This window comes from Lolium rigidum, chromosome 1 (assembly GCF_022539505.1).
Source record: "Lolium rigidum isolate FL_2022 chromosome 1, APGP_CSIRO_Lrig_0.1, whole genome shotgun sequence".
NCBI classification, from domain to species: domain Eukaryota; kingdom Viridiplantae; phylum Streptophyta; class Magnoliopsida; order Poales; family Poaceae; genus Lolium; species Lolium rigidum.
In genome coordinates, this window is record NC_061508.1 from 185,380,422 (window position 1) to 185,452,510 (window position 72,089).

The 72,089-nt window shown below is 48.1% G+C and overlaps 1 protein-coding gene across 3 annotated transcripts; it reads right to left on the minus strand.

Moving 5' to 3' along the window:
- Positions 1 to 7,362: 7,362 nt before the first annotated feature.
- LOC124686073 (probable sucrose-phosphate synthase 4) lies at positions 7,363 to 49,308 on the minus strand. Of its 3 annotated transcripts, XR_006997709.1 has the most exons (15): positions 48,917 to 49,308; positions 48,697 to 48,786; positions 46,938 to 47,179; positions 36,967 to 37,030; positions 36,083 to 36,781; positions 35,883 to 35,996; positions 35,488 to 35,619; positions 35,170 to 35,346; positions 34,800 to 34,853; positions 34,654 to 34,716; positions 33,631 to 34,566; positions 33,388 to 33,515; positions 10,247 to 10,556; positions 7,883 to 7,972; positions 7,363 to 7,770 (listed from the first exon to the last, which is right to left on the minus strand). XR_006997709.1 is itself a non-coding variant. In XM_047220077.1 (14 exons), the coding sequence occupies exons 1-13, from the start codon at positions 49,169 to 49,171 to the stop codon at positions 10,283 to 10,285; spliced, it is 3,228 nt and encodes a 1,075-aa protein (XP_047076033.1). In that variant the 5' UTR covers positions 49,172 to 49,308; the 3' UTR covers positions 7,363 to 7,747; positions 10,247 to 10,282. The 3 variants fall into 3 exon arrangements, 2 of the variants coding, with proteins under 2 accessions (XP_047076033.1, XP_047076040.1); XM_047220077.1 differs by lacking the exon at positions 7,883 to 7,972 and having other exon boundaries at positions 7,363 to 7,747; XM_047220084.1 differs by lacking the exon at positions 7,883 to 7,972.
- Positions 49,309 to 72,089: the final 22,781 nt, after the last annotated feature.

The following is a 72,089-nucleotide window of genomic DNA, read 5'->3' on the forward strand; positions in this document are numbered from 1 at the left end:
ACTTATGCAATACAAGTTGCATGTCGAGCGTGGAGCAAATCTCATGAACGCGGTCATGTAAAGTTAGCCCGAGCCGCTTCATCCCACTATGCCACAAAGATGCAAAGTACTCAAACTAAAGACAACATAAGCATCAACGCCCACAAAACCATTGTGTTCTACTCGTGCAACCATCTATGCATAGACACGGCTCTGATACCACTGTAGGGATACGTTGCATAGAAAACAAAAAAATTCCTACCGCGAGAACGCAAACCAAGCCAAGATGCAATCTAGAAGATGGGAGCAACGAGGAGATGATCGAGACTCACCCTTGAAGATTTCCAAAGCCTACAAGATGAGGCTCTTGTTGCTGCGGTAGACGATTACTTGCCGCTTGCAAAAGCGCGTAGAAGATCTTGGTCACGGTGCCACGATCGGGCAGCACCTCCGTACTCGGTCACACATTCGGTGTAGATGAAGACGACGTCCTTCTCCCCATTCCAGCGGGCAGCGGAAGTATTAGCTCCTCCTTGAATCCGGCAGCACGACGGCGTTGTGGCGGTGGCGATGGAGAACTCCGGCGGAGCTTCGCTAAGCGTTTGCGGGAGAGGTGAAGGAGGTGGGGCGGCTAGGGTTTGGGAGAGGGGGAGGTGGCCGGCCACTATGAGGGGTGCGGCCACAATGGCTTTGGTGTGGCCGGCCCCCTCCCCTTGCTCCTCATTATATAGGTGGAACACCCAAGAGTTGGTCTACAAGTCTTCGAATAAGACCCCAAACCAAAACCTTCCATATGACATGAAACCTACCCAAGGTGGGATTCCCACTTGAGGTGGGACTCCCACCTTTCCTTGGGACGGGGTGGCCGGCCACCTTAGGTGGAGTCCACCGGGACTCCACCCCTAGGGTTGGCCGGCCATGGTGGTGGAGTCCCTTCGGGACTCCGCCTTCCAAAGTGATTTCTTCCGGACTTTTCTAGAACCTTCTAGAACCTTCCATAAATGCACCGGATCATTTCCAAACTTGGAATATGACTTCCTATATATGAATATTATTCTCCGGACCATTCCGGAACTCCTCGTGATGTCCGGGATCCCATCCGAGACTCCGAACAATATTTCGAACTCCATTCCATATTTCAAGTTCTACTATTACAACATCAAGCCTTAAGTGTGTCACCCTACGGTTCGTGAACTATGTGGACATGGGTGAGAACTCTCTCCGACCAGTAACCAATAGCGGGATCTGGAGATCCATAATGGCTCCCACACATTCAACGATGACTTAGTGATCGAATGAACCATTCACATACGATACCAATTCCCTTTGTCACGCGATATTTTACTTGTCCGAGGTTTGATCATCGGTATCACTCTATACCTTGTTCAACCTCGTCTCCTGACAAGTACTCTTTACTCGTACCGTGGTATGTGGTCTCTTATGAACTTATTCATATGCTTGCAAGACATTAGACGACATTCCACCGAGAGGGCCCGGAGTATATCTATCCGTCATCGGGATGGACAAATCCCACTGTTGATCCATATGCCTCAACTCATACTTTCCGGATACTTAATCCCACCTTTATAACCACCCATTTACGCGAGTGGCGTTTGATGTAATCAAAGTACCTTTCCGATATAAGTGATTTACATGATCTCATGGTCGAAAGGACTAGGTAACTATGTATCGAAAGCTTATAGCAAATAACTTAATGACGTGATCTTATGCTACGCTTAATTGGGTGTGTCCATTACATCATTCATATAATGATATAACCTTGTTATTAATAACATCCAATGTTCATGATTATGAAACTAATCATCTATTAATCAACAAGCTAGTTAAGAGGCTTACTAGGGACTCTTTGTTGTTTACATATCACACATGTATCAATGTTTCAGTTAATACAATTATAGCATGGTATATAAACATTTATCATAAACATAAAGATATATAATAACCACTTTTATTATTGCCTCTTGTGCATATCTCCAACAATTCATTATTTCACAGCTATGAAGTACTTTGTTATTGTACTGACTACTTAATTTGACTCCTTTGCAGTTTTATAGAACCGGCGATAAGGTTCATGTGCTACATAATGAGCCAGCCTGTCCCATTGAATCTCTTGATCCCACGTCAAAGAAATTTCGATTTCTAACTACCGAGGAAGGAGAAATGATGTTATTGTCTCCAGTTCTTTATGCAAAACACTAGAATGCTCGAAGTAATGAATTTTGGTGTAACAAATTATCACAACATGATCTGGTGGGATACCCAGTTCAAGCGCCTAGACCTGAAGAACACCGCTCTAGAGATGTTGATTTTCAGTTTGGATATTTACCATCCTTAGATAAGTTCAGGCCGGCCGGTATTCGTAGTTGGTTGATACATGACTTGTCAGTGGCTGATCCCTTTGCTAGAGAGATATATGCAAGAGATGTTATGCCAATTTCTGCATAGTGTTACTTTAACTCCCTATATTTTGTACTGGTCTGAACAATATACTTTATCACTCGGTTAATGTACTTCAGACTTGATGTTATTGTTGTGAACATGGTCTAATATTCTAATGCTTTCGGGATATATGTACTACTAGTGATATATATAGAAGCTAGCAATTGGTTGACAGAATCTACTAAAAAAAGCCAGTAACGGATGTTCACATTCAGTTCATCAATGCTATACAATGTATGCTTGACGAAGGCAATAATAGAACCGTCGCAGAACACCGACTGAACAAAACGAACAATGAACAATGCTTCTGTTTAAATATGTTTGCCATTAACACCCTATTTGTCCATTTCTAATGTTGCAGCAAACTGAAGCTACCGTTTGTAATGCCGCCACCGGTGGTGGATTATCAGCCTTACGAGTGGTTCCTCGCTCGATCTGCTGACGGAAAGCGCTTGATGATCATCCTTACAGTAAACCACATTGTGATTTCCCATGGTGAAGTACCTCCTGACATTCCCTATGCTGCTAATGGCAGGGGTTCAGCTACGGCAGTATCCTCCTATTACCACCTACGTCTTTGAGCGGACTCCCATATATACTTCACCTCCAAGGGACTTAATTTCCAGGCAGCTTAACAGCCTCGGCGACCACTCTCTGTTCCTCGGACTCAATTACCCTATCATGGACAACCTGAAGAAACGTGAAGCCAATGCTCCTGATGGCACATTGGTTCCATTCATGAGGAAACATAGTGCATACACAACATACATGAGATTTCTTTGTAATCAATACCCTAACATTTTGCGCTGCAACCGGTAGCCAGATGGAGGTGAGACTGTGGGAGTCATCAGCCTTCCCGGAGATGGTTGGGCTAGTGTCCCACAAGCGTCTATGTGGTTTAAGCCTGGTTTAGACTTTGCCCATTCTGTGTTACCTTTAGAAAAGACTGACACACATTTTTCTTGTGCTTGAAGTGTTGAGAAGTAGTACACAGTTTTTAGTATGTACTATATTGAATCAGTTTATTTGAACACTACCCTGCTTTTGTATTTCGTGTTGCCTTTAGATTATAACCCATGTATGGTTGTTTAATGTTTGACTTTATTTCAGCACTATAATTACAATGTGTGTACATCCTTTATAATATAGCCATCTCCTGTTGATCATACTTTGAGAGGATCATTCCTATTTTTTGCTTAGATAAACGAACGTACATCCCTGCGGGCAGTTGTTCTTGCTGCAGGCCACGAAATGTGCCTCAACTAGTCCTCTGTACCCCAAACCGGGCCGAGTCGGGGCAAGGAAGTAGATGTGCGACCTAGTTGACTGTGCGGACCCCACATGTGAACCATACATAATTTTCCAAAAAAAACATGTCACTCAGGCTCAGTTTGGCATCTAAATTTTTCTAAAATCAAAGTTGTAAAATTGTAGTTTTTTCTGTCTAGGCAACAGATACTTCAGATTAGAAAAAAGCGGTCAAGATCTTGTTTTTATACTGCAAAATTAGTGTAGTTTTGGGAAACACGATGTATAGAAAAATTTAGGTTTATGCTGAAACCGAACACCTGAAACGAAACATCTTCATAGTTTCAGGTAATGAATTTGGTACTGACTCAGATCTACTGTATGTGAAACGAAGCAGTCATGCTCTTATTTGGTCATCGAATATGCTGTGATGTGGTAGTGTACAACTGGTTGTTAACTGTCTGACCTGGATGCGCTAAATCTGTTTAATAGTTCACCTTAATTTGTATGCTGAGGCCCAAGGACTCTGATCCAGCAGATTGAACTCATGATGTTATACAGATTTTTCGATCAAGACGTGATTCATATAGAATTATAGATACAAAGAGTTCGCCAGATACAATCCGGAGGCACACCACGCCACACACCAGACAAAGAAAACTCACTAGAACGGGCTAACAAATGCGCCGCCGCATTCAGCTCGCGGCGAACATGAACAACAGAACATGTTGAGAATGTAGCAATAAGGTGCTTGATATCCTAGACAACTGATCCACAAATCGAACGATCAATCTCACCGGTGTTGATGCACTGAATCATGGAGAGGCGGTTAGTAGCTAGAGACACGTGATCGAGGCTCTCATCCTTAGCAAAGATTAAAGACCTCCTCATCTCCATGGCTTCAGCTAGTTCAGGAATGGTAACCTCCTCGTAAGAGTCGCTGCAAGCAGCAACACAAACTCGATTATGGTCCCAGATCACCACTCCCGCTCCCATGCGGCGAGAAGAAGCAAAAAGAGCAGCATCAACATGCTTTCTATTTTTTTCTGATTAACAATGAGAAAATTCTCCACAAAAACTCAATTCCATCTAAAAGGCTATTGTTATATTCAATAATCTTCCGGACCAACCATGCTTTCTATTTTTTTCTGTCCTCATGGGCCTTCTTAATTTTCAGGAAATAGAATCGAACTTTTCACTTACAAATCACAATGTTGTGGAGGCATAGCACGAGCTGTTGTTCATTTCATGTTTTGTTATATGTCTGAGATTTGATGTTGTTGTACATGTTCATAGCTCTTTCATAAATACGTAAACAGATTTTCTCCTGGTACAAGTGCATACAACTTTGAGAAACTAATCTTTTACCTACAACTTTAATTGTTGGCTTGGAAATCTTGAACTTTTGGTATCGATCCACATTTGAGTAGGCTCAAAATGAAATGTGAAATTATATGAAACGTCATTTTGCTTCATGCTCTCATATGGAGGCTGATTTTGTTTTTTCAAATTCAGTATTTGATTATTTTGGTTCTTTTGGTCAGATGAGATGGAAGTTATCATGTGTATTTTTTCTTGTCGCCGGCATTTGCACATGCATTGGTTCATTTCTTATGTCTTTGTTAGTACATTGTTAGATTTTTATTAATTTTTATATATTTCTTAATTTTATTATCTTTGTTAGTACAGTATTTTGTTAGTACACACAAAATTTCAAATGCTGATTGTTTTCTAGATTTTATTTACATTTGATCATAAAATCAATTTGTTATGCAAGTTTAGTTATCAATTTTGATGCATTTCATATGATTTTGCCTCCCCGTTTCAGATGAAACCCAATAACAACAAGACCTGCTGCTGACCGCGTATGTTTCAAAGCAGGGTCTGGCCAGCAACCGACATGCCTGTATCTGTTTGTTCTGTGTTGCAGGAGGATCCTCCGTTGCTCCCTTTGTCATGCAAGATGTGGCTCTTTCTTCCCATCACAGTCTGCAGCTTTTTCTATGCTCTGGTTTATGTAGTCTGGTTTAACTTGGATACCACTTTAATTAAATTGAATTCCTTTTTCCAAATTATAATTTATCAAAAAATTCATTACTCTGAGATTCCACCCAATCCATCTTTTCTTCCTTGACTCCCTATATAAATTGTCAGTTTACCTACAGAGATGTGGAAGCCCGCTAAATGACGATACAGGAAAGCGTTGGGTGTTTTATTTTTCGTTTAAAGAATGTTGCTCTCTGTAATCCTAAAATATAATATAGGCTTGTTGCACTAGATTTTATCAGCCTTATTATTGACAAGTTACTCATACACATTCACATTGACATTGGATGTTCCTAAATGCAGGGGAAAAAACAAATGATTTATCTAGGACAAATTACATGGTGGGTCTTGGACATGCCATGAACTCCTGAAGCACTTTCACATGAAAATAAATTGTGAGAAATCAAACAGGATGTGGGGGAGGATCTCTGGAGCAAACTAAGAGCCACTCGATGGGCTGATGTCCTTTCCTTCTTGTTATTATCTTGAATAATAGCTGTTGTATGTGTTTTTTTTTACCGGCTGTTGTATATGTTTCGATTTAGTTATCACGCATTATATTGAAACGGGACTGCTGTAGCTAAATCTCCCATTCCTGCCAAGTTTCCCCAATGTCTTTTATATGCGGACCATCAACTGTGATCATGGTGATTGTTTAGGGTGTTTGAAGTGTTGCAATTGTTCTTTCTCATTAGTTGTCTAGAATTTGGATATTTGTATAACTTGAAATGTACTTCTCTCGCCAGTTAATTATTGTTAGTTATACATGTGCTAATGACAGCTATTATCGCTTTTCCAAATGGTACAGGGAGATATTGCCCTTAGATACACTTTTTTTTGGTATACTTATTTTTTATGGACTATTAATACACTTGTCTATCAAGCCGTGGCAAAGAAAAACATTCTTTAGTATTTAATGGTCACCTAATTTGCGCTGCCAGTAGTTCTTGCAATCCATGAAGAGAATTTTGATGGCAAATAACATGTAAAGTATGATTTCAGTATTTTGTTAGTGTCAGCATGGAGGAACTGCTAAGGGGAGCATTTGTGTTGTTAGAAATTGTACAAGTGATTCAGTTTGTTAATGCCGGTTCATAAATTTCCCTCAATTTCTCTTCCAGCTTGTCATGCTATGACAACTTAAAAAAGGATTTTACAGAATGATGTCATTCCTCTATCCAGTTCGGTTTGTTTATGCAGATATGAACTATTTATTTTCAAACAATACATGTTGTCCCGCAACGAGGGCAGGGTCTGAGTAGCAGTGTGGAAGATGAAGCTCTGCCAATAGAATCACTTTCTGCAGTCTTACCTGTTGCTGAGTTATAAGATCATCTTCTCATATTTGTGTTGGATCGCTTCCTGATTTTCCTTGCTCAGTCTCTTGGCGTCAGAGAACTTGTAATATTGTGTTGTTGCTGTCTATTCTGAAATATTCGCACCTCGAGATCAAATGGTTGTGATACATCTATTTGTGGACTCATGCAAATTTTGCATACAAACTTATTAAGGAATATTGTTCACAAGTTATCTTCTTTTGTTGATAAGAGACATGCATTGCATGTTCCCATTTACTAGTAGGTAGTAACATCACATATTTTAAGATATTTTGGTGACATGGCATAGCAATGAGTGAAGAAAGAGAATAGGGTGGTAACTAGCTATGTTACCATAATAACATCACACACCCCAAAACAAGATGGGTTTACAAGATAATAAATAATACAATGCATGAAACAACATATAAATTACTCCCCACTATGACTAGTCTTACAAAACATTCACGAATCTCAAGAAGGATGTTCAATCTTGCTTTATTGTGACTGATGGTAGGGTACAGAATAGCATTATTGCCTTGAGTTTTGCCTTGGACAAAAAACTGATCCAAGTTCGTAGCTCCAAATTCTTTTGGTTTACAAGAAGAGTTGTAGAAGGTAAACCTCAACCAGAACTTATTCTGCCATGCAAGACGTGGTAAAGCAGCGAAGACAAGCCTTGCTGCACATTTCTCGATCTGGACCACATAGAATAGATACTCTGTTTAGAATGTAATGATAAATCATCAAAGATCGTGCCAAAATTATACCATCATCATGCCAAAGTAAGTTATACATAGAAAATTTAGAAATATTTCTTCTATGCAGCAAACCTTATTTGCAATGCCAGAATAACCGAGACAAATTGGGACCATTTACATGCAAAGACTCCACAGAGATAGAGACTGCACTTTCTGTACATCCTTGTATTCCAAAAGAGAGACTGACATATGTAAGCAAGTTCATATACCAAATAGAAAAGGCAGGAGGCAAGTAAAATGCATATACCAGTTGGTTTTCTATCTGTATGTAAAATAATGAATTATGTCCAATGCAAATAATTGTCCCTGGATGTACTTTTTTTATGCACATATCAGTTTAATAAAGCATTGCATCGTTTTATGCAAAGGAATTAAGCATTTCATGACATCTATGACATAGACATAAAGAAAGGGGCAGCGAAAGGACAAGAAGTTAGTTGGATCGACGATATACTGTTGCTGCATTGTTATTATTTAGTTTCAATTTAAAAATAATAAAAAGAGAAACTAAAAGGCCAAGTCAGCATTACTCTTTGATATGAAGATCTCTAACCATGCAATTTGAAAAGAAAGAAAACGATGAAAAGCAGAATTAGTGCTGTTTTCATTCATTAAGAGGAGTAAACTAGTACAGATGACTCAAAATTGAAAAAAGGAGGCGGCAGCAGCCCAACCTCTCCAAGAGAGAAGGGAAGAGAACAGCTACTACAACAACAACCACACCAAACCTGACTACAAGAAAGAAAGGGGACAACGAGAAAGAGACGGATCCTGCTAACAAAGATCTAGTTGACCTAGCCAACACGAAGCAAGACCTCACTTCCATCATCATCTGATCAAGCAAGGCCAAAGCTCTATGAACTTGATCGCTTGGTCACCACCCACCAACACCCCTAAAGGAGGGAGGAAACCAACACCCCTAAAGGGAGTGCCAAAGGGAACAAGGTGATCCAGGATGGATCGAACTTGTGGCATCAAATGAGCTCCAGTTGAATTATTTGGGCCCTTCCCCCTTTTCCTCTAATTCGAGCAAGTAAAGTCGCTAACTTGACGACCAGCAAGATCAGCCTGCATATCTCGGCAGGAAACGAAAAGAGCACCGCCACCACCAGCAACCACCACCAATGTACCACTGGTCATAGCTCCAAGAACAATGCCACCAGGAGGGACATGACGATGAGATGCCAATATCTTCCTATCCGAGAGGCCCTGATCTGGGTTTCCCCAGGAGCATGGCGTGTGGGAGACGAGTTTAAGGAAGGAGGCGGGAGAAGAGTTTAAGGAAAGAGGTGACACCCATAGTCGACGTCGCAGCCTGCTCAGCCAAAGCCAGGAGCAAGCCTTCGTTCGGTGCCGCCACATGCTCCCCACAGCCCGCTGGTCCACCAGGACTTCCACCAGCAAACAGTTGCCAATCCAACGAGACCCTGCTCAGGCCCATCGGCCCGGAAGGCCCACTATCGCCAGATCTAGAGGCAAACCCGCCCTTGTCTAGACTGTCAGGCTTGCCACCATGCCGCCACAGCACCTAGAGGACGCCGAAGCCACACCCGAGGAGGGCGCCTTCCGCCGTGGCAGGACGTCGAGCATCGCGGCGGCAGGGCAGCCACACTGCAGAACGCAGCCTAGGTCACCACCTCGCTGGACTGTGGAGCACCGCCAAGGAAATACATCACGCGCCTGACCCAGAGCATCTCGCAGCCATGGCTGCGCCGTCAATGCATGGGCTGAGCAACCCGCCGCCGACTCACGGGCTAGGAGGGGAGGTGGGGCAGGGAAGCTAGGGTTTTGAAGCAGCACACGGTTGTGGAGGAACAACTCCACCTTGTTGCTACAGTGAGCACAAATGTTGAAGGAACCACTTCAACGTGCTGCGCTGTGGCTCTAGGGGCGTAAGCTAGATATCGCTCTAGGGACGGGGCTGTCAAGAGTTTAGTCCAAAACTCTGAACACACAAGATCTAACAAGAACCCAAGATTCCATTTATTTGGTAGGTAGTGGGCACATAGTGCGATTCCATAGCTAGAGGTGAGGACCTCTATTTATAGGCCTCATTGGCTTCCACTACTTGGTTCTACTTATAGCTAGAAGGTTCTAGAGAATACTAATTAAAACTCAACTTAAAATTACGAAAGCAAACACAAACAACATTGTTACACTAGAACACACTAGAAACTACTACAACACATATGACTAAAGGGCCAAATTACCTAGAATATAGTAGAAGTGTGTAGAAACAAGCAATGGATTTTGTTTCTGTTTTATTCTCACTGCTGTCCCTCATCAGATTTGGGCGCCCAGGTTCTGCTCACATGAGCAGCATGGGAGCCGGGGGTGATATGAATGAATACTCATGACTTAGGCAGTTTGAATATTGAGTTGACTGTTAAGTTCACTGGGTAGCATTCAATATTAACAAAGTGTGCCTCAACATACCTACTTAACTGTTCTGCTGATGGCAAGATTGTCACTTTAGTTCAGCACACCGAACTGTTGTAGAGCTGATTTTAAGCTATCTGGGAGATATCCCTCGACTGAAGCAATTCCTGGTTTGTCAAACGATATGACATCCTCCAGTGAATAGCTTCTAGCAGCATGAAGCTGGTTTGGAGCAGCATTAAATGAGCCTTTGAGTATGATGGTCTTGTGCACGCCTCCAAGTAGCCCTTCATAATCTGTATCACCACTTTCACCAACAACCACTGTCATGTTTGCCAGCTCTACCCCCCATCGTATATACAAGTACCTGCACATAGATGAACAAACATACAATAAGAAAAACAACTCATGACTTTTGTCGTTGCCAATTTGCTAGTTTCGTCTAAAAAGGCGGTGATGCTGAAATATTTTTTAGTCTACAAGAAAAAGCCTATCATATTTTCTCATTAAGCAGGAAAGCACCTTAGGCAAGCAAACCAAGACATGGTGGAAAGGAAAAAAAAAACTAGAAAGGCCTAAATCTAACAGCAGTCAAAAGCATTCTCGCCTTGCTGAAAACTGAGGGCAAATAATTTTGTTAGGTAAGCTGTGCCAGTGTAGCTGATCTGCAGTCCACGAGCATTGTAACCGAGGTTCAAGGGCCAACTAAACAAAGAATTGTATGTCAGAGGGGCTTTTGATTTTAAAATAAACATGTAGATAGAAAAGGAAGTCCAGGGTAGCTAGGGTAGCTGATTGCGCTGAGTAGCACAGCGTACGGCATGTAGATGCAGGATACGACAGGCGACACTAATGGCTCGTCGGTGCCAGCAGATGGACATAGATGGGAAAGCTGTTTCCCATAACTTAGAATTGCACAATAATGTTAGAGTTCAATTCGTGAATTGGGTGCATGATTGGATATGCCCAAGGATTATGAGTCGACGAGTCGATGAGTCGATCTGGGGTAGTCTATGAGTCACAACTGCGAGATCAACTAAATGTCCAAAAGCTATTTATTCAAAAGAACCCATGAAAGCTGCAGAGAGATGATTTGAAGTGAAAAGGAGGCTAGTAGAAGTGATGTATCGCAACCTTCGGTTTTCACCACATCATGCGCGTCAACGCAAACATATCAATTGAAGGTGAATTCAATCTTTTGCGCGAGTCCATTGCTTACACTGGCGAACTATGTACTACATTATTCGTTGTCTGTCAATGGTAGGGATACGTCGGCGGACACCGAGATAAGAGAGGGATCAGCAGCGAAGATAGCAGAATAAATCAATGGGTTCATCTCTACAAAACAACGGGATTTAACTGAGAAGTCGTTTGGTATCCATCATTTGGGCCTAGAATCCTGGAATTCATTTTGGAATTTCATAGGTGGGCTGTTTGGTTGCCACAGAATTGGTCCGTCATTTCATTTACGAAATTCAGCAAAATGACTCCATAGGTAAACACGATTCCGAGTTGAGACCTGTCATTTGCGTTTCTCTATGGAAGCCATTTACAAATTCAATATTGAATTCTGTTGTCATTTGCAATTCCTGTGGCAACCAAACAAGTGTCCATTTCTGGAATTACAATGTAAATGAATATTCATTTCAAAATGCTACAAACGAAATGAAAGCGTGGCTTCCAAACGACTTCTGAGTGATAAATGGTGCTAGGTAAAAAAATTAGTCTAGATTAGCACAAATCTATTTGGTTCACTTGAACCCAACTCTTACATGCTAGCTCAGCCACTGAGAGGGATAGATCGACGGACGCGGAGAGAAGAGAGGGAATCATGGACGCGCAAGGAGAGAAGGACCGGGGTCACCATGTCAAGCCATAGGGAGAAGAGAAGAGGAGAAGAGAATGGAGCTTGCCACATGGGACAAGCCAAGCAACAATACATGGTTGACAAACTGCCAACAAAGGCCACGTGAGGGACAAGGCCAAGCACCAGCCCATGTCCTTTGTGACCGATCGTCCAGGAGCATCCAGGCTTCACGCGGCCATGCGCGGTAGGATCAATACCGGCCAGCTTGGGACGGTACTAGCCAGGCTACCGGCAAACGCGTTTATGCTCCCAGTACACTCGAGCGTAAAGACCGGTACTACTCCAGCAGTAGTATCACAATGCTACCAGCGGTAATGCCGCCCCGAAGATAAATCGACGGTTAAATCGACAGCCTACAACGTTCGAAATCAACAGTTGTGTAATACTTTGCTTAATACCTATTGTACCCCTGTGTAATAATGCGGTACAATGGTTCAGTCTGTCGGGAGTAAACCAGAATTATATCAGGTTGTGTTGCGTGTGTTCATCCCGCTCTTCATGTCCATCCCTCACCCCATTCATTCCCTTGGTCAATTCAGGAGATCGGGCCACATAATTAGGCTTAGGCTTCCCATCATATGGTATCACAGCTCTAGGTTGCCACGAATTTGACCTCAAATCTCTTCATTTTCGACCAAAAATAGATCGAATTTGGATCTCCAAATTTGTTGCGGTTTTTGTGGTTTTGGTCCACATATCCGTTGTCTTTGGTGTTGATCTATTACTTCCCCATTTTCCCCTTCCAATTCGATCAATCTCTCGCCAAATCAAAGGATTTTTGCTCTCTTTCTCCGTCGGTGTTCATCATGCAAGATCTGCTTGGCCAACCACAGCGCCTCACTCCGCTTGGTCGAATTTGTTCGACCAGTACTACCGGGAGTACTACCACTCCCACTTCGGTATCGCTATTTCGCATTTTGGCTTTGGTATAGTTAAGAGTGCTTGACCGGTACCTCGGCGCTACTACCGCTCGGACAACTTTTGACAGCATTTTTGACAACTTTAACCGCACAACAAGAGAAAGAGAAGAGTCACTTCTTCTGCAAATTTTGTTGCTTCTATCTTATGCAACAAAGCTACGGTCTCTCTTGTATTGGCATGACACCGAGCTAACTAATCTTCGTTAGGACCATTTTGTCACTTGCTCACATCCTTGGTCACGCTAACTTCATTGTATCTTGTTGTATGTGTTTCTGTAACATGATCATCACATAAAGATGATGTCCTTCCTATGGAGGTGAGAGACTCCACCATATGTGAGATGAGTGACTCCACAATATGTGAAATTGAGTACTACCACTTTGGGAACATGAGCGATACACCAAGTAAGTTGAGAGAGGTAATTGACAGGTCAAGTGAGGCCATTTTGAATTCTAACGACTTACCCTCAACCTCTAGTGTGTTCTCTTATGTTGCAATAGGTTTCATGGATGACGAGACGCCGATCAGGAAGATGTACATGGTGTATGAAGTTGATGCCATCCCCATGGATGATGAAGAATCGTCCACATGGAATCTACCACTACCACAACACCTACATCACACGAGTGGGACTACAAGGGTAACAATATAGGCGTTGATGACGCCATGATCCCACTAGTTGATATGATGATTTATGAGTGCTTGCATGTTAATGATGATCATAATGCTATGTCATTTGTTTCTTTCACATTTCCATGTGATACTTGTGATACCACCAATGTTGAACATATGTTTATAGTTGCTTGTGATATATTACCATGTTATGCTATGAGAGTTTCACTCTCTCTACTATTGCTTGCAATATGTTGAACAATTGTTGATAAAGCTGGTCTTCGCTGCATCATGTGCATCATCGCCAACACGTCACGCAAAGGTGAATCTACTCCTTTATGCGTGCAAACAATTGTCTATATTGAGTGGTATGCAACTTCATCCTCTGTCATATGAGCATGATAGGAATACATAGCCAAGCACAGAGGGAAGGGAGGATACCACATATGCTCGAGGACTGAAGGCCGAGGTCACCACAAAAGAGAAGGAAGAAGAGGAGTTGGACGCTCCAGGCCAGCAGTGCCGCTGCACTATGGTCGGCACTACCGCCCTTGCCCCTGCCGGCACTGCTTCCCCATGCTGGCTGCACGCCAGGCCAGCACTACCGCCATGCCACTAGTGGCACTACCGCCCCAAAAAACAGATCGACTGTTCAAGTTGTCCGCAACTATATCCGATGGCTGCCAGGTATCTTGCTTATTTCCCTAAACTACCCCGTTGCTACCTTCCCCCCTCCCCTTCATGGAGAGATAGAGATAGAATTGAGATGAACTTGGCTTATGCCTCCACCATCCCTAGTGGATTAGGCAAACCCCTCCTCTCTTAAGACACAAATCTATGAGTTGTATCAAGACCTCTCAATGTGATTGATCTCTCGCTTGTGCCATTCTACTTCGGTCTCTCATATGAGTTATTCGATCAATTGCATATCGACCCCTCTCTCGGGGATTCTACCTCGTGTCTTTCCTCGAGGGATTCAATCGAAACGATGGTTCAGGCTGTTGAGAGCAAACTGGAATTGTATCGGGTTGTGTTGCATACGTTCATCGTGTTCTTGTTTGTTCCTCGTATTCATCCCTCACCCCATCCATTTCTTGGTCCATTTGTGAGATCGGGCCACACAAAATCGAGCTTAGCCGGCATCAATTGTTCTTTCTCATGTATTACTTGCAATGATAAACAACTTTTTCCCCATGTTTGTTCACAATAATGATAAAACTTTGAACACGTTTTGTGCAAAATGCTTGCAATATTCTCCCATTAACGTAACAAAAATGTTGAACAATTGTTCTTTCCTATGCTTGGTTTGCAATAATGTTAATATGCCTGTAAATAAGATTGCCCACATAGCCCTCTCAAATTTTAGAGATTTTGCCTTGGTCCATGTTGAGCATGTTTCCATGTTTACCTCGCATATTCATCATATTTATTATAATAGCTTGCTTAACTCTAATGGCAATGTGCAAAAGAAATGGAACGGAACATCACGATGGATGATGTGTTAATATACCATGCACACACATTCTTTGCTTTGGCTATTATATGTGTAGGTACGATAATGAAAATGTCAACCTCGATTGAGCACAAGTTGACAAAAAGAGCTCTTGAGATCATAATACAAGTGGGTTCAAGACTAAACCCGGCTCTAATACATTTCTCATGCTTTGCATTGGACATGCCGAACAATTTCTCTTTCTTGGGGTTCATTTGCAAGCATGGTGATGAATTTCTTTCCATTTGTTATAATCATGTTCCCATGATCTTGAATATAGATGCTTTATGTGTTGCAACAAACATGTAGAACAAATTCTCTTTCCTATGCCTTGTTTGCAATCATAATGCAATATTGGTTATGCATTGTCGGGGGAATGACCCCAAGTATACCAAACTTGGTGATCTAATGATTCAATGAAAAGAGAAGACAAGCTATAAAGTGCACAATAAATAGAAGGAAGAAGCAGCCTTCGCGGGCCGACATCTGCCTGGAAACCGGGTTAAGCCCAAAAACCGGCATACCGGTACTCTTCCGCTCCTAGGGCGGGATATGCCAAACCGACATTGCGGCCATACCGGTCCCAGGCCGGCTTCACTTACCCCAGCTGAGCCGTTCCAGGCCGCACCCCGCCTAAGCCAGCTTTGGCCAAACCCGGTAGGGCCGGTGTGCACCTCCGGCCCACCTCGTCACCGCTTCCCCTGCAGCCGACATGGGCCTCCTCGGACCGGTTTCACTTACCCCGGCTGGGCCGTTACCGGCCACGCCCCGCCTGGCCGGCTTTGGCCAAACCCGGTTGGCCCGGTGTCCACCTCCGACCCACCTTGGCACCGCTTCCCCTGCAGCCGACATGGGCCTCCCCAGACCGGCTTACTCCTAACCCGGCTAGGCTGTCACCATCCCAGTCGGCCCACTCCGTTGCTTCCTCCCCTCGGGTTAGCCCCCAGGCCGGCATTAGCTTATGCCGGCTGGGTTGCCTCCTCCAGGTCGGCATGTCTGCTGGGCCGGCATGCACAGGCCTCGGGCCACCTCCTCCACCTCGCGACACCACTAGAAGGCAGAATGGGCTGCTCGCTCCAGGCCACCCTCCATCAACGCATCGCCTCCCTGTGCCGGTCTTGGGATTGCCCCACGCTGATAAGATCAATGACCAAGCCTTGTACAACGGGAACAACGCAAAGGATAAACAGGATGCGCCAAGCCCATCCCTATGGTATAGGGTACAGTGTGACAACACCTCAGTAGCCCACTCATGAATAGTGTACAGTTCATACTGTACGTGGGGCACCCCGTACGTGGGGCACCCCTTGTCCCCTACGCTCCCTATATAAGGAGCACTAGGGGGAGTACCTACAATCAGCCCCTTGGGGGGCTCATTTCCCCAGCTCACTTGAGCTGATGTAGCCCCGCCTATCGTCGAAACTACATCATGGCCAACGTTTCCCCCAAGAGAACCAATGACCCGAGACCGAGTGAAGTCCATACATGATAAGGTGAATTCACTCCTCTCTACACTTGAACTCGACATAACCTTGGACGGATTGCTACCTCATATCTATGTCTATGTGTCATTAGGTACCAATCTCGCCAAGGACCCGAAGGAAGCGTCAAGGAGCCGAGGAGAGGGAAGCCACATGGTTCAAGGAAGAAGAAGGAGAAGAAGAAGAAGAAGGAAGACCAAAGAGAAGGAGAAGAAGTGCTCCGGCCGCCGGCCACAGACACGAGCCGACACTCGCCGCTCTAACAAAGCCGCAGACGCCGCCATGGCCAGCACCTGCCGCCCAAGCAAGACCGGCACCGCCGGCCCCACCGGCACTCGCCGCCCGAGCACGCCGACGCTCGCCGGCCCCATCGAAGTCAACTTCATCTCAGCCGTCTATTTATCATCTATGGTCACCACTACTTTATTGTAATGCCCCTTTTACCCCCGGACGGATCCGGGCCTATATATAGCTCATCCCTCTCCCCAAATTAGGGTTAGACAAGATGATAGCTTAAACATGAAGATGAGCTTTGTCTCCCTAGGGTTTCATCCCCTTTGTATCAAGGCACTCTTGAGTGATTTCTACTCTTCATGGATGATTCAAGGCTACCCCTCTCTCATCCAAGTTCTAGTTGAGATCTCCTCACCAATCTCCCACTTGTTAGATTCTACCCAAGGGTCTCTCTAAGAAGTGGTTCTATTGGCTTGGTCTAACCTACCAAGGAGTAAATTTGGTTTGTGTTGGGTTGTGTGTGTTTGTATTTGGATCTTGTGTGTGTTCTTCCCCTTTCCCATCTCATTCATCCACTCACTTGGTCAAATTCGTGGGATCTGGGCACATCCTAGCCCTTAGGCCACATCAAATGGTATCAGAAGCCCTTGGTTAGCCCGGATTTGACCCCCATCCACCCAAATTCGCCCCAAAAATTTTCTCCAAAAAAAAATTTCCAAAAAATAGCCCTAAATTGCCTTTGATCAGATCTGTGATTTTGTTGCGTTTTGAGTGGTTTTGATCCATGGATTTGATGTTCCTATGGTAGATCTACATCTCCACCAAATTTCACTGCCAAATTCCTTCTATTTCTCCGCGAATCGAAGATTTTCTGAGCCAATTTCCGCCAGTTCGTCGAGCTGTTCATCGGGCTCGTGCTCGGACGGCACTGCCGCTCGACCGGCACTGCCGGTGGGATTCGGCCGGCACTGCCGCCACCCATCCTCTTCCGCTCGCCCAGCACGCCCCGCCTCCACCACGCGCCCTACTGCCAGCTCGCGACCACCACGCGCCCGCATCCGCTGCTCGGCCATCCGCCCGCGCCGCTCCCTGGATCCATCCCCGCGCGCGCCACACAGCAGCAAACAGCCAACTCCACGCCTCGCCCCACCTACGGCCGCAGCCCACGCATCCGCCCTAGCAGCGCATCAGCCACCACGCCATCGCCATCCGCCCGCGCGCGCAGCACCCAGGCCAAGCCCCGCCCGCCCCTAGCATATCCGGCGGCGCTCGCCCGCCCAACAAGCGGCCGCAGCGCCGCCAGCATCCGCCAGCATCCGCACCCTCCGTTCACCTCGTCCTCGCTGCATCCCACTGCCTTCGCGCGCGCGCCTCTCCATCTGCAGCCAAACACCACGCGCACCAGCCAAGTTCTTGCCCAGCGGCACTGCCGGAAGCCACTCACCGGCACTACCGGCCTGATCACTCCGGCACTGCCGGCCACACCACAGCGGCACTGCCGGCCATGTACACGTGCTGTTCAAGTTTCGCCCAATTCTGACTCCACTTTTTGCTCCAAATTTTGACAACTTTCCGGCGCCCGTTTGACTCCAAACTTTCACAGTTATCCCTTTTCATATTGATTCTAATTTAGACACCATTTCCGAAATTTTCCGACTCCGAAATTTTGACACCTTCGATCGCTCGTCGTGACCCAAATTTTCGGGCATTGACTTATTTTGCTCGGTTTCCGTTTCGGAGTGCAAGGTTTGTCCAACAAGCTTCCGCGTCTACATCAACACCGCGGCGACACCTTCGGCACCCGGACGCCGGCGCAACTACGACACCATCGCCGCCATCATCGCAAGTTGTGTGTTCCGACACCGCCTAACATTTTCACCTAGGTATAACTTGCTCCCCACCTTGTAGCCCCTCTTCCTTTGCGATCTATCCTATCGAGCATTGCTTATCAAGTGTTGCGAGACATTGCACGTGGCCCCGATTGTGAGGTGTGTGTGTCGTGTGGAGTCAAGCTTATAAGCAAAACTCGTGTGGCAAAATAGCAAAAGCGAGCTAACGCTAACATAGTGCGAGAAAAAAGCCGCCAAAACACAAAAAGAGCAAAAGAGTGCAAGTGCCCCCATACATACAAATACAAAAGAGTGTCAAGTGCCACCAAATATAAAAGAGAAAAAGCTTTTAAGCAAAAGAGAGAAAAGAGAAGAGAGGCCGCGTGTGAATCTTGTTGTCTCTCAAGTTGCAACCAAAGCTTTGATCTCTTCTTGTGTTAGTGTGACACCGAGCACCCTTACTTTTGGGTTCTTACACTTTTCCGCTCATTCCTTGGTCGCACTAACCCCATTTATCTCGTGTGTGAGTTCCACATCATTCGTGTTTCAGTGATCACCATTTGGACATTTGATTTTTGGAGCTTACCCACTCTTAACAACAAACTTGATTTCGGATTTTGACTTTTGGCTTTCCACCATCCTCACCTACCACCATATTTGCTAGCTTTTGCGTGTGTTTTTGTGTGTGTACCCAACACAAATTGAATTATCTCTTGGTTTAGTTAGTTGACCCAATTCCATCACTTCAAGGTGAGACTTGACGGTAGTTTCTTCCACTAACATCCACCATATAGATACCATCGTGCTAACATGGATAGCGAAGATGAGGATACGGAGGACTACATGGAGCACTTCGAGGAGGATGCCTCCTCAAGCACCACGGATGTGGAGGAACATGTGGAGCTCTACACCGACTATGGCTCCGCGAGCATCGACAACATGACCAGACATCGAGGAGCTCTACACCGACTATGGCTCCGCGAGCATCGCCAACATGGACGACATGGTGGAGCACCACTTTGAGGACGACTTCGACGAGCCCTACATCGACAATGGCTCATCAAGCATGGACGACATGGTGGAGCAACGCCACGCCTACGACATCGACACCATGGCGGAGCCTCACCTAGTCACCTACTTGGCCAATGGAGCTACATATGAAGATAGAGGACCTCAACGATGGCACCATCATATGGATCATCAAGAGCGTCCCCAACATGATCGCCATCGACACACTTCTTCGAGCTCCACGAGGCGCCACCATGAGAGTGCTTATGCACATGATCATCTACGGCGAGTTCATCATATGGAGCATCAAGAGCGTCCTCATCATGATCGTCATCGACACTCGTCTATGAGCTCCACAAGGCGCCACCATGAGAGTGCTTATGCACAAGATCGTCGACTTCAAGTACACCATATGGAGCATCAAGAGCGTCCCCATCATGAGCGTCATCGACACTCTTCTCCAAGCTCCACAAGGCGCCGCAAGCAACATGCCAAGTCGCATGAGCCATCATCTCGGCATGGCAAGGACCGTCATCGACTCACACCATCTCATGATAGTCGTCGACCACTACCACCTCATGGTCTACATCGACATACGTCACCACATGAGCCTCGCCGCCACAAGCCACTTCATGAGCGCCATCGACCAACACCTTCCACGGATCTTCGACGACACTCATCAAGACATGGTGATGAAGCACGAAGACGAGAGCCTCGACATGAAGGCGACAAACACCATGATAGGGTGCCTACCACTCCAAGGATGGCAAGTGCACATCGCGCATACCTTCCTCATGAGGCGACTTCCACCTCTTGTGCCACCACCAAAATGGCCCCTACCTCGTCACATGCCTATGGACTCCGATGCTACAAGTGCAAGCAACAAGGCCACCCTCCACGGGAATGTCCCAATCTCCTATGTGAGGTGTGCAAGGCCAAGGGTCATGTGGCATGGCAATGCACAACGCCAAGCGCCAAGAAGCTCTACTTCGACAAGCTACAAGCACAAGCCACCAAGAAGCCTTTAGCGCCCACACTTCAAGATGAAGATCGCCAAGGTGAACTCAAGGGCGAAGTTGAGCCGAGCCTAGCTCTCATCAACACCATGGCGCCACCGCTTGAGGATGACTTGGGAGGCGATGGAGTTGAGCATGGTGAGCATGGGATTCTCCCTTCACCAAAGGAGGCGCATGGAGTTGAGATGGTTGAGCATGGGAAGTTCCCTTCAACCACGGAGGCGCATGGAGATGAGCAAGTCGAACCTACTCCTACATGCTTGATTGATGAGTTGGTACCAACCCCATGTGAGCATGAGAGCCACTTAGCCCACTTGAGTGAGAGTGATAGTGAGTTGAGTGACTTCCACCCCATATGTGAGTTTGAGTGCTTCCATTTGGAGGACATGAGTGATACACAAAGTGAGTTGCGAGAGGTAGATGATAGGTCCATGGAGGACATCGCTTTTGCTAACACATTAACCTCTCCCTCGTTTGTGTCTTCTTATGTTGCACTAGGTTCCACGGAGGACGAGTTCCCGCTCATGGAGACGATGTACATGGTGCATGACGATGATGATATCTCACCATGCTTGCTCCAAGACGGACATGTCGACCATATGGATCCTCCTACTTCCACAACACCTACCTCAAATGAGTCGGCCTACAAAGGTAACAACATAGGTGTTGATGATGCCATGATCCCACTAGTGGACATGATGACTTATGAGTGCATGCATGATCTCGATGATCCATTTGCTTCTTCACATGCTACTTTCACTTTCCCATGTGATGCTTTGCTTGATAACATTGTTGATCATGTGAAATTGATTGCTTGTGATACCATGACCATGCCATGCTATGAGAGCTTCACATTTTCCCCGCTTGCTTGCAATGATAATGATTATGATCATGCTTGTGTTGTGACACCCTTGATGAACACTTGCTCTTTACATAGGGTTGTCGACAACAATGATAACATGTTCCACATGCTTTGCCCCAAATGTTTACACCATTCCATGATCCTTGCATCCAAAATTGTGAACAATTGCTCTTTCTTATGCTTGGTATGCAAGAATGCTTATTTCATTGCCCATGAGATGGCCCCCATAGCCTTCTCTATTTTTGATGATCATGAGTTACCACATGCCATGAATGCACCTTCTTGCCATATGCACCATCGCCATGCATTTCATACTATCTTGATTGACACTAATGGTGATGTGCACAAGGCATGGAACATCATGATGGATGATGTGTTCCTCTACCATGCACACACGCTTTTTGTTTTGCTTCTTCCATGTGTAGGTACACGGACGACCGTTTCCACCGCCACGGAACATGAGTTGACGAAACGTGCAATTGAGAGCTACCCCAACAAGGGCCTTACCCATGGGATTCACACCAAAGGGTATGTTCCCAAAAGCCTTCGCCCTCGTGTGTTTTCGGCTTGTCGTGTCGAGCTTTCGGTTTGGCCCAATTCCTCGTCACCTCTTTTGCTTCTTATGCAACATATCTTGACATATCTTGTTGGCACAATGGTTGTTGTATGTCTTGATGATATCATCATACACTCCGAGATTCTCAAGGACCATGTCATACATGTGAGAGACACCTTATGCATCTTGTGCCACATGTCACACAAAAAGTTGCTCTTCTTCGGATTTCTCATTTCACCTATGGCATTTGCATTGGATTCTTCGACACTTGAGGATACCAATACTTGGCTCACGCCAACCATACTTTCCCAAGCTAAAAGTCTCCATCGCTTTGCCATTGCACATAACAATTTTGCCCAAAATTTTGCCGCCGATACTTGCCTTTTGATTGTTCCATTTGTTTGGGACAATACCACAATCCCCATTTTTGACACCTTCCTCTTCAATGCACAAATTTTTGCCCTACCACATTTTGGATACATCCACACTCTTTTGGTTCCCATTTTTGCCAAATGCCTCTTGGAGAAACGACTTGATGCTTCGTATTTGATTGAGAGCCTCTTGTTCGCCGGTCACCCAATTGGCATCCACAAGCTTTCCTTTCGCAAGTTGTTTTTCCCCACGCTCTTCTTCGACCGAGACTTTGTCCCTCCACCACTACATGGGAGACCCGTCATGGACTACAACAAGGACGCCCGCACCACGACGAGCATCCATAAGGATACAAGGGCAACTATACAAGTCCTTCACCAATCCATCTCGGATCTCTCGCCACATCATGGAGATGAGGAGGAGCAAGAGTCGAGGACGACTCTTCCCCAAGGGGGGGGAGATGATGTAGCCCCGCCTATCGTCGAAACTACATCATGGCCAACGTTTCCCCCAAGAGAACCAATGACCCGAGACCGAGTGAAGTCCATACATGATAAGGTGAATTCACTCCTCTCTACACTTGAACTCGACATAACCTTGGACGGATTGCTACCTCATATCTATGTCTATGTGTCATTAGGTACCAATCTCGCCAAGGACCCGAAGGGAGCGTCAAGGAGCCGAGGAGAGGGAAGCCACATGGTTCATGGAAGAAGAAGAAGAAGAAGAAGAAGAAGAAGGGAAGACCAAAGAGAAGGAGAAGAAGTGCTCCAGCCGCCGGCCACAGCACAGGCCGGCACTGCCGCCCCCAACAGCAGGCAGACTGCCGCCATGGCCGGCTGACTGCCGCCCAAGCAAGACCGACACTGCCGGCCCCACCGGCAGCTGCCGCCCCGAGCACGCCGGCATTGCCGGCCCCATCGAAGTCAACTTCATCTCAGCCGTCTATTTATCATCTATGGTCACCACTACTTTATTGTAATGCCCCTTTTACCCCTGGACGGATCTGGGCCTATATATAGCTCATCCCTCTCCCCAAATTAGGGTTAGACAAGATGATAGCTTAAACATGAAGATGAGCTTTGTCTCCCTAGGGTTTCATCCCCTTTGTATCAAGGCACTCTTGAGTGATTTCTACTCTTCATGGATGATTCAAGGCTACCCTCTCTCATCCAAGTTCTAGTTGAGATCTCCTCACCAATCTCCCACTTGTTAGATTCTACCCAAGGGTCTCTCTAAGAAGTGGTTCTATTGGCTTGGTCTAACCTACCAAGGGAGTAAATTTGGTTTGTGTTGGGTTGTGTGTGTTTGTATTTGGATCTTGTGTGTGTTCTTCCCCTTTCCCATCTCATTCATCCACTCACTTGGTCAAATTTGTGGGATCTGGGCACATCCTAGCCCTTAGGCCTCATCATGAGCTCTCCTCTCCCTGTAGCTAGCAGCATAATAAGCCTCATACAGGCATAGATGAAACAGCTCAAGGAGCACCATTGTAGGTCTCATGTGCAGCTTCATATAGATCAGACATGCAGGAGTAGGGGTGTTACCTCATCACGAGGGCGCCGAACCTAGGTAACATCGGTGTTCATCTGTGTGTGCTCTTTAGCACACCTTCCCTCCCGAATCCTCCGGAGTCCATCGGCCCCTAACTTAAGCCTACCCAAGCATCTGCCGTGTTCACCACCACAATATGCATTGTCAAATCCTACCACGACATGCATTGTCACAAGTATAGTCAAATCCTTATCGCTGGTGTTGCCTCGAACAAGTTGAACAATTTCTTTCATTTGGTTTCTTAGCAAGCACAGTTGTGCAAATGTTACTTTGGTGAACCTTTGGAAGAATGTGTTTGGTGTTGCAACAAATACGAGGACAAATTTCTCTTTCCGATGGTTTGTTTGCACACATGTTGATGATATTTTGGACATCTTTCTGCTTGTATTTTACCCAAATTCTCCTCTTATTGCATCAAGGGTGTTGACAAATTTCTCTTTCCGATGCTTTGAGTGCAATCATAAACTTGAGTTTATAACATTATGGTCTTCCCACCATATGGAGTTCTTGTGTTTTCACATTTGGAAGATGGCCAAGCAGAATTCTTGCACATTGACCTTGCATTTATATATTTGTGACGTGCTAATGGTGATGTGAAACAAGACGGACATTCCATACATGATGTGCTCCACTATCAAGCGCAAAAACATTTGGCTTGGTCTTTGTTTTATGAAGGTACAAATTCATGCTTATGGATGAGCTCCAATGAGTGGTTTCGACCACACACATCTACTACACATGATCTCTCAATGAGAGCACACCGACATTTCAATAAGGTGACCTCCTTCTACTTAATATCTCTTCCTAAATTCGTCGAGCATTAGCTACTCTTTGAGTGTTGCTTCGGTTTTCTTATGCTATTGATAGAGTTCATCACAAGTGAAGGGACATTCAAGAGTTTTTTCTATCTCCCACAACTACATGTTGGTAAGTTCTCGTCTTGACGACTCTTTTTCAAGTGGGGGAAGATTATGCAGCCGACCTTCGGTCTTCACCACATCATGCCATAAATGCAAACATATCAATTAAAGGTGAATTCAATCCTTTGCGCAAGTCCATTGCTTACACTAGCGAACTATACACTACTTCACTGTTTCGTTATCTGTCAATGGTAGGGATACGTCAGCGGACACCGAGATAAGAGAGGGACATCGACAGACACGGAGAGAAGAGACGGAATCATGGACGCAAGGACGGAAGGACCAAGGTCACCATGTCAAGTCATAGGGAGAAGATGGGAAGAGAATGGAGCTTGCCACATGGGACAAGCCAAGCAACAATACATGGTTGACCAACTACTAGCATAAGGCCACGTGAGGGACAAGGCCAAGCACCAGCACCAAGTCCTTTGTGATCAAGACCGATCGACCAGAGGAGCATCCAAGCTTCACGCGGCCATGCGCAATAGGGTCAAGACCGGCCAGCTTGCGCCGGTACTACCGCCCTGGCTTGGGCTAGTACTACCGGGTGGCTACCGCCCCACTACCAGGAAACGCGTTTATGCTCCCAGTACACTCGCGCGTAAAGACTGGTACCAATCTGGTACTTGACCGGTACCACCGCCAACCTGCAGGAGTAGTACCGCTTGCGGTACTACCGCCCCCAAAGACAAATCGATGGCCGATGACGTCCACGACTAAATCAAACAGATGTGTAATACTTTGCTTAATACCTATTGTACCCTGTGTTGCTAGGACTATAAATAGAGCCTCCCTAGCTCAATTCTAGGGTTATGTTGGATATGAACTAAAATAGGCTTGTGCCTCCTCCCTATGGGAATTAGGGAAATCCCCTCCTCTCTTAGACATCAATCTTAGAGTTGTATCCAAGGCTCTTCTTGTATGATTAGTCTTTTACACGTGTGGTAAAAGCTTTACCGATCGTATAGCGATCTTTCTCTCGGGGATTCTACCTTGTATCTTTATCTCGAGAGATTCTATCAAGATAGTGGTTCGGGCTGTCGGGTGTAAACTGGAATTGTATCAGAGTTGTGGTGTGCGTTCATCATGTTCTTTGCTGCTCTTTGTGTGCATCCCTCACCCCTCCATTCCCTTGGTCAATTCATAAGATCGGGCCACACATCGAGGCTTAGCCTTCATCAAGAAGGTCCACATACATCTTCGGGCCACACATCGAGGCTTAGCCTTCATCAAGAAGGTCCACATACATCTTCTCTTATATTTGTATTGGGACCTAAGTTGTTAAATGTTGGAATCTAAGATTAGTGTAATAGTACTCTAGTAGAGTCTAGAATGCTCTAGGGGAATTGGAGATTAGTAGTAGTCTCCTAGGAAAGTCTAGAATATTCCAGTAGTGTGCTAGAATCTAAGTTAGTTTATTAGCAAAGTCTAGAGTATTCTAGGGAGTGTTAGTATAGTAGTAGTGTCTAGACTATTCTAGTGTATGAGTTAACATGTAAGCCTAAGGTGAGCTATACATATGAGAGGGTGTGGAGGTCCAAGTGACCAACCCATCCACAATTTCCCCAAAATCCTACATGGTATCAGAGCTAGAGGCAGTGATGGTGTGTGCTACGGGCTGCCTGTGGTGATTCGGTGGAGTGAGGTGGAGTTCCGCAAAATCCGGGGAAATACAACGGACGGGCGAGAGGAGTGGAGTGCTGCCCGGGTAGAAGTGTTGATGTGAGCTGCCTGCAGAGGTGCGGAGCCAACTGTCTGCAGGCGTTCGGAGTGGTGGTGAATCTTGCAAAGTTCGGTGTGGTGGTGAAGGGAGCAGGTGGGTGAGGTGCGGTGCTTGTGGCTTGCGATGAAGAGGGAGAAGCAAAGGTGCTGATTTCTGCGTGTGCGAGTAGAGAACAGAGGAGAGACCTAAGCTGCGTGTGCAGCCAGAAGAAAGATCCAGAGGGGTCGAGAGATCTGCAAGAGTAGGTCAAATATAGCAGAGAAGAGAAGAAGCACATAAGCTGGTTGCAAGAGTAGGTCAAATATAGCAGAGAAGAGAAGAAGCACATAAGCTGGTTTGTTGGTGATTTTCAGCAATATTGATCAATGGGGGAGAATCAAACAATTGAGAAGCTACTTGAGAAAATGACTCAATTGCTCAAGGAGATTGAGAAGTTGAAACAATCAAGGGAGAGTGCGAAATTCCAAAACAAAGTGGAAAAACAAGCTGTCCTAGGAAATTGTGTGAATCTTGCACAAACAGAAGAAGCAATCTCAAGTCAGGCTCCTGCATTAAATGGAACTTGTTCAAATTGGATTCTCGATTCAGGAGCATCAGCACATGTCACGGGTAAGTGGAGTGAGTTTGCATCATATACTCCACATCCACCCATGCATAAAGAGACAATCCAAACAGCCGATGGAACTTATCAACTTCGTGAAAGGGGTCGGCACGGTGAAATGCACTCCGTCCATTACATTGTCTTCGGTATTATATGCTCCATCGTTTCCGGTGAGTTTGGTGTCTATGAGCTCTTTGGTTGATGATATTGATTGTCGAATAATTGCCGATCGATATAATTGTATAATTGAAGAGAGGAAGACTAGAAGGAGGCTTGGGATAGGTGTGAGACATAAGGGATTGTGGTACTTGGATAGAAGGGAAACCGATGAAGCGTTGTGCACTGCTCTCACAGTTGTTACCAATGATGATGAGGCAAGGTTGATACTCCAACATTGTTGATTGGGCCATATGTCCTTTGATACTATGAGTAAGATATTCCCTGAAGAAATGAAGAAGGTGGACAAAGAAAAACTTGTGTGTGATGCATGTGAGTTTGGAAAACACACCGGGACATCATATGTGAGTTGTGGACTCGCGGAGCACGTTGCCCTTTGTACTGATTCACTCGATGTATGGACTTCCCCGGTGGTCTCGTTAGCGGGATGAAGTATTTTGTCACCTTCATTGATTGCTACTCCCGAATGACTTGGATATATCTTCCGAAACATAAAAGTGAGGTGCTTACATGCTTCAAGGACTTCTATGCATATGTCCAAAATCGCTTCAACGCTAGTATTCAAATTATCAGGACAGATAATGGGACGGAGTATGTGAACAATGAATTTGGCAATTTTCTTTCCCAAAAAGGAATACTTCATCAAACTTCATGTCCCGATACTTCTCCACGTAATGGAGTAGCCGAAAGGAAGAATCGTCATCTGCTGGAGGTGGCTCGATCACTTATGTTTACCATGAATGTGCCCAAATTCTTGTGGAGTGAAGCGGTTATGATCGCTACTTATCTCATCAACCGGATGCCCTCAAGAGTGCTTGGGATGAAGACTCCATATGAAATGATCTATGGCCAAAATGAGTTCATCGTTCCGCCAAAGGTGTTTGGGTGTACTTGCTTTGTTAGAGACCATAGACCTTCGGTGGGAAAATTGGATCCTCGTGCTGTGAAGTGCATCTTCATTGGGTATACCCATCTGGACAAAAGGGCTACAAGTGTTGGAGCCCTAGTAAGCGGAGAACATTTGTTAGCATGGATATGACATTTAGAGAGTCTGAGCCGTTCTATGGAGAGAAGACGGACCTCAGCTCGTTGTTTGACTTTGACTCTCCTAGCACAATCGAAGCTAGTCGAGAGGGGGAGAGTGAATTTTTGAGGACAAAGGAACATGAACCATTCAGAGTTGTTGTTGGTTCAATTCCATCTCCTACGAGTGAAGAGAGATGGACAAAGCCAAATGAGGAAGAAAATCTAAGGGTGTCTACAAGGAGACAAGCTACAAGTGTAGAGAGATGGAGAAAGCCAAACGAGGAAGAGAACTTGAAAGTGTATACACGGAGAAAATCGCGAGCATGAGCGAGCAGCAACAACGAGTTCCCACGACAAGTGACACACGAGTGCATGGGGAGCAACATGTGCAACAACGAGGCTCCCACGACAAGTGACACACGAGTGCGGGGGAGCAACATGCTCCAACAGGTGTTGAAGCCGATGAATTGTCCGATGACGCGAGTCCATCTATTACGAGGGATTCAATGGACTTGCACATTGCCTTAAGAAAAGGAACCCGAGCTGCAGCTACAAAACCTCCAAATTGGTACCAGGAGTAGCATGACATTGCTAATTATGTATCACATGCATCTCTATCTACGAACTACAGGGCCTTCATCGCATCGTTGCAATCTGTGGTGATCCCAAGAGATTGGAAAGAAGCAAAACAAGACCCAAAGTGGTACGAGGCCATGTTGGAGGAAATGAAAGCTCTTGAGAAGAACAATACATGGGATCTTGTTACTCTTCCAGCTGGAAAACGTCCAGTTACTTGCAAATGGGTGTATTCCATGAAGCAATCCCCAGAAGGGAAAATAGAACGATACAAGGCAAGGTTGGTGGCAAGGGATTAGAGCATCCCCACTCGTTGGCGCTCCCCACGCCCAAATCCGGCGAAATTTTCGTCCGGATTGGAGGAAGATTTGGCGTGGGGAGTAGTAGTTTCCCAGCCGCGTGCCCAGGCGTAGTCGACGATGCGAATTCAAAAAACGGAAACTTGACAAACTACGGCTAAAAACGGGTGAATATAGACTAAATTTAATGATATTTATTACATTACGGGAGGAGTTCATACATAGAGGCCGAATTCGACTATATTTCGAATTCGGCTAGGGAAATTCAAACGCTAATTTTAAAACACGGCGCTCTACATGCCGAAATGACGGTAGAACACCGTGTAGTCGCCGCCGTCGTCGTCGGAGCCGTCGTCGTTGGCCTTCGGCCGCGCGGCCCGGGCTGCCGCTCGCCCTGGCCGGCGTCTCCCCGCCCCGGGGATGGCTTGTACCGGTCGTCGTCGGAGGACTCGAGGTCGACGACGGGGACAGCCGACGCCGGATGGAGGTGTCGCGAGACGGCGGTACCGCGCGACATCGTCGTTGGCGGTTGGAGCGGCGCGGGCGGCGAGTCGGCGTGCGGCGGCCGGGTCCGGCGGCCGCCGGCTGCGCCGCTCCGCCTCCTCGCGCTCCCGGTCGCGCTCGGCCCGATCCGGTGCGGCGTCGTCCGCGCGCTTCTCCTCCTCCATGTCGTGCGGCGACACGGCGATCGCCTCCGCCATCGCGGCGTCCTCGCGCGCTTCGCCTCCTCCTCGGCGAGGCGGCTTGCGGCGGCCTCTTTCTTCGTCTTCTTCCGGCCGCTCGCGGCGCGGAAGGCTGTTCTCGGATGACGCGGGCGCGCTGTCGCGCCCTCGGTCGCCGGCGGAGACGCCGGCTCCTTCTTGACGCGCACCGGCGTCGAAGGCGACGTCGCCTCCTCCTCTTCACCGGCGCCAAGGATGACCTTGACGCCGATCCGGAAGACGACGAGCCGGCAGCCATGCGCCGTGGCTGCCGGACGCTTCCCGACGGCGGCTCGCCGATGCCCTCGATGCCGATAGAGGGGGCATCGTGAGCACCGGGAAGTTGCCGCCCTCGATGTGCGCGAGGACGTTCGCCAACGTCCTTCCGGCGCGCTCCACCACCGTCGGCGGCCCGCGGCGTTGTTGCGCGCAGGCGGAGGCGGCGGGCCGTCGTAGGCCGCCAGCTCCCGCTCCCACCGCCGGAGGAAGTAGGAGTTCCACCGCGTGTAGTTCTCGGGGTGGTGGCGCGGGTCGGCACGCTCCTCGTCGGTCATCGTCATCCTCGCCTCCTCGATGGCGACGTCGAGGGCATGGCCCCGCGGCGGCGGCGGGATTGGAACGCCGCTAGCACTTAGCCGCCGGCCGCCTCCGGGAGGCCTCGTGTCCGGCGGGCGGGGGTACCCCGCTCGGTGGAGGAGGTGCCCCTCCCACGCGTGGAGCGACCGGCGGGGAAGCCGTTGTTGGCTGCGCCGTCGTCGTCGTAGAACGCCATCTTGAGAGTAGAGGGAGAGTGGAGGGAGAGTGGAGCACGGGGTACGCCTCGCGGTGAGCGGACCGGCGTATATAGGCGTGGGCGGCGCGGGGATTAAATGCCGCGTGGATTGCGACGCGTCCGCGGCGAGCGACCGGCGGCGGCCTTTAGTGCGCGCGGAAGACGATGCGTGCGCGGAAGACGACGACATTAACTCGCCGCGTGGCCGGCGAATGCGACCGGCGGCGAGGCTTTACGGCGCGCGGAAGACGATGCGATGAGGACGACGATCGGTTTCTCTCGCCGACAAGTTGGGGCCACCGGACGCGCGGAAGTTTCCTCGCCGTTTCGCGCGCTTTCGTTTCGTCCGGAGTCCCCGAGAGCTCCCGGGGGCCGAGGATGTCGTGGGATCGCCGGATGAATTTAGGCCCAAATCCGGACGAAAACGAGGAACCGGGGGCGCGACTGGGCCGAATTACGCCGTCCGGATGGAAAAAACGCTCGCCGGGGGCCTGTTCGGGGGGACGAGTGGAGATGCTCTTACAGTCAAACATATGGGATTGACTATGACGAGACCTTTGCGCCTGTTGCAAAGATGAGTACTATAAGAACTCTTATTTCTTGTGATGCTAACTTTGGTTGGCCCTTGCATCAGCTGGATGTCAAGAATGCTTTCTTGCATGGAGATCTCCGGGAAGAAGTTTATATGGACATTCCACCTGGCTTTAGTAACTCCAACACCCAGGGGAAGGTGTGCAGATTGAAGAAGTCTTTATACGGTCTCAAGCAGTCACCAAGGGCATGGTTTGATAGGTTCGGAGAGCCATGCGCAATATGGGTTACAAGCAATGTAATAGGGATCATACCGTGTTCTATAGGCATTCGGGGCGTCGTATTACCATCCTTGCGGTTTATGTGGATGACATTGTTATCACTTGGAGACGATAATGATGAAATAAGCCAGCTGAAGATGAGATTGAGCGAGAGAATTTGAGGTTAAGGATCTAGGACAACTCAAGTATTTCTTGGGTATTGAGATTGCGAGATCTCCTAAAGGAATAGTTATCTCTCAACGGAAATATGTGTTGGATCTACTCAATGAGACTCGGTATGCTTGGGTATCGGCTCGCTTCAACTCCTATTGAGCAAAATCACCAGCTATGTGCTCAGTCAGGAGATCCAGTTAATAGAGAGCGCTACCAACGGCTTGTTGGTCGACTTATCTATTTATGCCATACGAGACCTGATATATCTTATGCCGTGAGTGTGGTGAGTCGCTACATGCATGACCCAAGAAGTGGACATCTAGAGGCAGCTTATAGAATTTTACGCTATCTGAAAGGAAGTCCTGGAAAAGGTCTATGGTTCAAGGCCAATGGGCACTTGAGTGTGGAGGGATATTGTGACGCTGATTGGGCAAGTTGCCTTGATGACGGAAGGTCAACATCGGGCTTTTGTGTCTTCGTAGGAGGAAACTTGGTATCTTGGAGGAGCAAGAAGCGACATGTGGTCTCAAGATCAAGCTGCGAAGCGAGTATAGAGCAATGGCGGTGTGTTTGTGTGAGATGTTATGGATGAAAGGCCTCCTATCAGAATTGAAGCTACTACGGAGAGGACCATTGAATCTTTGGTGCAACAACAAGTCAGCAATAAACATTGCTAACAATCCCGTTCAGCATGACCGAACAAAGCATGTGGAAATAGATCGATTCTTCATTAAAGAACGGCTTGACGAAGGAACCTTGAAGTTAAGCCATGTAACCTCTAGAGAACAAATAGCAGATTGTCTAACCAAAGGATTAGGTAGTAAGGAATGTTTGTTGGCATGTAACAAGATGGGAATGATGGATACCCATCGCCCATCTTGAGGGGGAGTGTTGGAATCTAAGATTAGTGTAATAGTACTCTAGTAGAGTCTAGAATGCTCTAGGGGAATTGGAGATTAGTAGTAGTCTCCTAGGAAAGTCTAGAATATTCCAGTAGTGTGCTAGAATCTAAGTTAGTTTATTAGCAAAGTCTAGAATATTCTAGGGAGTGTTAGTATAGTAGTAGTGTCTAGACTATTCTAGTGTATGAGTTAACATGTAAGCCTAAGGTGAGCTATATATATGAGAGGGTGTGGAGGTCCAAGTGACCAACCCATCCACAATTTCCCCAAAATCCTACATTAAATTTTCTGTAACATGAGTGAATAAAAAACATTTTGTAAGACACGTCACTAACTTCTACATCTCTGCATTTATTAAGCGACGGTCAAAATAACATCATTTCAACATGCCCACTCTGTATTCCTGTATCAGAGTAATGTCAGTCATTTAAGATATCAACATACTGATTCTCTACTTGGACTCCTGTTTCGATCATAGATTTACATTGTTGCTACAGAAAACTTCAAAGATAGATGGAAGTTTAATAATGTGTACCAAATGAAAATCATGTGATCAATCTATATAGTCTGCAACCTCACAAAATAGTATACTTCGTACAAGCTGATGATCAGAACTGCAAGCATCCTAGAACGGCTTCTAGTGGCAGATAGAGTATAACAGTGTAACATTTTACTCGACTGAAAATAAAGGCTATGCTCATGAAACAAAAAAGTAGTTATAGGAAATCAAACCTTAGTGCTTGGGATCGTGATGCTAGAAGAGGTATAAGATTCAACTTGCTACCATCATGGCTGTACAATACATGACACCGCAGTGCTTGAATTCTCATTGTTTTTCTAAGATCCTTCACAGGAGGGACCTAAAACAGTTGAAAGTTGGGGGAAAAATAAGAACACCAAAATTTGTATAGAAGGTCAGAAAAATCAGGGAAATGGCAGATGAAAAGGGCATAAGAGATAGAAGACGAAACATACAGCCTCAGTATTCTTCACTTTAAATGAAATGCAGTAAGTGGATGAACATTCTTCATCTTCAATAACTACTTCTTGTCCACTCTGACTGTTGTTTTCTGCTGCCCAACGAATTAGTGTCTTCCTTAAACCTTCCCCTCCCCAACGGTATTCAATCTGAGAGTGATAATCAAGATCAATCATAAATGGAAGCTCGGTAGGGCTAAGCATGTCTTCCGAACTTGAAGATGGATAACAAAGATCACTGCCACTGCTGCATATGAAGGCATCAAATTCAGTAGTTTGTATGCCCCCAGATGTTAAAAAAGTAAGTATCTCTGATATTGCTCGAGATGTCGACAGTACAAAACCAACAGCACCAGATGATTTTTCTTTGCGTGAAGCCTCAAAAAGGTTTTTGATAATCTGAACCAAGTCAGCATTTTGCACAGAATCTACAGCAATAACAACAATGTGTTTTCTCCTCCGTAAAGATGGCCATTTATTGGAGCCTGTGGTGGCCTCAGCATTCTCATCAGACTCATCCTTTGTGCCCTCACTAACAGCATTTGAAAATTTTAGTACAGCATCCTCAAGGTTTCTTCTGGCATTGGTGGAATTTCGTTCAGTATTTATCTTGGTGCCTGCTTTTTCACTGTCCAAGGAAAGCTTCAAGTTAAGAGATATATCATGAACATCCCTCAAAGAATCGCCAGGTGAATCTGATTCAGAAACTTCAGTAGCATCATCGCTCCTTTGCCATCGTGGATGTCTAGGCTTCACCGTGCCAACCCGTGACAAATAGTTCTTGCAATGTTCAGGCCAAGAAAATCGATGGATATTATCCAGACCATTCTGACGGCATTGTGCCCACAAGTGCTTATCAGAAACAAGCTTATAAAGTGCCTCAGCAATATCATTTTGGTTGTGTGGATCAACAAGGATACCATTGTCAAGAACCTGAATAAAAAATGAAACCAAAACAAATCAACAACCAGAGTGCCACAAATTTAGTGCAAAATGTAAACCAAGATAGCGGAGCAGTACCCGGTGTATGTCGACAGGCCCACCATTTTGGGTAGCAACCATCGGTAGACCATAAGCAGCAGCCTGACAGGTAAGACGTAAAGATTGCATAAACATTATTTATCTACACAGAAAGTAACAACCAAGTGAAATGTTGAAGAAGTTACCTCGATCAAGGTGAGCCCAAATGGTTCAATATAAGCACAATTAATAAAAACCCCCTGAAAACAACAGGAACTGAAATTAGCATGTATTTATGTATGAAAATGGGAGTAGGTCATAAAGAAGCAGCAGAGTCAGTTTGTTGCTGCAGGTCAGCCAAGGCAAAATACAAGTTAAAAGGCCGAAAGCCTTTAAAAAATGACACAAGATATGCATGAGTAAACTAATACTGATAGGTAGTTAAACCATATCTACCAGCAAATCCATAGCATCCAATGATCAGTTGATTATGATCCCATGTCAGAGAATCCACTAGCACACTAATCTTAGAAATCCTACCGAAATATTTCAAAATATGAAGATAAACTATTCTACCTTTGTTCTTGCCGCCAAACGATAAATATCTGGAACTTCAGATTGCTTATGGTGCTTGGGGTATGCCACTTGGCCATATAGATCATATTTGTCAATTAACTTGAGTACTGAGGTCAAAACAGCTCCATTTGTGCTTGACATTTCATCAATAACATCACGGTTACCCATGATCAGTGTCTGCAGATAAAGAATAGTTATCAAGACTGAGAAGAGGAAGCGGTAGTTGGTGATAGAAGAAGATTATTACAAACTAAACGGCCAGAAAAACAGCAAAAAATAATTAAGGCAACAAGAAAAGTACACAGAACTGGCACATACAAGGTTTGCTAAATTTCTCAATCCAGGGTGTTCACCAAATGCCTTCACCAATGTAGTGATGTTCTTCTTGGGATCTGGCCGAGCAAGAGCGAGAATCATGGGCTTACGAGGGTTTGAGAAGAAACGCATTATCTGAAATTGTTTCAAATAGAACAGTAAGGTAAAACATAACATGTGATCTCAGTGGCGCGTCGACAATTAGTCCTGCATATCCTTAGGAGTAGGGTTGCAGAGCGGCGTCCGCAAACAGGCATCCTGAATCCCGCAAAACAAAAAATAATGCAAATAGAGGTGGGAATTGAAGATGATTTAAAGCATGGGTAGTGCAAAAAGTGATCCCGCATCCCGCCCCACTTGACAGCCTACTTAGGAGGGATAAAAGGAAAAGAACGCACATCAGCCCAAATAGGTGGATCCGGTGAACCTGAGCCAACTTCATTTGCTTCATCACCATCCAGGTCAACATCATGAGGCACAATATGGCTAAACTCCATGCCAGGAGGAATCGCCTGATAATAAAGCATTAAGCATAAACAATAGTAAAATAATGAAATGCATCAGAACAGGAAGGAATTCATGTAGATGGAGGACTCACAATCATACGAGGCATGTAACGACCATAGCAGCTGACACCACGCTTTGTTCTTGCTCTAAGTTTCCTCTCCATAGTTACATCAAATCCATTGTACAATCCCCATTGTTTCTCTATTTCTTGCCTAGTGCTTGTAATTACAATTTCAGATGCATCAAGACAAAGTTCCTCAGCTTCAATCCGTCGCATTATCTTGTATGTTGCATTTACTTCGTCCCTGGTTTGACGTCCTTGCTTCAAAAGTTGCTCTAATTTGTCTCTGCCAAGAGAATGACCTGTGAATACCATTGGGACATTGAGTGCCCCAGATAATAAAGCAGCAGAATCGCCTGCATCAGCATAGTGTCCGTGGATAACAACAGGCCATACTCGCCGTTCACGACCAACTTGTTCACCAAGAACCTTGGACATCTGCATGATATGGACAAGTGCACCATCAACAAATTCCTGTATGTGGGGCCAGAGCTGCTCTTTAGGTATATACTTTTCTCTTGGTCCAAAAGGTATCCTAACAATATAAGCACCACTGCTTTCACCCATGTCATCCCCAAGGTTCTCAGAATTTCTTGGACTCAGCATCTCTGTAGGTTCTCCGTAACTCCAGTCAACATCAGGTGCAGAAATCTGCCTTGTCAGCAGATCCACTCTGTATACTCCAGGTGTTTCACCTAATGCCCTAGCAAGCTCTACGACATATTTGACCTGCAGGTTATGGAACCAGTTAGTTCAACTCAAGCATCGGTGTCATATAGACCAACCTGTAATTCCTATATAGCAACTAGCAATAAGATAAAGAATAAGCATAACCTACCAGGAATGTAATAATTAGGCACAGATATGAAGTCATCAAGGACACAAACATGAAAATTAGGGAGACACATAAATACCTGACCGCCTGTATCTGAATCACGCCCAAGCTCCATATTCTCACCACGTATAAGACCATGAATACTGCATAAAAACAGAAAATGTCAAAATAAAAGCATACATGTAAACAATGTCCACCACAAGAAGTGAAAAGATATGCTCGATTTTATGTGTACAATCTACATGTAGGTCAAAAAATTGAACAGCACCTTGGTCCATTGGGCTACTAACCTTATAAAAGCACATATTCATCAATTATAACAACACGAAAAAAATGTATAACAAATCTACTGTTTGTAGTTAATTGAAGTAAAAAAAGTGCAAGCAATCGATTAGGTATCTAGGTTATTTTTTATGTGAACACTATAGAAAACAGTTCAAAAACAGCAAAGCGAAGAGGACAGAAAAACATAGTATGACTGTAATGGTTTTTTTTTCTCAAAAGTGCATTTGGGTGATTTGTATTAGGAGAAAGCATATAGATGGTGTGAGAGTAACAGCAAAACCCAAGAAATGAAAGAAAGTGAGCAAAGAAACAATGAAAGCAAACATAGGCTAGAAAAACTGAAGTATGGCTGCCATAGTTATGATATACATGAAGGAAAATGACAGAACAAGTGTAAGTACAATTCAACAAGGTGCATGGAGGATGAGTTCCAGGTAGTGGAGAACGGTCGTGCACAAGTGCAAGATTTGATCTCTCATTCAGCCTTCGATACAAATAGGGTTGCCACTGGGTACACGTTACACATAGCCAAATCCATACAGACCAGGTAAGAATGGGATACTCTCTTGAAAGAGTAAAGCTACTATTTATTTATAATAGACATCCCATACAAAATAAAGTAAGAACTCCACTTCTCGAATTTTCCATTACTCTTAAAGTGAAGTAGAAGTGAAGTACTTGAAATTTCAACCTCATGCTCCCAATGTAAACCTTCCACAAAATTGACTAAAATTGTGGCAGATGATTAAAGAGAAGGTACTTTATGTGTGGTAGGCAGTACATGTGTCCCGAAATAATTGACTTCGATTTGTCTAGTCGCATATATCTAGATGTGCTTTAGTGTGTAGATATATGCGAATCTAGACAAAACCAAGTCACATTTCTTGACGGAGGAAGTATTTAGAATATCAACATCATGTTACAATACAGTTTCGTGAAATCGATTGAAGTTTGTTGGAACGCGTGTAGAGGATATGATAAAGGGTGGCCTTTGGACACCTCCACCTCAAGACCGCCAAGTCCCCCAAGTGGACCAATGACTCGAGCTAGATCCAAGGCTCTCCAACATTAGGTGAACTCGCTCCTAGCTACGTGTGATTTCAACATTCCCTTGGATGGTATACTACTCAATGCCAACACCCTATGTGTCATCAGGTACAACCCCCAAGAACTACATTCATGGAGCCAAGTTATCGAAGATGAAGAAGAAGAGGATTAGAGAACACGGAAACTAGCAGATCTGTGAAAGCTCCGGTCTACAGACCTGCACACCCGACATGGTTGGTGACCGCTGAAGATGGCACCGACACCCACCGTCTCGACCACTGAAGCCCACCGATGCTGACACCGAAACGCCCGCGCACAGACCGACGTCCACCAAAACCTGGACTACTATGAAGAATGGGTGAAGGCTGACACCAGACTCAATGGCCACCGACCAAGTCGGTGTGGGAGTCAGTCCCACCGACTACCGGTGAAATGCCCAGAACTTTGTGTTGTTTTGGCCTAGAGCCATGTAATCTTACCCCTAATCTACCGGGCCCCTAGCACTATATAAGGGCACCCTCTTGGCTCAGATCTAGAGTTAGAAAAAATGAGAATAAACATGAACGTGTGCTCCTTCTTCCTCCCATGTGGGAACCCCTCCCCATAGACACAAATCTATTATATCAAGGCTCCCCCCCCCCCCCCACTGTGCCACCAGACACACGTCCGCCACCGAGGCCCCGCGGCGCCATACCGAAGACACCGCTCCACCTTAGGTCCCTTCCAGCCAGCACCTACTCCAAAAATGATGCCCCCATGAGGGTGAGCGGCGCCACGCGTCGCCATCATCCGATCCAGGATACCCAGATCTGGGGTTTCCCCCGAAGCAGACCGGGCGAGAAGACAAGAGCAGCAGCAACGATGCCTTCGACAAGGTAACGACGCAAAGGCTTTCACCGGCAGCCTTGCGCCGGCTAGAAGGCTACCAACCACGAGGTCGGTGCCACCACCATGTCCGATCCGCAACCCCGGAGGACTACAATTCTCTCTCATCCAGCGCCATCGACGCTGAAGAGCTCCCCTTCCATGCGTCTCCTGAGCTGAACCTGGGCTTGGGTTCCTGTGATCTGCCGCCCCAGTCGCTGCCACATGGAGCAGCCTCCTGGCCAGCAGGGCCAGGCCGACAAAATTTGGGGCCCTGTGCCGAAATTAAAAATAGGCCTAACGTGCCAAATAAAATGAAGCTGGTAGCTGGTTAATCTATTAGAGATAAGTAAGCTATTTAATTGATAATTAAGTACTGTATCACAAAAAAACACGCTAGCATAGTTGGTTAGCTCAACGTCTCAATCCATTTGCACTTGCTGGTCCTGAGATCGAATCTTGCTGTAACCATATAAATTTTTACCAGCTAAAACTATCTGCTGTAGGGTCAATGGGCCGAATTTGGGACCCCCAAAAAATCAGGGCCAGATTGGTCAGCGCCCCTTGCCGAGACTGCTGTCCCCCACGAAGCCGCGGCAGCGCCACCACGCCGCTGGGACAAGCAGCCACAGAACGAGGTTGCGCCACCAATCCAATCCACCACCACGCGCTGCTCATCCCAGCCACGCCATGGCTGTGAGGCGCTAGATCCCCGCCATCCCCTTCATCGGCCCCACGATCCATGTGCATCAACACCCTTAGAATTTAATGAAAAAACAACGGGAAGTTTATTGCACGTTGGCAAAGTGGAATTATCCACGAGATATGACCCGCACTAGCGAAATTTTGGTGGCTATATCAACTGGGTTACCCATACCCTGACCCGTGGCACCCTAGGTGTACTGTTATGACCGGGCTGGCCTGGCCTACAGCCGGAAGAGGCCCAGCAGCGATTCAACTTAAGGGCTTGGCCCAACTTATCTAGGGTTTTTATTAGCTGGACTATTATATAAACACTTGTAATGCTACGTATTGAGACAAGCAATAAATCATATTTGTTGCCGACTCCCTCAGGAGTCAGAACCCTAACCCTAGTCTCGTCCTTCCGCGCGATCACGGCGCCGACTCGCCGTCGAGCGCGCCCAGCCCCTCGCCATCCTTCCTTCCACCCATACAACCTACGACCTAGACCTGGTAGGATCCCAGCTCCTATCAATCTAGTATCAGCTTGCTCAGGCTCGATCATGTCTTCCGCCCTACCCACACCACAACCGCCGCCCCACCGACAACCTCCGCGGGCGCCGCGCCGCCCACCTCCGGGCCGTTCTCCTCCACCACTCTGACTCAGCCGCTCGACACCTCCGTCGTCCTCACCCCGGCGGAGCTCACGTCGGCAATCCGGGACCTCACCCAGGCGGTCGCGGGCATCTGCGCGTTCCTTGCGAGCCCCTACGGGCCGCCACTATGGGGTACTGTGGCCGCAGTTCCACCATTGCCGCAGCCATCCGTGGCACCCGGGCCGTCTCCTTCGGCCGCCGTCTCCAACCAGGGGCCTGCCGCGACGACTCATGGGGTGCCGATCAATCAGATCAGGTTCCCACCGTCACCGTCACCGCTTCCGGCCTGGCTCGCCGCGCCGGTGTACACGACGGCCCCCGGCCAGCCAACCGTGCTGCAGCCCCTAGCGTCGTCCTCGGCCTCGCCCTTCGGCGGCTTCGCGGGCTACGGCGACGCCGACGGCCACCCGTTCCAGGGGGGCCTCTGATGCCCACCTACTCGGCCCCATCCTCTTTGCTGCCCCATCACGAGTGGGCTTACACCGCCGCTCCTCACGGCCAGCAGCCGCCTCGCTTCACCAAGCTGGAGTTCGCCACCTACGACGGCACCGTCGACCCCCTGAACTGGCTCAACCAGTGTGACCAGTTTCTCCGGGGGCAGCGCACACTGGCGTCCAACCGCACGTGGATCGCCTCCTATCACCTCCGTGGTGCCCCACAGACATGGTATTACGCCCTTGAGCAGGACGAGGGCGGCATGCCCCCTTGGGAGCACTTCCGCGACCTCTGCCTACTCCGATTCAACCCCCCGATACGCAGGAGCCGGCTGGCCGAGTTGGGGCGCCTACCCTTCACCTCCTCGGTGCAGGACTTCGCCGACCGTTTCCAGACCCTGGCATGCCATGCGCCCGGCATCACGGCTCGCCAGCGTGCCGAGCTGTTCGTGGGTGGCCTTCCGGATCATATCCGTGTGGACGTGGAGCTGCGGGAACCCCAGGACTGCGCAGTCGGCCATGTACTACGCCCGCGCCTTCGAACAGCGAGCGCTGGCCATGCAGCAGGCCTTCCCGGCCAAAGGCGTGCGGCCTCCCCCCGCCCTGCGCCGACAGCCCCGGGCCAGGCGCGCCCGGCCCTGCCGCATGCAGGGCCCTCCGCCACGGCCACGATGAGGCTGTTCCGTCGGCTGACCACAGCCGAGCAGCTCGAGCGCCATCGTAAAGGACTGTGCTTCAACTGCGACGAGCCCTACGCACCAGGTCACGTGTGCCCACGCCTATTCTGCTTGGAGACTGTCGACGACGCGGACGTGGATGCTATCGCAGCGGAGCTCGAGGCCGACGCCACTGCGCAAGGGCCGGTCCAGGCCAAAGCCTTCGTCGTCTCCCTCCATGTTGTCTCCCTCCATGCGCTCGCAGGCATCCGGCGGGAGACCATGTTGTTGCTGGTGACGATCAACGGCGTGCGACTCATCGCACTGCTCGACTCGGGCTCCACGCATAACTTTATGTCCATGGCCACCATGCGCCGGTTGGGGCTACAGCCGTCCGACGCGGAGCAGCTCAGCGTGACCGTCGCCAACGGTGACCGCCTAGCCTGTCAGGGCATTGCTCGGGAGGTCCCCATCCTCATCAGCGACGAGCAACTTGGGCTACTTCGACTTCATCCTCGACGTCAACTTTCTTCGCACTCTATGGCCCATCCTCTGGGATTTCGACGCCCGGACACTGATCTTCTGGCGTCTGGACCGCTGCGTCCGGTGGGAGGGCGTTGGCGGTGCCTCCCCGGCGGCTCCTCGGCCCTAGCTGGTGGCGGCTGCCCTCGACGGAGAGCATCCCCTCCTGGCCGCCCTCGTGCAGCAGCACAACGACCTCTTCGACGGGCCGAAAGGCCTGCCGCTAGCCCGCCCCTGTGACCATCACATCCACCTCTGCCGGACACAGCCCGTGTGGCCGTACGGCCGTACCGCTACCCCCAGCTGCAGAAGGACGAGCTCGAACGCCAAGTTGCGATCATGCTCGCTCAGGGCATCATTCGGATTTCGACATCGCCCTTCTCCGCGCCGGTGCTCCTCCTGCGCAAGGCCGACGGCACGTGGCGCTTCTGCATCGACTACCGCGCCCTCAACGCCAGGACGTCCAAGGATAAGTTTCCCATCCCCGCCGTGGATGAGCTCTTGGACGAGTTACATGGGGCGCGTTTCTTCACCAAGCTCGACCTCCGCTCCGGCTATCATCAGGTGCGGATGCATCCGGACGATATCGCGAAGACGGCGTTCCGGACTCATCATGGCCACTTCAAGTTCTTGGTGATGCCTTTTGGCCTCTCCAATGCCCCGGCGACGTTCCAGGCATTGATGAACGACATGCTCAGCCCCTACTTGCGCCGCTTTGTGCTTGTTTTCTTTGATGACATTCTTATCTACAGTTCCTCTTGGGCGGAGCACCTTCAGCACGTGGCCATCATGTTCAACGAGCTTCGAGTGCATCATCTACACCTCAAGCGCTCGAAGTGCTCTTTCGGCACGACCTCCATCGCGTATCTGGTGTTAGTATCTCTAGCCTCACTTTCATGAAGAAGAGGATGACACTAGGAGAGTTGGGGCAATTTTCGTTGGTTTATTTCACACACATCTCATACAATGCCATGCCATACTGAGGGCACAGTGCTACAGATTTATAGCTGCTAGCCAGCCAGAATATGCTAGTCTAAAGATGCTAACTGCCAGTCCTTGATGCCTCTAAAAGCAGTCAAGGATCAGGGATGCTATCCTAACCACCTGTCCTTCACAAAGGACCATGTGTGTGCTGCAGTCCACAGGAACATGTGTGTGCTGCAGCAGCTCCACAAAGACCAAAATACAATGACTTATTCATCATCTGGGACATGTCATCTCGGTGGAGGGCGTCACGTTGGATGCTGACAAGGTCGCGGCGGTCGCGGCATGGCCAACGCCACAGTCACCTCGGGCCCTACGCCGTTTCCTGGGTCTCGCCGGCTACTACCGGAAATTCATCCAAGAATTCGGCCCCATCGACACGCCCCAAACACGCCTCCTGCGCCGCGACGCCTTCTCTTGGGACGCAGAGGCGGCCGAGGCGTTCCAGACCCTCAAGCAGGCCCTTACGACAGGGCCAGTCCTCCAGATGCCGTACCGCAGCACCAGTGGATCAGCAAGCTCTTTGGCTTTGACTTCATCGTCGAGTATCGTCTGGGCCGTCTCAACATGGTCGCCGATGCCCTGTCACGCCGCGACACTGAGGACGTCGCGGAGGACGCAGCCCCCGCGGGCGCGGTCTTTTGCATCCGCTCCGGGCCTTCCTTCGCCTTCATCAACGACATCCGCTGGGCCACCGCGACTGCCGCAGACGCCCAGACTCTACGGCAGCGGTTAGAGGCCGGCGAGCAAGAGATGCCTGGCTGATGGCCTGCGGCAAGTCCATTATCCTCACGGTGGTCGGCCGCTTCTCCAAGTATGCGCACTTTATCGCGCTCGGCCATCCGTATACAGCCGCATCCGTGGCGCAGGCCTTCTTCGACGGCATCGTCTGCCTCCACGGGCCTTCTTCGATCGTCAGCGGCCGTGATCCGGTGTTCACTGGTCATGTCTGGCGTGATCTCTTTCGGTTGGCGGGGGTGAAGCTGCGCCTGAGCACGGCGTTCCATCCTCAGACGGACGGTCAATCGAGGTGGAGGTGATTGCCTATGTATTTGCCCTGTGTTACAGGTGACCGTCCCCGTGCATGGGTGGATTGGCTGGCATGGGCAGAGTACTGCTACAAGACCTCCTATCACTCCGCCCTGCACACCTCTCCCTTTGAGGTGGTATATGGGCGTTCCCCTCCACCTATGCTACCCTTCGAGCCCGGGACGGCTTGGACCGAGGCAGCCGGTGACCTTCTCCGCACCAGAGATGAGATTCTAGCTGAGGTGCGCCAGCGTCTTCTCCAAGCCCAGCAAATGTCCAAGAAATACTACGACGCCCATCACCGCGAGGCGGAGTTTGCGGTGGGGGACTGGGTGTGGCTGCGCCTCCTGCACAGGACTACGCGGTCCCTGGACCCACGCGCCTAGCGCAAGCTGGGTCCTCGCTACGCGGGCCCCTTTCTCGTGCTGGAGCGCGTCGGCACGCTCGCATACCTTCTTCAGCTGCCGGCGGGCACTCGCATTCACGACGTCTTCCATGTGGGCTTGCTGAGGGCGTACTATGGGGAGCCGCAAGCAGTTCCGCCGGCACTGCCTCCAACCTCTGATGGACGTCTTCTTCTAGGCCCCGCCAAGGTGTTGAAGGCTCAGCAACGCTGAGGCGTTTGGCACCTGCTGGTCCAATGGGACGGCCTTCCTCTGGAGGACGCCACCTGTGAGCAGCTCAAGGAGTTCTGTCAGCAGTTTCCAGAATTCCAGCTCGAGGACGAGTTGTTTGCGCAGGCGCAGGCGGGGAGAAATGTTATGACCAGGCTGGCCTACAGCCAGAAGAGCCCAGCAGCGGTTCGACTTAAGGGCTTGCCCAACTTATCTATGGTTTTTATTAGCTGGACTATTATATGAACACTTGTAATGCTACGTATTGAGATAAGCAATAAATCATATTTGTTGCCGACTCCCTCAGGAGTCGGAACCCTAACCCTAGTCTCCTCCTCCTTCCGCGCGATCACAGCGCCGACTCGCCGTCGCGCGTGCCCAGCCCCTCGCCATCCTGCCTACCACCTATACAACCTACGACCTAGACCTGGTAGGATCCTAGCTCCTATCATGTACACAGATACTGGCATGTACAAAAGAGCAGTTCTATGCATTTTCAACTCCACGATATGTTGGTATGACATTATCCTTCAGAGTAGGTGGGTGAAACAAGGCTAGTATTGATGTGATAGGCCATATGCTACACGTGTACTAGTGGTGGGCTGGTCTAAGAACATCTCTAAAAGAGCCCGTAAACATGCGCCACTGAACTCGTGTTTACAGGTTGAAAAAGGTGTCGGCGCAGATCAGAATCCGTAAACTAAAACTGTAAAAAGCATATTCCTAAATATGCCACTGGACCCACATGTCAGATTTTTTTTTCTTTTTTCCTTGCCTCCTCCTTCTTCCTCCCGCCACCCTCTTGCAAGCATGGCGCCGCCCCACCTCAGCCCCGCCCCGCGCCGACCTGCCCCGTGCCCCGCCCCGGCCCCGGCCTGCCTCGTGTCGCCACGGCGCCGCCCAGGCCTGCTCCGCCTCGCCTCGCGCCGCCCCGGCCTGCTCCGTCCCGCCACTGCCTAGCCCCGCGCCGCCCGGCCAAGCCCAGCCCCGCGCCGACACTGCCCCGCCCGGTCCGCTCCGCCCCGGCCCCGGCCCCGGCCTGCCCCGCGTCGCCCTAGCCGGCCCCGCGCCCCGCCCTGGCCTGCCCTGCGCCGCCCTGCCTCGCCCCGGCCTACTCCTGCCCCGCCTCGGCCAGCCACGGCCCGCGCCGCCCCACGCGCAGCGAGCCCGCCCTCCCCGCGCCGACCCACGCCGTCGCAAGCTCGTCGGAATTTGGTTGGATTCCGGCGATTGTACCAGCGGAAGCAGTTGGTTGGATTCTGGCGACTGTACCAGCGGAAGCAGTTGGCTCGATCTGAAATTTCAGCGCCACGAGTAGAGGTTCGTGTTCAGTTCGCTCTAGCACCTACAAATACATGCCGAGTTGGGTTTTCGGGTGCGACCTGTAAATTTCTGAACTGATCTGCGCCGAACGTGTTTACGGTTACTCGCCATTTTCTGAACGGAACCCGTAAATTGGCAGTTATTATTCGGTTTTGGCCAGTTTACGGGCTGTGCTAGAGATGCTCTAACGCTGTTATTTTAAAGAAGGTTGCACTAACATACATTACATGTTGGAACGTCAAACCTCTATGTTTATAGCTATCAATTATGAAATGAAAAAGAAAAAAATGTTCAAAAAAGCTACAACAGTACACAGGAGTCGTTTGGGTCCACATATTTGGGTCCACGTATCGATCAAACAGACAGAAAATCAGACAAAAATGAAATCAAATTAAATAAATGACACAAGTAAAGCCGACCCAGCCCAATTAGCAGCTAGTCAACCACTTAAGCAGCTCCTTGTATTCTTGGAAGGAAAACCTAAAGCAGCACAGGCATCTCCAGAATCAACCCTACCTTCACACAACTCTCCCATTCTTGACTCTCGTCACCTCTCACCCTACCGTCCTTGACTGCTCCAGCTTGTGAAACCACAGCAACAAGCAATGGGACAGTAAGGGGTTAAGGGCAATGATACTCATTTGTTCTTCCTCTGTATTTTCACTGCAATTTTTAACTCTGATTGCTTTTTGCACATCAACAACAATGTGCAACAAATAGGGGCGAATCATAGCAATTTTTAACACCGATCTAGATTGATCATTCTGGACCAGAGCTCAACGATGGTTAGATCAAACCAGGTGAGGCAATTATGTTTCAAACAGCCATAATGCATTGGAAAGTCGCTGGTGATCATAATACCTACTTTACAAAAACAATGTAGGTGTCTTTATTTGAAGCCGTTATAACTGAACCACCTAAAAGCAAACATGCAGGAATAAAATAAGATTCATACCTTATTAGCACTATGTACAGTTTTTTATCTTTGTGCTGATTTGCCCACACCTCAATAGCATCAGTTGAACCTATCCTTGGCATTCGTCCCCTTGTGCTCTCATCGTGAACAGATGATCCGTTAATGTTTTCTCCTTTTTCTCCCTCAGATAGGTCCTCAGACAAATCAGCAGCAGCATCTCGACGAGCCTTCTCACGTTCAAGACGTTTCTTTGATAAACGGGAGGCTTCCTCGCCTTCAATCTGTATTACACAAATCAAGAAGGGAAATGATCAGGTAACATGATGTGCAACTGAAATGTTGGTGGAAACATGTGTAATGTGTTCATGATCATGTATACTTGGGGAATGAGAAGTGTTCAAAGTAGTTGTTGTTGGCAAAATCCTACATAAATTATATAGGTACCATGGCAGGGTTTTAATTTGGTTTTTTTAACTCCGGTGTACTTAGTATTTAGATAGTTCTAATGATGTGTTGAATAAGAGCACCATCGTTATGTCGGGTTATCCATATTAAGAGTTGCCGAGAAGAATAAACTGTTTTAGCTTACCAAAACGGCTCACAGTATTTAGTACTTCTGTCGCTTCAAAATTACATATGTTTCTTAAGGTGTGTTAAAGTTGTGTGCCTGGGTTATTTTTTCCTAGTTCCGCCTTGCAAGTAGGATTAATTATTCCATGCATGCAACTGATACTAACATGGCGGGCACTAGTTCGCCAACAGTCAGAGTATGACTTAGACAATTAGTCCAAATTCCAAAACATCTAAGCGCGGAAATTAATGGGTAAAATTATGTACTGTGGGGGCTGGCAAAAAAAAAACATTTGGCCCCTCCGCGTCGCTCCCTGCGGGCGACAGGCCCTAACCCCCGAGCAGCCGCCTCTCTCCGCCATCGGTGGCGCAGGCAGCCAGGCAAAGCCCAGGCGATGCCGGCGGCAGCGGAGCTGCTCTTCCCCATGCATTTGGAGGGGGAGGCGTGGGGACTTTTCCTTCGACGACGGTGCGCTTCGGCTCGGGAGGTTTCGATGGCAGCGGGGCGGCACACGGCGAAGCACTCTCAGCCCAGATCCAGGCCCTTTGGGAGCCATCTGGAGCTGGGCGCGGGCCGGGCTCGGGCGTAGAGCCAGACTGCTTCTGGCGGACGGTGGAGGTGGCTGGAGCGAAGGTTGGGTGAGGTGGAGGCGCGCGTCCAGCAGCATCCGCGGACGGGGGCTTCACGAGCATGGACTAGGTGAGTTGTGCTCGGCCGGGCCAAGAGGGAGCACAATGGAGCGTCCGGGGCAAGGTTGCGAGGGTCGGGAGAAATCTCTGTCGGGCTGGCCGACACCAACACGGTGACGACCGCGGGTGCCACCCTTCCTTTGAAGGGCGTTGGGTGAAGCCCGCCTCCCTTGTCCCTGTGCGTACATGGGGAAACCCTAGGACCAGTCCGGGTAGCAGTGTCGTCATCGTCGCATTCCTTCTTGAAGGTGTTGCTTGGTACGTGGCGTTTCAGAGTGCTAGGAGCGTGGTGGGAATTCTCCGGAGGGTGCAGCGGCTGTGGGACACCTTCCTTTTCGTCGATCCGACCTTTTCAACTTTCTTTCTCTTTTCTTTCTTTTATGCTTTCTCTTGGGCGTGCTTGCTGATGCCCAGCAGTTGTACCGTGTGGCGAAGCATATTTCGAGAAAAATTAAGTACTGGGCATGCAACAGTCAAAGCAAATCGAGGCAATAGCAACATTCTTATTTCACTAAGATATCCATCATATAGGATATACCTGCTTCTTCTTCCTAGCGAGGTTCCAGATCCTCCAGGACATGTTCTCCAGCCGCGTATTCCTCTCTTGCGGGCTTCTCATGGCCGACGTCTTAACAAAAAAAAAAAGAGTCCAGAATACATCACTAGAAGAAATAAACTTATAAACCTCAAAATGCCATGAGAACGCCACCGAAACTTGAGCAATTATCGAAAAGATGAGGAGCGATGGCAACGCTTACGCGGACCCAGGTCTTGTAGAGGTCCGTCTCGTCGAATCCGGAGATGACCTCCTCGACGAAGTAGCGCGCGGGGTTGAACCGGCCGCGCTCTCGGAGCATGAGTGACGACTTGTCCCGCTTCTCCCCGGCAGTGCCTCCACCAGCGCCCGGCCCATCATCGCCTCCGGCCACAGAGGCGGCCGAGATGTCCCCCGCGGTGCCGCCCGCGTCGAGGATGGCCTCCAGGTAGCTGTTGATCCAGTCGTTCCCCGCCATCGCGGTGCTCTCGGGAGACGAGGTGATGCGATGCGGCTTGGGGAAATTGGGAGGTGGGTGGGGGATCGGAGCAGAGAGTTCTGGGAGGAAGGAGAGGGAATCGGTGGCAGTGCCAACGAATGTTTAATAGGCTTTCCAAAGCTGGTTAAAACGGGAATCCACTGAACATACACCGCAGTACCGTGGAGGGAAAGGTATATTCCCTTCCCGTAGTCTCCGGCTCACGCACTTTTCGTCACCGTGCGCCACGTTGCGTCTTGCCGAGGCAGCTGTTTCAACGCGTCTCTTCAGTAGAGGCGCCAAATCCTGGTGCCCTCAAACGGCTTTATTTTTATTTATTTTTTGAGAAATAAAAGCAGCCGCTTATATACATGTGTATACACTCACCCTTATGAACGCACACACGTACACCTACCCTTATGAGCATCTTTGAAAGATGGAGCCGATGGATCGGATCTTAAATGATAAGGGCTAAGCCCAAGAGTGTGTCCGATCTTCACGGATTTGGGTTGAATTCGTGGGGGAGGTGGAAGAACGCGATGAACACGAAGACCGCGGAGGAGAATCGTGGGATACAAACTCACACACGCACACAAATCGGTTTGTCCTCGTTGGCCCGAACCACCAACTCGATAGAAGTTGCAGGTAAAGACCTTTCGGTAGAAGTCCCGCAAAAAGATCGACGACCAAAATCGATAGAAGTGCAAGCAAAAGACCCAAAGGTAGAAGTGCAAGCAAAAGACCAAGATTGGTGGAAGTCACCAAAGAGATACAAATAGGATTCGATAAGGAGCCCGGGTGGGTACAAGATCTAAGATCTATGGTAGGGTTTCCCACAAGGGTTGAGAGCAAAGCTCAGGTTTAATTTCACATCAAGTCTAATCTCAGATCTGAGCCAACAAGGCTAATTATAGTTGGTGGGGTGAAGGGTTAGTTACATGCTGAATCTGCCAGTTTTAGTGCTGAAACGCGTACAGAGGCGGAAGTTCCGGCCTCAGGGGGCGGAAGTTCCGGTCGTCCTGGGCGGAAGTTCCGGCTGGATTCCCTTTGGAGAGCATCTTGGAGGTATCTGGGCAGAAGTTCCGGTCCTGGAGGCCGGAAGTTCCGATCGGGGCGGAAGTTCCGGCCAACTTCCGGCCTAGTTCCGGAAACGACCGATTTCCTTGCAGTAACATCCCGGAGCGTTTCGGCCATTTTCGGAACTAGGGCGGAACTTGGGCGGAAGTTCCGGTCTCTCGGGGCGGAAGTTCCGGCTGGATCCTTTTTCCTGGGCGCTGGAAGGCATCTGGGAGGCATCTGGCCGGAAGTTCCGGTCCTGGGGGCGGAAGTTCCGGCTGGGGCGCTGTAGCTCCGTCTTCTTCATTTCCAGCTCCCTCTCCATTGGCTTGGTCTCCATGGCTTGTGTCTTGACCGATGTACCTGATTGAACACAATGTATTTGCATGAAGTAGCATGCCATCCAAAGAGGTATCAAATGCATACGTGGAAAGGAGCGAATTCACCTCTTGGTGTATGGCTTGGGCTCGAGCTCGTGTCATTGGGACACGAGGAGGGCTTGTCGGTCTTGATGTAGTGTCGACCTTGGGTAGGGCTACATCATCTCCCCCCCTTAGGAAAGAGTCGTCCTCGACTCTATGGTCTCTTCATCTTCATGATATGGTGAGAGGTCGGACACATTGAATGTGTTGCTCACCAAGTACTTGGATGTTGGTATGTCGATGACGTAGGCGTTGTCGTTGATGCGCTTGAGGACCTTGAAGGGACCATCGCCTCGGGGCTTGAGCTTGGAGTTTTTTCTTGAGGGAAGTGGTCCTTGCGAAGGTGTATCCACACTAGGTCTCCTTCATTGAAGATCCGTGCCTATTTCTTCATGTTGAGTCTAGTGGCTTGACGAAGAACTTGTTGCTCGATCGTTGCCCTTGTATCTTCATGTAGCTTCTTCATGTATTGGGCTCGCTTGTCGATGTTCATGTTTACTTGCTCATGTAGCGAAAGAGCAAGGAGGTCAATCGCCGTAGGTGGTTCAAACCCGTAGACGACCATGAATGGACTTCTCATTGTTGTAGAATGCTTGGCGCGGTTGTAGGAAAACTCCGCATGCGGGATGCAATCTTCCGACTTCAAATTCTTCTTGACAAGGACTCGGAGTAGTGTGGAGAGGCTTCGGTTCACCACTTCGGTTTGCCCATCGGTTTGTGGGTGCGAGGATGATGAAAACAAAAGCTTGACGTTGAACTTGGCCATTAGTGTCTTCCAAAGGTAGCTCATGAATTTGACATCTCGGTCCGAAACAATGCTTCTTGGTACGCCGTGGAGTCTCACAATTTCCCTAAAAAACAAGGAGGCAATATGTGAAGCATCATCCGTTCGGGAGCATGGTATGAAATGAGCCATTTTAGAGAATCGATCAACCACTACAAAAATTGAATCATGACCATATTTGGTTCGAGGCAATCCTAGTATGAAATCCATGCTTATATCGGACCAAGGAGCATAAGGAATAGGCAACGGTGTGTAAAGACCATAAGAGTTGGATGTGGACTTAGCTTGTAAGCATGTCGTGCAACGGTTGCATAGGCGCTCCACATCTCGCTTCATTCTTGGCCAATAGTAATGGGTAGATAGCATGGAGAGCGTCTTGTCTCGCCCAAAGTGTCCCATAAGACCACCGCCATGTGACTCTTGCAAAAGCAACTTACGAAGGGAAGACTCGGGTATACAAAGTTTGTTAGCTTTAAACAAGAATCCTTGGTGCAAATAGAAATCATCGATGCCCTTTTGACTAGAACACTTTGCAAAAATTGGGCCAAAGAAGGTATCGGAAGCATATAAGTCTTTGGTTTCATCAAGACCCAAAACATGGATATCCAAGCGAGTGAGTAAAAGGGTGAGCTTGCGGGAAAGAGCATCCGCAACTACATTGTCCTTGCCCTTCTTGTATTTGATTATATATGGAAATGACTCAATGAACTCAACCTATTTTGCATGTATTTTGTTCAAATTGTGTTGACTTTTCAAATACTTCAAAGACTCATGGTCGGAGTGAATGACAAACTCTTTTGGCCAAAGGTAATGTTGCCAAACTTCAAGAACACGAACCAAGGCATAAAGTTCCTTGTCATATATAGGATAGTTGAGGCGTGCGCCATCCAACTTCTCGCTATAGTATGCCACGGGTTTTCCATTTTGCATAAGGACACCACCAATTCCAAGTCCACTCGCATCATATTCTATCTCAAAAGTTTTTGCAAAATCGAGAAGAACGAGGAGTGGTGCCTCGGTGAGTTTCTTTTTCAATTCATCAAAAGCGTGTTGTTGTGCCTTGCCCCAAACAAACGGAACATTCTTTTTAGTAAGCTCATTCAAAGGGCAAGCAATGGTGCTAAAATCTTTCACAAAGCGTCTATAGAAACCGGCAAGTCCATGAAAACTTCGAACTTGACCAACGTTTGTAGGAGTGGGCCAATTGTGGATGGCCTCAACCTTCGAAGAATCAACTTCAATCCCATTGGCGGAAACCACAAATCCAAGAAAAACCAACTTGCTTTGTGCAAAGGTGCACTTGGGAAGATTTGCAAAGAGCTTTTCACGGCGCAAGATGCATAAGACTTCTCTCACATGTTGCACATGGTCCTCGAGATTTTTGCTATAAATGAGAATATCATCAAAGTAGACAACCACACTCTTGCCAATGAGAGGTCGCAAGATGTGATTCATGAGACGCATGAAAGTAGATGGAGCATTTGAAAGACCAAATGGCATGACAAGCCATTCATAGAGACCAAGTTTGGTCTTGAATGGCGTCTTCCATTCATCACCAATTGCCATGCGGATTTGGTGGTAGCCACTACGCAAATCTATCTTAGAGAAAATCGTGGCACCACTCAATTCATCAAGCATGTCATCTAAGCGCGGGATGGGATGGCGGTATCGAACGGTAATGGCATTGATGGGGCGACAATCCATACACATTCTTTGCGACTCATCCGGTTTAGGAACGAGAATCACGGGAACCGCACAAGGGCTTAAGCTTTCACGTACATACCCTTTTTCGAGGAGATCTTGAATTTGGCGTTGAATCTCCTTTGTGTCTTCGGGGTTGGTTTGGTAGAGGGGCGCCGGGTATGAGGTCGATGCGGTGCTCGATCCCTCTAAGCGGTGGTAGTCCATGAGGAAGCTCGTCGGGGAAGACATCTTGGAACTCCTTCAAAAGAGACAACAAAGACGAAGGAAGTGTTGTTAAGTTGTTAGTATCCGAGGGTGGCCCCTTGCAAATGAGCACATAGTGCAATTTGGTGGATGGGTTGTGGTGCACTTCTCTCATCTCACTCTTGGTAGCTATGAGGACACTCTTCATCTCACTCACATATGGCTTGTGGCGCTCACTTTCTTTTTGGTGGGTCACTCTCTCACCGCTCATCTCACTAGTGATAGTAGCTTCCTTAGCCCTCGCTAAAGCCTTTGCATTGTCCGCAATTACTTGGCTAGGAGTCATTGGGCGTAGGATGAATGTCTTGTCGCCGACCTTGAAGCTATAGGCATTTGTGTAGCCATCATGGTTTGATCTTTTGTCATATTGCCAAGGGCGACCAAGTAGCATGTGGCACACCGTCATGGGCACGATATCACAATCAACGGTGTCTTCATAGGCGCCAATCTTGAAGGATATTGTGACGGTGTGTTGTATCTTCACGTTTCCATTGTCACTTAGCCATTGCACATGGTAAGGATGGGGTGTTTCCGTAGTGTGAGGTTGAGCTTGGAGCATAGTTCGGTGCTTGCAAGGTTGTGGCAACTCCCTCCATCGATGATAACCTTTATTGACTTGCCATTGATTCCGGCTCTTGTTTGGAAGATATTGCATCTTTGGTCTTCATTGGGGAGTGCATGGGTTGTCAACACTTTGGTCACCACAAGTGATGGGCTTGCATCATGCACACATAGGACTTGCTCTTGGTCTTCCAAGTCATCATCTTCATGATTGGTTGCGGCTTGTACCAAGGCTTCATATTCACCTTCACTCAAGTACTCCACATCTCCATCATCCCGAGTTATCATAACTCTTGTGTTCTTGCATTCAAAGGATTTATGTCCTTGAGCACCACACTTGAAGCAAGTGATGTTACTAGATCCGGTGGAAGCTTTGGAGGACATAGTTGATTGTTCCGGCTTGAAGCTTGTTGTCTTGATGGCACTTCTTGCTTGCTTGGGAGGATCCTTGGAGGCACTAGCACTTGTATTTTTGATGCTTGAAGAGGTACTTGTTGCATTTCTTGCGGCAAAGAAGGTCTTGGACTTGGCACTTGCTAAGTCTTCTCGCACTTGGCGCTCGGCCCTTGTAGCTTGATGAAGTAACTCAACCATGTTTGTGTAAGGCAAGAACTCCACTATCCTCTTAACGGGAATGTTCAACCCATTCAAGAATCTTGCCATAGTTTGCTCTTCTTGCTCATCCACATTGGCACTCATCATGGTCATGTGCATCTCCTTGTAATACTCCTCAACGGACTTGAAGCTTTGCTTGAGTTGCGTAAGCTTGTTGAAGAGGTCACGTTTGTGGTGGGTGGGCACAAAGCGTTTGTGCATGACTTCTTGCATCTCTTCCCATGTGTCAATGGGTTCTAAGTCTTCCTTGTCACGCTTCTTGTTTACTTCTTCCCACCAAACATTTGCATATCCTTCAAACTCAAGTGACACTACTAGAAAAAAGGCTTTCAGTGGCGCACCACATATAGCCATCAGTGGCGCACTAGTGGTGCGCCACTGTTATCACGCCACTGCTAACACATAGTAGTGGCGCACTAGGGGTGCGCCACTACTAGCCTAGATACCTGTGGCGCACTGCCTGGTGCGCCATTGACATGCCCTCCAGTGCGCCACTACTACTCCAAAGTGGTGCGCCACTGTTGGTCAGAGGCAGTGCGCCACCACTGTGTAGAAGAGGTGCGCCACCGCAACGGCTTTGCGTGCGCCACCGGTCCAGCTAGTAGGTGCGCCACCGCTGCGTGAGTACGTGCGCCACTGCCCTCTCCGGGACGTGCGCCACCGCTACTTATCCTTGTGCGCCACTCGCTAGTCTCGGAGAGGATCACAGGGCGGTGCGCCACTGGATCGTAGCGGTGCGCCACCGCTACTTAGTGGTAGTGCGCCACGGATGGTCCACTAGTGCGCCACCTGCTAGGATTTCGAAATTTTTTTTTGTATCTTGGCAGGTATTTATACAGGTTGTATATGACAAGTACAATAGCACAATACAGGATATATAACAGCATATAAACAACGAGCACAGCTTATCCATACATAGTTCTTCACATTAGCCCCACATGATTCACAAGCATTCACATTAGAGGTTACAATGCAAGTTACGGTGTTACAAGTCACAAATGAGCTAGTAGTGGCACAAGGTCGATCATCTAAACTAGCATCACATAGAAGAGAGCTAGAGTCACTACTAGCACCGTCCCGATGAAAGTGGTCTTCATCCGGTTCCTCCTCCGCTCCGTCCTCTCTCCCGCCAGATAGCGTGCGTATCTGTCTTCGGCCTCCGCTCTAGTGGTGTACCCTTTGTAGCTGTTACCGCTAAAACGGTGAACCTGTCTCCGACACTCCTCCCGGTCGTTGTAGACTCCGGGAACCTTGCCCTTGTACACGACATACCACGTCATATCTCGCGTACATATGCACAAGCCAAAGAAACATTAGTGCACGCTCATAGATGTTTGCAACGAATAAGAGCAAACTCAAAAACGATCCAAGTAGTATGAACTAAAAGGCATGCCTCATACATTGTTGGTCGGAACAAATATTAACATTTAGGGACGGAGTAAGCGAAACCAAGTAGGATGCACAATAGATTGATACTTGTGTCATCGCACCAGGTTCACTTACCCCTCCCCCAAGTGTATAGGTGACCAACATTCTAATCATCGGCATTTTGAGATACCAAAGCAAATGGAAGAATGACAAGGGCCTCATACTTTGTCAGTCCAAACAAATATTAACATTTAGAGAAGGCGTCGGTGAAACCAAGTAGGATGCACAAGAGATTGATACTTGTGTCATCGCACCAGGTTCACTGACCCCTCCCCCAAGTGTATAGGTGACCAACATTCTAATCATCGGCATTTTGAGATACCAAAGCAAATGGAAGAATGACAAGGGCCTCATACTTTGTCGGTCAAAACAAATATTAACATTCCGTGATGGCGTAAGCGAGGCCGGGTAGGATGCACAAGACATGGATATTTGTGCCATCACACCAGGCTCACTTACGTCACCACGGAGTGTACAAGTGACCAACCATTCTAATCATCGGCCAATGCAATTAAGAAGTGCCAACTCAAATAAGAAACAAGTAGCTAGTATGAACTAAATGGAATGCCTCATACATTGTTGGTCGAAACAAATATTAACATTCCGGGACGGAGTTAGCGAGCCGGGTAGGATGCACAAGAGATTGATATTTGTGCAATCACACGAGGCTCACTAACACCGCCCCGAGTGTACGGTGACCAAGCATTTTAATCATCGGCATTTTGAAAATCTCAAAGCAAATGGAATGACAAAATGGAATAAGTGCCTCATACATTGTTGGTCGAAACAAATATGAACATCCCGGGATGGCGTTAGTGAGGCCAGGTAGGATGCACAAGAGATTGATATTTGTGCCATCACACCAGGCTCACTAGCGACACCCCGGAGTGTACGGTTGACCGAACATTCTAATCATCGGCATTTTGAGATACCAAAGCAAATGGAATGACAAGGGCAAACAAATATGAACATCCCGGGATGGTGTCGGCGAGGCAAGGTAGGATGCACAAGAGATTGATATTTGGACATAACATCATCATACCTAACATCGTAGCTTCATACAATTTAATATAGAATTCAAACAACACGAAGCAACGAAGATAGAGTTGACAACACTCTAAGTTCTAACTATCGGTGTCCGAGCCGGATTCGCCGGTGTGGGGGTAGTGCACACGGCAGGCGGTGTCGTCGAACACCTTGACGATCATCTCGCCGTCCCCCTCGTACGGGAAGGTGAGCCGGCAGCCGGGCTCGAGGTGGAGGTCACGGGCGAACTTGTCCCACCCCGTGTGCAGGTACATCTTGCCCTGCCCGTCGAACAGGACCTCCACGGACCAGCGGCAGAAGTTGCAGCCTGCCTCCCGTAGCTGCAAGTGCGCCGGCTCGACGCCGTCGACGAACTCGGCGAACTTGTCCGGTAGCCTCTTGATGCCGAGTGGGTCGTCGTCGATGCGGAGGAGGAACTCGAAGCGGCGTTCCTCATCCGAAGACGAGGAGGATGCAGGTGACGGTGACCGTGGGGCCCTTGCTGCTCCACCGCGGCGGCCCCTTCCCCGGCCCGGGGCGCCCGGGACCGCGGCCTCGACCGCCTCGCCGGCCACCGGGACCGGCCATCCTACATGTTTACATTTTTGAACCATATTACGATCCATTCCACTAACAAAATTGGGCATGACCTATGCTAATTTATGTACATATGAGTGCCCCATTTTCGCCGAAACGGAAATGAATCAACATTTCGGCGATAATGGGCAACTCTGTCGATCCCTGCACAAGAATATGTCACCATATACACCAGCTCAGCACCATGGCACATGCACAATTGTTCCTCATATACACCAGCTGAGCACCATGGCACATGCACAAGAATATGACACCATATACACCAGCGAGCATCAACGAGCAAGTAGCGAGCAGCTAGCAGCAGCAGCAGCAACAACGACTAGTAGCAGCTAGTAGCAGACAGCAGCTAGCGAGCAATATGCATCAACGAGCAAGCAGACAGCAAGCTAGCAGCAGCTAGTAGCAAGCAGCAGCTAGCAAGCATGCATCAACGGCTAGCAAGCAGCAACTAGCTAGCAGCATGCATGAACAACAAGCTACCTGTCTGCAAGTGCGGCGGCGGTCCTCTGCGGCGGCGTCAGCGGTCGAGGGCGGCGCGGCGTGCTTCTCCAGCTGCTGCTCCAAGGTGCGCGTGGAGGTCAGGGCGGCGCGGCGTGCAACAACTAGTGCTGTAAACATCAAAATGAACATTGTGAGCATCAATATAGTGCCATGCTTCTTCTTCATTACTAATTCTTTTGCAGTTAAATCAGCAGTAGTATGTTGTAAGGGAAAACCATAGACTTCCCAAAATAGCAAGCAGCAACAAGCAAGCACATAGGAGCAGCAACAAGCAAGCACATAGCACGGTGGATGAACCTAGCAACTAGCAAGTAGCAAGCACATAGCAACTAGCAAGTAGCAAGCTAGCAAACACATATGCGAGCAAGAACATCAAGCTTTCATCCGAGTAAGCTAGCAAACACATATGCAAGCAAGAAGATCAGGTCAGGTGCTCAAGTTCCGGGAAGTAGCAAGCTACATACACACCTAGCAGCATTAAAATCAACATTAAAAAGGAATCAAATAAATGGAAACTTTACATAGGAAAATGACACTATAGACTATGGCCGAATCGGATAGCATCAAGCAATGTTCCAGTATGCCAATTTTCCCTTTTTTCACACAATGTTCAGTATGCCAATGTTCAGCAAGCAATGTTCAGCAAGCACTTAAAATAGTTTTCACGAGTTATTAGTTTGTAAGATGCAATTACAACAGTGAAACAAAAGAATAAATTACGATTTCAGGACATGTTCGGTTAGAAAGAATGACAGCCGATGGAATAACAATGATGAGGCGGATGATTGTAAAAATTATTGTCATTTGCAATCCACGCTAGCTGTAAATTGGTGATTCAGATTTACAGAGTTGTGACAAAGTAACTTCATATTCCGGACAACAATCCACAAAGTAATAATGTATCCGAAGGATGAAAACAAGCAAAGTTGAGGAACAAATATTTCTACACAAGGACGGTTGACACGGAATCAAATTATCCAGCAACACCAAATTCATTCATTCATCCATCCATCGATCCATATGCAACAATTTCCGCTACAGACTACATTCACGCATCCAAATCGAAAGCCTAGCAGCTCTAGGCGCAGGCCAACCCAGCTAAAGAGAACTCCCGAGCTCAGCCTCCGAAGCCGTAGAGGGTGCGTCCCTGGCGCTTGAGGGCGTATACGACGTCCATGGCGGTGACGGTCTTGCGGCGGGCAGAATTTTTGCGACGTCCATGGGAGAGGGCTCCCCTAGTCCCGTCGTTCGCCCACCTTCCGCCGCTGTTGAACCACCTCCCGCCGCCGTTAAACCATCTCCCGACCCGCAGTTCTAGGGTTAGGGTTGGGTCATGGCAGGGAGGGGCGGCCGGGGGAAGGGGTGAAGGAGGGAAGGGAGGACGGGAAAGAGGGAGGCCCCGAAAAGAAGACGGCGGGCGGAGGGAGGCGCGAGGAGGAGGGAGGAGGTACCTGTCGCCGCCGGGAGGGAGCCTCTCCGTCGCCCGATGACCGCGGTCGGGAGGGGCGGGGGCAGGTAGCCGGCGGGCGTCGCTCGCGCGTGGCGGGCGTCGCCGGGGTCCGAGGTGAATCGAGGGAGGGGCGGCCGCCGGTGGTCGCCGGTGGGAGGTGGCGTCGGAGAGGGCGTCGCCGGTGGGAGGTGAATCGAGAGCGAGTGGGGAGAATGGGGAGTGGGGAAAGGGACGGCCGGGGATTTTTGTCTAAGTCACGGACCCCTTAGCAATGGCGCACTTCCGGGGGTGCGCCACTATGAGTCTTAGCAATGGCGCACTTCTAGGGGTGCGCCACTACCGATATAGGTTTGGGTCAAAACGCAAACGGACCGGGGTTTGACGAAATCGATTAGTACCGCACCGGCTCTGTCCCTTGGTTGGTTTGCCAAACCTGGCCGGCCAGGTTCGAACCCCGGCGGCCCCATTTTTTTCACTTTTTCATTAAATTGATTTAACACTATAGTACATAGCATAATACACCAAAATAAAAGGCATAAATAATTATTATTATGTAGAATATTTAAAATACTATAGAATCTAGAAAATATCCAAAAATATAAATTATATGTCTATTTTGATCGGTACAATGTGTAGATTAACAATATGACATCCATTATTCATACAAGAAAATGATACATAATTGATCTCAAAAAAAAAGAAAATGATACATAATTATCTTTTCACAATCTTCTTGCCCTTCTTTCTCGCGGTTGAATAATTTAGCCCCGGAACTCCTAGACTTCTTCTCTTGAATGGACGGCCTTTAGGTAGGGTGGTCCTGCTTCTTCTTGTTGTGTATGGTTCTTCATCATCGTCGTCGTCATCTTCCATCTTCGGATCGCCGTACTTGGTCAAAGTCTAGCTCGTTGGCGGCTCCATCCATTCCGATGATGCTCCTTTTGCCTCTCCTCACGACAACACGGCTGGGCTTTTGCGGGTCGGTAATGAAGAAGCATTGGTCCACTTGGGAAGCTAGTACCCATGGCTCATATTTCGCGGTGACCTTTGCGCCCGCTGTCTTGGATTTGGCTTCGGGTATAACCATGGTGGTGAAATGCCGGTCTTCTTTTATGACGTTCTTGGCCCACCTGACACGGAACATCGGCACATTCTCTCCGGCGTAGCTCAGCTCCCGGATCTCCTCGATCTTTCCGTAGTATCTCCGCTTGACGTCACCGGTGTAGGACTCCATCGTTACCCCGGAGTTCGATAATCGCTCTTCATGTCCTTTTCCTCGGTGTAGAATGTGTAGCCGTTGATATCGTACGCCGGAAATGTCATCAGGTTGTGTTCGGCGCCCTGTGACAAGGCGAATATGAGTTTTTCTTCCGCAGAAGAATCCTCGTCTATAGGGTACGTCGGCATCTTGTCCTTGAACCACCGCGTGAAGGTTGAGTTGTGCTCTTTGATTATATCTCCGTCCGTCCTCTCGTTGGCCCCGATCACCGTACGTCTTTGCGATGAAGGTTTTGTGCTCTACCACCCAAGGATCGACCACGTCTATGTGTTGTAGCGCGACTAGGTTTGCTCTTTCAAAGTCGGCGATTCGACCCTTGAGGTCGACATGCATTTCGCGGCTACCGTCGCGGTGACCCCATCCGGCGAGCTTCCCGAGATGCCTGTTTACGGGCAGGCCAACGGGGTTCTCGATTTCTAGATAACTCGTGCGAAGGAGATGCACTCTTCGGTCGGAAAACCCTTGGCTATGCTTCCGTCCGGACGTGCCCCGTTGCGAACGTACCCTTTGATGACACCATTCATCCTTTCGAACGGCATCATGCCGTGCGGGAACGTCGGCCCCGGTTGGATGATATCCTCCACGATATGTACCAGCAGATGCACCATAACGTCGAAGAAAGCGGGCGGGAAGTACATCTCAAGCTCGCACGGTATCACCACGATCTCTTCCTCGTAGCCTTCTAAGTTGCCTCACGCCAACGGACTTCCGAGAGATGACGTCGAAAAAGTTGCATAGGCCAAAAAGCGTTTCACGGACGTGCGCGTCCATGATCCCACGGATTGCAACCGGAAGTATCCGCGTCATCAGCACGTGACGGTCGTGAGACTTCATCCCGCTGAACCTCTCGCTTCGCTTTGTCTAGGTACCTGCTTATCTTCCCCGCGTAACCGTAGGGAAGTTTTACTCCTAGGAGACAGTCGAAAAACTGCTCGATCTCCTTCTGACTTAGAGTGAAGCACGCGGGGGCAGTAATATTCAATCTTTTTGGCATTTTTTCCCTTGCGACGACTTTGCGTGTCCTCCGCCTCATCATCGTCATCGTCATCATCATCATTAGGGCGTCCCGCGTGAAGCTCCTCCCCGATCCCAATTGATTGCAAGTCGTACCTTGCTTTCGGCCCATCTTTGGTCTTCTCCGGCATGTTCGGGAGGGTACCAAGCGGACTCTCGCACACGTTCTTCGTGATGTGCATGACATCAAGGCTGTGAGGCACACGGAGGATCTTCCGAGTACGGCAAGTCCCGGAAAACGGACCTCGTCTTCCATACCTTAAGCAGCGGCTCCGGCGCCTTTCGCTTCTTTCCCGGCGGTGGGCACTCTTTCCAATTTTTCAATAGCTCGTCTATTTGCTCGCCGCTTCTCGTACGTGGCCGTCTTCGGGGTTCGTCTTCACCATCGAACGGATCCTTGCGTTTCCTCCATGGGTCGTCCTCGCGAAGCCACCTTCGATGTCCCATGAACACCGTTTTCGAGGACCCGGGATCTCTATCTAGCCGGCGGTACGTTGTGTCGTCCATGCACCTTACGCATGCATTGAATCCGTGGACCACCTGCCCCGCGACATATCCGTAACCGAGAAAGTCGTGCACCGTCGTGAGCATTGCGGCTCTCATAGGGAAATATTCTTCCGCGGCGGCGTCCCACGTATTGGCGGGCGTGTCCCATAGCGTGGCTAGCTCCTCTTTCGAAGCCCCATATACGGATTGATGTCGTTCCCTGGTTGTTTCGGCCCTTCAATTAGCATACTCATTTGAATGTACTTCCTCTTCATGCACAACCAGGGGGGAGGTTGTACATCCACACAAACACGGGCCGGGTGCTATGCGTGCTGCTCGGCTGCCAAACGGATTGACTCCATCGGTGCTCGCGCCCAGCCTTATGTTCCTAGGATCGTCCCCAAATTCCGGGTACTCGAGGTCCAACGCATTCCACCGGCTAGCATCCGAAGGGTGTCTCAACATCCTGTCCTTTTTCTTTTTCTTCGGATCATCCGCGTCATCTTCTCCCTTCCTCATCTCCGCGTGCCGCCGCATTAGCTTTGCTTGCTTAGGATCCGCGAAATACCGCCGCAGACGAGGAGTGATTGGAAAGTACCACACCACCTTCCGAGGAGCTTTCTTCCCCTTCTTGTACCGACCGACGCCGCACTCCGGACATATGGTACACTCTGCGTGCTCGTTCCGATAAATGATGCAATCGTTCAAGCACACATGGTATTTCACATGCGGTAAATCCGGAGGACACACGATTTTCTTGGCCTCCTCGATACTAGTCGGACACGTGTTACCTTTGGGAAGACGTTCCTGCCGGAATGACATGTTGTCGTTGAAGGATGTGTCGGTCATTTTGTGCTTTACCTTCATCTCCCGAGCCATGAGCGTTACTTTCGAGCGGGTATCCTCCGGCCTGCATCCTTCATACAATGGAGTAACAGCGTCTACCTCCAGTTGATCCATCTTGGCTTTCTCTCGGGCGGCAGCTCTTGCGTTACTCGTCTGCTTGAGAAGCAGCTCTTGAAGATAAGGGTCCCGCACCCAGTCCATCGACGATGGTTCATCGTCTTCATCTTCATGATCGTCATGATGACCTCCATCTTGATCTTCCTCATCATCGGGTCCAGGATCTCCTACATTGTGGTCATCATCATCTCCGGGATCTTCTACATCCCGATCATGCCCGAGATCTTCTACATCCCGATCACCTCGGCCTTCCTTACTTCTTGTTGAATTCCCATGGACAAATTCATAATCATCTTCGTCGCCTTCCCACCGATAGCCATCCATGAAACCACGCATGAGAAGGTGGTCCCGCACCATATCGGCTTTAGGGTCCATAAGGCTCGTTAGCTTGCATCTTCGACACGGACATCTTATCTCCTTTTGGTTATTTCTAATCATCTCGTCCGTCGCGGCTTTCAAAAACCTAGCCACAACGCCTTCGCTCATCATGCGGACCATGGTCGCTCGCGGATATAGAGAAAATGGATATCTTAGCATACCAAAAGAAAATTTTGGCATGACCTTCCCTAAAAATAGGACATGTATATGCGTAGTATGCCCAACATTCGCCGAAACGGAAATGAATCAACGTTTCGGCAAAATATTGGCAACTCCATCGCATTTCAAATCCCCGCAAACAAAAACACATGCAACACATGTGTGGAGGCTTCGCATATACAACACACATGTGGATCCGGAGGCTTCGCATACAACACACATGCACGTACGTGACGCTTTTCGCGCATGCGCACGTACACATGATATCATCGAGCTTCGCACATAACATATGTGCATGACGTGTGTGCAAGACGATCGGAACCGTTCACACACAAAGCATAAAACCAACAAAGTTACCGATACGGCGAGACCTAGAGTGTTGGATGAGGTAAAAAGTTGAGATTGAGTAGGGTATTGAGCTAAGAAAGCTTCACCATTAGTTACCTATGAAGAAAATTAAGTTTACCAACTTAATTTTGGTGAATGAAGAGGTGAAAATGAGGTGGGAAGGAGGGGCAACACGACCGGATCCAGATTTGGTGGGAGGTGGTGGTGGAAGAGTGTTTGGGGAAAGTGGGTGGCACATGTGAGTGGAGGGTGAAAAGCGGAAATGGTCCCGGGTTAGCAGTGGCGCACCACCTAGCCGTGCGCCACTCGCTAGGGTGACATAGCAATGGCGCATCGCTAAGTGGTGCGCCACCGCTCACTCGTTACTCGTAAACCCACGCCCTCGCCCAACTTAGCGAGTGGCGCACCATGTCGGCGGTGCGCCATACCTAGTAGTGGCGCACCAAGCGAGTGCGCCATTGCTAAAGCCCTCATCTCTAAAGGGCCCCGGCCACCTCCTAGCAGTGGCGCACCACAAAGACATGCGCTATAAGTAAGCCATGTAGCGGTGGCGCACCATGGAGACGTGCGCCACTATTAGTTTTGGGTGGGAGCCGGCCTCCTCGCCAGGAATTAGTAATGGCGCACCACAAACAAGGTGCGCCACTACTACATTTGTAACAGTGGCCCACCATTTTGTGGTGCGCCACTGCTAAGTAGTAGTGGCGCACGGCCATCATGGTGCGCCACTGAAGTCAACCTTACGGCTAGGCCTTTTCCTAGTAGTGTGATGCCATGGCCACTTTCTTTGCTTCGGAGAAGTTGTGTCTGCGGAAGATCTTGTCAACCTTGAGTACCCAAGATAAGTATGCATCGGGGTCTTCCACACCTTGGAACTTGGGCATGGTGAACTTTAGCTTCCCAAAGATTTCTTCCTCATTACGGTCATTGCGTCTAGGAGGTGGTCTTTCTTCACCATGGTCTTGACGTTGTTGAGGATGAGGTTGTGGATCTTGAGCATCTCGATTGTTGTTGCTATGTTGTTGATGAGGAGGTGGTCTTCCATGACCTTCATCTTGATCATCATTGTTACGGCGATGTTGAGGCATCACACTTTCTTCAATTGATGCTTGGTGATGACTTGATTCCTCATTTCTCTCCCTAGGAGGTGGTCTTCTACCATGAGGTCGATCATCATGATGGCGACGATTATCTTGACCTTGAGGGTGTGGTGCACCATTACGTTGAGGTTGCACAACATTGATGATTTGGCGCTCTTGATGCGCTTGCCTGTCTTCCTCTTCATGAAGGCGTTGTCTTCTAGCTTGAGCTTCTTGTACTTGTCGTTGCCGTTCTTGTTCTTCAAGTGCTTGTTGTTCATTGCGGATACGCTCTTGTTCCCTTGCACGAACTAGCTCTTGATCATGTCGAAGACGTTCTTGCTCTTGTTGGAATTTAGCATGGAGATTCTCTTGTTGAAGGCGCTCTTCTTCAAGACGTTGACGTTCTTGGACAAGTCGAAGTCGAGCTTGCTCTGATTCTTGAGCTTGTTGGTGAAGCACTTGAGCATCCACATTATTATGGCGTGGGTCTTCATTGGAATCATGGTGAGACGGTGTAGGAGCTCGTGACCTTGAACTTTGAGAGCGTGAAGACCTTGAGTGGTGTCTCCTATTGTCTTGGCGGTTGAGTGTGTCAAGGATATTGTCCAACGCCGTCTTCATCTCCCTTGTTTCTTGACCTTGTAAAGCGAGTGTTGCTTTCAACTCTTTGTCTTGAGCTTCAATCTTCTCATTGAGGTCTTGAATTTGGTTATTGAGGTCTCCTTTGCACTTGAGCTCTTTCTTCATAGCGGACGGCAGTATCTTTCATCATTGCTTCAAATTCATTGAGCTTGGAGTGGACGGCTTGAGTAGCTATCCAATGTTGGTGACGCGTCATCGGTAGTTGGTTCCCTTCTCCACTAGACATGGTTACAACTAAAACAAGAACTATGTGGTGGGTGGTTAGGAAAAACTATCAAAAGTGTCAAAACTTGCAAACCAAAATAAAAAGGTGTTTCAAGTCGGAGGACAATCGATATGTATGCACACACACTAAAACAAAAAATCTATATGGTGTTAGGTATGGATGTGGAAAGCCAAATGGAAGAACCAAACGAAAATTCTATTGTCAAAAGTGGGTAAGATCCAAAAGTCACAAGTCAAAGGCGGTGATCACAAAAGGCATACACAATGAGGAACACGCGCGTGGGACAAAATGGGGTTAGCGCGACTTAGGAAAATGAGCACGAACAAAATTGGTCCTAACGAAGACTACTAGCTCGGTGTCACGCTAACGCAAGAGAGACCGTGGCTTGGTTGCAAAATTGAGAAGCAAGTAGATTTGCGCAAGTCTTCTCTTTTCTCTCTTTTGCTTATAAGCTTTGGACTCTTTTGTGTACACTACAAGAAATCTGCCATAAGTTGACAAAATAGAGGTGTCACTGAAACGTCAATAATGGCTACTTGTGACGTTACGGTGACGCTTTTCAAAATGTCGAAAGTCGGGAGTCGACGAGTGATCGCTTAAGACGTTCCACTTGAAAACGTCGTAGAGCTTTGTGACGTTTTAAAATGTCACCGATGGCATGACGTTCCCAAAACGTCATGGGCACCCGCCCCGAGTCCAGGCGTGGCAATCCGACGTGGCAAAATTATGACGAAACCAAAACGTCTTAATTCGAAATCAGCCCAGTCCAATTCTGTATTCTACATGGGCCGAGCCCAATAATTCCAGCCTTTTACCGTAAGCATTGGCCTTTGTTTTGGTCCATTTCTGTTTTGGGCCTTAGCTGTTTTGCACCCTTTTTCTATTTTGGGCCTCACCTTTTTTCCAGCCTTTCTCTATTTGGGCCTTAGCCTTTTACGATCCATTTATTCTTGGGTTGGTCAGGTTTATATTAGCAAGATTAGACAATATATAAACATCAACACATGATGAAATCATCCATATAAGAGCAAGAATCGAATATATTACAATATTTCCACAAATCAGATATATATACAAGAAAGACATCGACAACGAGATTCATATTTGTACTACAGTGACCCATTGCATTGTAGTGTTCTCTCGCTCGATACTTATTATTGTGTCCAAGTGCCACCCCAAAGACATCCTGGGAAAACCGAGCGGTTCCGGATTCGGTTCCGGATTCACATTACGGGGACATTCGGTTCCAGATTCACATTACAAGGAATTGTCCGCACCTTGCTCGAGGTCGTCCACAGCCAAGCGAGCAGGATGGCATTGGAAGCAGCGTCCTCCTCCCGGCGACATCGACAACGCGCCGGCTGCCGGCAAAGGCGTGAACCCGAGCAGCCAGTGGTGACACACCATTACAACTCTGCGCTGCAGCAGAAGGTCCCAATTATCGGTAGCTGATCTAACCCGATGAAAGGAATGACACCAAAATTCAATCGGTAAACACCTAACTCAATCGAATATCTACTAATCGGGGCATGATTAACTCGTCAAACGAGCAAGAAACAACAAATTGCGAGTAGGCAGCCCAGACGCAACATTAGCATGATCACGAGAGACAAATGTTCCCCAAATTAGAATGGCCTTCAACATACAAAGAGGACCAAGTGCATTTTTTAATATTCAGCTAGGAATTCTACAAAATATTTTCAGTCTATAAAAGTTCCAGCTGAAAGGTTACAAAATAAAATGTGCATCTCAACAATGGAATAAGCTTAAAGATGGATACACATATCGCAGGAAAATCTGTTTCATGGTCCACTTTAAAATGCACAAAGAAAGTTGTCTGTCCATTAATTAAATTTGAGCATGGCATCTTCAAATTTCATAATACAACTTACGTCGTTATTTTAAACTAGGGATGCCATGACAAGATAATATGCATCATCAGAACGAAAACACATTTGAAGACAATCCAATTATTTTATTTCTAACACATCTAGGTTTAATTGCAACACACACAAAAAACAAGCCTTATGCTGCTCGTTTAATCGCAGCTGCAACACAAAATAAAGAGAAGAAATGTAAAATAAGTTGCTTGCTTATTATAGATGGCATATAATACAATAGAAGGAATTAAATAGCGGAAAGAACTGAAACCTGCATGGATTGTATAGTAGTAGACTATTTTTGCACCCAACAAACATCACCAGACATAAGCACAGCTGGCATTATGAAATGTCTAATGACACCGGCCCGTCCCGAATTACTCTCGTGGTTACATCGTTTATATGGTTCGAATACTATGCATGCAAACCAATCTGTATTTGAACAGTAGTATTCGTACTAACGATCGTTTCACCAAGATGGAGTCGACAATTATGTTACTTGCTAGGTCAATGGTTATGTTCTACAGCGAAGAACTATCAAGTATAATTACCCGAATATTCTAACATCACTTAAGCGCCGAGCAATTATAGAGACAACCCTTCTGGTAGTGTTACATATGAACTATCAATCACTGAATTACTGAGTATGGTATACTGAATTACAGCCAACAACAAGCTAAAACAACGTTTTAACTTTTAAATACACTAATTCAGTTGACATTTGTGCAAGAAAATCTAGAAGCCATAAATCATAATTGTACAGAGTAAATCTTATTCGTTTAATTGGTTACACTAAGGAAACAAAGCGGACATTGCATCAGCACTTAGTCTCCAACATGCTCAAACTTCATTGCATCAGCTAGGTCAAGCATACATTCAATGGCATACCTGGCTTTTAGGAGCAAAAGAATGGTGAAGACCTCAAGGCTGTTGAACCAACGATCCACAAAGTCACCCTGCAAGAAGCCAAGAGAAACTCAGTTCAGAAAACCAGGGAGAGGCCACAACCAACCAACCCAAAGACACCAAACCACCATCAGAGGAGCCAGAGACCATAAATATGTAGTTGGTCTCGGGGACATGGCCTCCCGTGGCAAAGAGGAGAATGGTATAGACAGAAGACTTACCTAATCCGGTAAAGACAGCGCTGCTTCAGTTGCAGCACAATGAGCTTGACACTGAGAATCATGTGCCATTGTTTCAGTTGTAGCACACACTCCATCAGGTATGCAAGAAAAACCAAGCGAGGTAGGTGTTACTAGGCTTCAAGGATGCTGATGCAGGTAAAACCAAGTACAGTAAGGGCCAATTAAATATTAGCATGAAATAATTACAACATGATGTACAATATGTAACCCTGCCTCAAAATCTGGGTATAAATTCTTTAGGCTCCAGTTCTAAGAAAAGCAAATATGTAAGAGATACAAGTTACTTCATTTTGTAAACAAACCAGTCAAACAAGCAGTGTAGCAAGTTGAAATTTCAGCATGTAAAGAAAGAGGAAAAGGCTAGAGCTATAGCTACCATGAGGTATGACTTCCAATAACTGGACAATGTATAAAGAAGGAACTATGCTAACCGCAAAACATCATCTAGTGATCTCTCTGAATTTTGTAACATTAAACAATAAAATCACAGTCTTCATTCAAGGAACAGTTCATGAATCTACGCCATGAATATACCTTCTGTAGAAGATACAATTCTTGGAATTGTAGTTGACACCAAACCAGATGTAAGTATAACTACAGAAAACAACCTAGTGTTCTAGTTAGCAACAAATAATCTATCTATCTTGTAATTTAGCAATTGCCAGCAAGATCTTGTTCTGGGATGGCTCGTTTGAGTTGAGACCACAACCATGAGAATACCAGGCTGCTATTCTAGTGATCTACCTAGGCCAGCTGCAGTTAACCGGGCTCTACTATGTATGGATATATTTCTTGCTACAGTTGGTCAGATTAGAAGGTAACATTGCAAACTGACTTTCGAACAGTGTACAAATAATTGCAGTACAAACCTGAATACAAATGCAGCATTGAAATGGTGATACAACCGTGCGCAGAACTTTGTCTGAATTCATTTTCCATTACCTAAAAGTGAGAACAAATGTGTACGCTACATTCAGATCTAACAGAAAAGCACACACGACATCTTCTCTGCTTCAAAACGAGGAGGATAGCCGAGTTCTAAACTGAATACAGGAGGAATGGCCAGGCATCAGGCAGGTGTAGGGTGGGTTCGTCGGCAGGCCGGGATCTCGAACCAGAGCAGGAGCGGCACGAAGACCTGGCCGCCGAGTCCGACGCACCCCTCCCTGCAGAACCCGTCGCGCAAGCTTCGGACTCGCCGATGTTGTCAGCATATTCTGCACCACTGCTCTTCCGTCCCTCTGCTCTGGCTCCGGCGGGGAAAGGAGACGGCGGCGACACCAAGAAATCCTAGCTAGGAATGAGGGGAGAAGGGGGAGGAGAAGCGAGGACTTACAAGACCAGTCGCCGGAGCAGGATCTCTTCGTCGCCGTTGTCGTTTGTTTGTCCAGTTTCCACCGCCGTCCCCTTTCCCCAGCGCACGAACGTGCGGCCTAGACGGCGGATTTGGCGTTGCCGACCGCAGATCGATAGGTGGCGGGGGAGCACGACGGTGGAGAGAGGGAGCGGAAGATGTGGGAGGTGCATGGTGAAGGTGGGTGGCGGATCGATGGGCTCGGAGCGGCTCCGGTGGTTGGGGTGTTTCGAGGGGAAGGGGAGAGGGAGGTGGTGGTGGCGCCAGGGAGGCTAGGATTTGGATTTAGGATTTGGATTTAGGGTTTGGAGGTGGTGACCGGTTCGGGTGAGGCGGAATAACAGGGAGGAGCGACGGATGCGCGGGAATTTTTCCCTATCGCACGCTAGTTTCCCAATTTTTCCCTATCGCGCGCTGGTTTCCGAATTTTTCCCTCCGCGTCTCACTTTTTCCTTACTCTCTTTCGTAATTCGTACCTATGGCTGCAGCTGGGACCTATGTCAGGTTGGCCCCATTGTACAATCTCTTGCTAGGTGGTTTTGGTAGTAGTTATAAACTAATTTCAGGTAGTCATATATTATCTGCTAAAATTTCATTTTCTCTATTAAAATGGATAGAAAAACGCTACTAAAAATATGAGTTCAGCCCTACTACAAATAGCGATGTGGTAGACACGTGGACATGACACGTATGCAAGACAACTGAGGTGGCATCTAGTCATTCGACAAATATCATAAAAAACAAATATGACGATCTTAATTGGTCGTTATCGTCGTGGAAAAACGTCGTAGGCCACTTAATTTTGCTAATGACGTTTTGACCTAAATTGCCAATGACGTTTTTGCCCAATAACGTCACGATTTTCTAGGGTTTTGCCCCCCCGAGTGGCCAACGACGGTCAAAGCTAGGAACGTCATAAAGCTATGACATTTTGATTTCCAGTCATAAAAAAAGGTCATATTATGGCAGATTTCTTGTAGTGGTATAGGTGTCACTCACACTCTTTTTCTTTTTGCATTTTTCTTTCTTTCTTTTTCTCACTATCCAAGGATACTACTATCTACACTTCTTTTGCTTATCTTTTCACACGAGCTTGCTTCGTAGCTTTGCTCAACAAACGCACACCCTCACGGTCGGGACGCTTGCGCAATGCTTCGCAACACTAGAAAGCCACTCTCGATGGGAAATGTACGCAAAAGAGGCTAGGGCTACAAGTTAGGAAGCAAGTTATACCACTTGATGATGGTGGCCGACGACCTTGAACTTGCTATGGTGGTGGAGGTGTCAAATGAACCGCTTGGATCCTCGGGGTGCCGTCGTCGTTGTCGATGTTGCGGAAGCATCGTGGTAGCTGAAATGGCACGCAAACCGAAGTCCAAACACAAGGGGTTAGTGCCAAAACGAAAAACGAAGGTTGCTGTCAAAATTTCGGCTGGCCGGAACTTCCGGTCACTGGGGGCGGAACTTCCGGTCCCGGGCGGAACTTCCGGTCCCGGGCGGAACTTCCGGTCCTGCCGGGCGGAACTTCCGGTCGCAATCAGATTTGCGGGCTGTTTGTCGATTTGGGCGGAA

Bases quoted from the DNA above. Each gene is read 5' to 3' on its own strand.
- LOC124686073 (XM_047220077.1), bottom strand. From the start codon at position 49,171: ATGGCGGGGAACGACTGGATCAACAGCTACCTGGAGGCCATCCTCGAC. The intron at 37,031-46,937 runs GTATGAATCTTA...GTTTTTATGCAG, and splicing joins CTGTACATAGTGCTAATAAG to TATTCATGGTCTTATACGTG. The intron at 34,854-35,169 runs GTAGAATAGTTT...TGTTGTTTTCAG, and splicing joins GTTTGGCGGCAAGAACAAAG to GGGGTTTTTATTAATTGTGC.